At 41.0% G+C, this 56,592-nt stretch overlaps 1 protein-coding gene across 1 annotated transcript; it reads left to right on the top strand.

Moving 5' to 3' along the window:
* The first annotated feature begins 1,664 nt into the window (after nt 1-1,664).
* Nucleotides 1,665-53,948, top strand: LOC126278755 (odorant receptor coreceptor-like). Its single transcript, XM_049979032.1, has 7 exons — nt 1,665-1,985; nt 8,290-8,433; nt 18,922-19,457; nt 27,127-27,226; nt 33,827-33,940; nt 47,479-47,634; nt 53,898-53,948. Exons 1-7 carry the CDS (start codon nt 1,665-1,667, stop codon nt 53,946-53,948), a joined length of 1,422 nt encoding a protein of 473 aa, XP_049834989.1.
* The last annotated feature ends 2,644 nt before the right edge of the window (nt 53,949-56,592 follow it).

The following is a 56,592-nucleotide window of genomic DNA, read 5'->3' as shown; positions in this document are numbered from 1 at the left end:
ACAGCCTCATGAATCCATGGACCCTGCATGTCAGCAGAAGCTGTTAAAGTTTGTGAAGGGTTTGTAACGGTGTGGGGTGTGCGCAGTTGGAGTGATATGGGCCACCTGATACATCTAGATACGACCTTGACAGCTGGCACGTACTGAAGGATCCTGTCTGATCACCTGCATCCATTCATGTCCATTGTGCATTCCAACGGACTTGGGCAATTCCAGCAGGACAATGCAACACCCCAGGATTCCAGGATTGATACAGAGTGGCTCCAGCAAAACTCTTCTGAGTTTAAATTCCGCTGTCCACCAAAGCGTACAGACATGAACATTATTGGGCGTATCAGGGATGCCTTGCAACCTGCTGTTCAGAAGAGATCCCCACCCCCTCGTACTGTTATATATTTACGGACAGCTATGCATGATTCATGGTGTCAATTCCCTCCAGCACTACTTCAGACATTAGTCGAGTCCACGCCACGTCGTACTGTGGCACTTCTGCGTGCTCGCGGGGGTCCTACAGCATATTAGGCAAGTGTACCAGCTTCTTTGGCTCTTCAGTGTATATAAATATCTTCAATATTTCGCAGCCCTGTCAGCAACTGTATAAATATTAATTTTAATTTTAATAATCAATATCCTCAGTTGCACCGTTTCCCTAGAATTTACCTAGGTTTCAGTCGGGATAACCCAACCTTCTTCAGAATAACAGTAATCACCGTTTGTCCATAGTGGACATCTTCAAGCTAAAACTACAAATCCATAAATTATCGTCAGAGTGTAAAATTTATCTGGAACTGCCTCGGCACTGCTTCGCGACTGCGATGCGGCAGCCACGAGTGGTGTAGTTCCAGTGCACATATAATGCAGTAATCACATTTCTACAACGTGTGACACCTGCAGCGTATTGAGGACATTTTACAGCTACTGTTAACTGTTAAATTCAACGGCGTAGCCTGTAGTCTTGTCTATAATCAGCATTTAAATTCCAGAATGCATACCTCGCGGTGTTTCCACATTTTTATCCCACCTCTGTACGCGAACATGTTGTGCTTCGATCACTTTTTTTAAGTTGAAAAGCTTGTGCAACTCATAATTTATAACTGGTATGTTGCTAACAAGTAATAAATAAAATTTCATTTTATTGTTTATCTATGTGTTAATAATAGGACATTTGGATATCTATGGTAAGATCATTTGGGGCCACACTGTTGAGGTCATCGGACCCTAAGCTTACACACTACTTAATGCAACTTCAACTAACTTACGCTAAGGACAACACACACATCCACATCATTTCCGAGGGAATACTCGAACCTCCGACAGGACGCCTCAGACCGCGCGGCTACCCCACGCAGCCTCTTAATAATACATATTAACACTAGTCTACAGTAATAACATACATCTGATTAAACAACTAGTTTTAATGTTAAAGTATTCAAAATACGTAAAACACTACACCGGGTGTACAGAACTCCACACACCACTAGTGTAAGAATACTAGACCCACCACTGCTGGGTTAAATGTGTTATACTTCGGAAACTATTCCAAATAGGGAATATGTCCATATAAAGGTTTTTGCTTCAAATGATCATTCCTGTGTAACACCTGAATATTGACCATTCCTGCTGGGACACCCAGTAGATGCTCCTTGTACCGTAGTAGGCTAGAAATGGGATTTGCTCTTGAGTTTGCTGGCAGAATGTATCCCCAGAAGGATGACCGCGCCCGCCGACTTGTTCCGCAGATGGAGGCGGAGGCGAAGTCGCTGTTGGGCTCCAGCGGGGTGGCGCTGCAGCAGCTGGGGGTGTGGCGGCCCCCCGCCTCCGGGCCGGCCGGCCCCCGGCTGCTGAGTGCGCTCTTCATCATCGCCACCAACGCGCTGGTGTCCGCCGCCAGCGCCGTCCAGCTCGTCATCGACACCCCGACGGACCCCGAGACGCTGCGCGACGTCTTCTTCCAGACCACTTGCGGCTGCGCCTGGGCCCTCAGGGTGAGTCTCCTCGACTCGACAGCGTAAATTCACGCTTCCCAGTAACTTTATGAAATCAGCCTGTTTGTATCATCATCTTCCTAATAGTGGGTCTCACTTTTATCTACGACTGGCTTAGCACCCACTTCTCCACTCGTGTAGACTGTATGGTCTGCACCGTTTATTTTATTTTGTTAATCAATTTGTAATGTTGTTCACAGTTTGTAACATCTTCTAAGCTTCTGACGTTTAGTGAAGCCATAGAAGCATGCTCTTTTCCAAACGTATTTCTTGTAGCTGGGATTCCAAGGTTTTTGATAATCACACCTTTTTCGTTCTTGTGGAGTTATTTCCATAGAAATTTTCACCCCTAAAACATATTTCTTCATATTTAACCGAGAAGTGAAAAATCAATTTTGATATAATTAGCTTTAATTTTTAAAAATATAACCATACATTTTCACAAAAATTCTCATCTCCTGTTTCACTCTCTAAGGGGTTGAATTTCCAGAAACTCTGAAACACATATTGTTTTATTTCTAACGGAGACCCGGCCGCAGTGGCTGAGCGGTTCTAGGCGCTTCAGTCCGGAAACGCGCTGCTGCTGCGGTCACATGTTCGAATCCTGCCTCAGGCATGGATGTGTGTGACGTACTTAGGTTAGTTAGGTTTAAGTAGTTCTAAGTTCTAGGCGACTGATGACCTCAGATGTTAAATCCCATAGTGGTTAGAGCCATATGCACCATTTTTTATAACGGAGAAGCCAAATACGAATTTTCATTGATATAGCTTTAACAACAGTAGTTCATTAATAGTGAATTATTTTCGAAAAAGCTTCTCCCATTATTTCAAACCATAGGGGTTAAATTTACCAAAACGCTGAAACGCTTATATCGTTATTTCTGACCGAGTCCTAGCGTCAAAATCTCTTTAATAGCGACGTATTTTCAATAATGTCATCTTGAAACTTTTCAATTTGGTCCGTGTTTGTATAGAAAAACAAAAAATATCGGAAACTGAGTCAGTCTTTATGCGAAACACCTTGTTATTCGTTTAGTTCTTTATTTTCGCAAACTAGTTTCGGCGACAAATATCGCCATCATCAGTGGGCTTTTTAATTTTATTTGTTGTATGTTACTGTATGTTTCTGAGAATTATTGTCGCTGTTTGTGACATATTTTCTGTGAGCTTTTTTTCTGTTGCCGTTTTTACTCCGCGAACATCATGCCATCTGCAGTTTAGTTGGATGGTATGTACCTGATTCTATATACAGAGAAACAAAACTTTCGCACTTTGTTTGTGATCAAGAATATTAGTCCAACAAGATGGCGTAATGTTCTTGATCATAATCAAATTACGAATGGAATGCAGACTCGAAATCAAATTTAAATGCAATCCTCCTTCATAATGTTAATACATATCCATTGGTTCCAGTCTGATACTCAATTTACAAGAAACTAAGCGAGAGTTACTGAGTTGCTTACATTACGATATTTACGACTAGAAATTCTGTGTAGTCTGAAAGTAATGGGGCTACGCAATCAGGTTACAATTAGTATTGCTGCCTTCTGTGAGAGTGGGACAGTTACAACAAGAAAGAAACATAACGTACATACAGAGTGACCTAAGCGAGACGCCTACGTTCCAGGTGGAATGAGTGTGCCGTATGAGCCGTTAGTTAACCATAAAGATGCGTCTCTCCCACCCCAGTGTGTTAACATATGGTTAATGAATGTAACTGTAAAAGCTCTCGACGAAGGAGGGAAACTGTTTCACACCTGAAGACAAAGTTGCCCAATACCACCGGTGCAAAGATTAAAGAGACAGTACTTGTTGACTCCCAAACACTTCTGCTTATGCAAGATAGAGATTTCTCCAACTCTTTAAGAGAGACAGAAAATGATGCCTTCAATGCCTACAAGACAGTGTGTACGCACTTTCTTGGATATCACGAATCTGATGACCATAAAGAGATTGTGAATAACATGATAAGATGTTTACAACGTATGAAGTGTCGTATTTCAGCAAAGTTACATTTCCTTGATTTCCATCTTGCCTTTTTCTCTCAAATTTGGAGGATACAAGTGTACAAGTGATGAGCAGGGAAAACGTTTCCACTAGAAACCTGTAGTTGCCGAATAGCGGTTTGTGAGTCGATGCAATTGCAGCCTGTTGGCAAAACATTGTTGGTCCTGAGTTAGAGACACTGCAGATACCACAATGAAAAAGAAAAGGATAAAAAATGTCCCAAATTTATCTGGGATGAAATATTTGTCTTTCCAAGGTTTTAAAGTAATATATTTTTCATCAATACTAAAACACTGGAGAACGGTATGTGATGGGACACCTTTATTTTCAAATCCTTTTCCCCATAACCAATACAACCGCAAAACCCTGCTATTATCCACAGGGTAGACAAAAAATTAAAATGTCTTGTGCACTGTTACAAGCTCACAGTTAACTTTGAACATATGCACCATCCACTTAAGTGCGTGTCCATGCAGTCAAATTAATTGTGTTTCACCACAAGCCAAAAGAGTGGCGAATAGAGTTCATGGAATGGTTTCTACTGTTCTATATCGGAAACTATTAGCAGAGCTTCTATTGCGCAGAATAATATGTTTGTCACTTCCTTGTGTACTAATCATTCCATCTAGGACCACCTGAATGACCTTTAGAAACAAGTAGTTCGGTAAAGAAAAGAAGGAATTATTTGTCAGTATGTCCAGCCACTGAATAGGACTTGAATATACTGGGGCGTACTGCTAATTTTCTAAAAAAAGCCATCTTTAACAAGAAATATTCATTTTTGGCGAATTTCCTTTCCTCATTGCATTTTGACTATGGTGATTTCCGTTTATTTGTTCCGTGATATCGAACATTTCTTTCCAATTCTGAGTAGCGCTTGTTTTCGATAGACAAGAACTCGGCACATAACTGAATTTTATTGTTTAAAAATACAGTTTTGAGCCAATGGGCATAATATACGAAACGGGACACACGGGGAAACATTTCTAACCCAACTACTGCATTTTTTCCATAGCAGTGCCGCATGTACTAGCAGCTGCACTGTCACAGAGGACGTATTCTGTTTGAACGTTAATCTTGTTTGAGTGTTTCAGCTAACAGTGTAAAGGAATCCATAGTTTTACATACTAAGAGCCAGCATCTAATATACCCTTTCTCTGATAACCACTCTACAGGGTGTTACAAAAAGGTACGGCATAACTTTCAGGAAACATTCCTCACACACAAATAAAGAAAAGATGTTATGTGAACATGTGTCCGGAAACGCTTCATTTTCATGTTAGAGCTCATTTTAGTTTCGTCAGTATGTACTGTACTTACTCGTTTCACCGCCAGTTGGCCCAATTGAAGGAAGGTAATGATGACTTCGGTGCTTGTGTTGACATGCGACTCATTGCTCTACAGTACTAGCATCAAGCACATCAGTACGTAGCATCAAGAGGTTTGTGTTCATCACGAACGTGGTTTTGCAGTCAGTGCAATGTTTACAAATGCGGAGTTGGCAGATGCCCATTTGATGTATGGATTTACACGGGGCAATAGCCATGGCACGGTACGTTAGTATCGAGATAGATTTCCAGAACGAAGGTGTCCCGACAGCAAGATGTTCGAAGCAATTGATCGGCGTCTTAGGGAGCACGGAACATTCCAGCCTATGAGTCGCGACTGGGGAATACCTAGAACGACGAGGAAACCTGCAATGGACGAGGCAATTCTTCGTGCAGTTGACGATAACCCTAATGTCAGCGTCAGAGAAGTTGCTGCTGTACAAGGTAATGTTGACCACGTCACTGTATGGAGAGTGCTACGGGAGAACCAGTTGTTTCCGTACCATGTACACCGTGTGCAGGCACAATCAGCAGCTGATTGGCCTCGGCGGGTACACTTCAGCGAATGGTTCATCCAACAATGTAAATTGTAAATTTTCACAATCAACATGTGTGAGCTGATGAGAATCCACACGCAACTGTGCAATCACGTCATTAACACAGATTTTCTGTGAACGTTTGGAGAGGCATTGTTGGTGACGTCTTGATTGAGCCCCATGTTCTTCCACCTACGCTCTATGGAGCACGTTATCATGTTTTCATACGGGATATTCTACCTGTGCTGCTAGAACATGTGCCTTTACAAGTACGACACAACATGTAGTTCATCCACGACGGAGCTCCTGCACATTTCAGTCGAAGTACGCTTCTCAACAACAGATTCGGTGAGCGATGGATTTGTAGAGGCGGACCAATTCCTTGGCCTCTACGCTCTCCTGACCTGAACCCTCTTCACTTTCATTTATGGGGGCATTTGAAAGCTCTTGTCTACGCAACCCCGGTACCAAACGTAGAGACTCTTCGCGCTCGTATTGTGGACGGCTGTGATACAATACGCCATACTCCAGGGCTACATCAGCGCATCAGGGATTCCATGCGACGGAGGGTGGATGCATGTATCCTCGCTAACGGAGGACATTTTGAACATTTCCTGTAACAAAGTGTTTCCTGAAAGTTTGGCCGTACCTTTTTGTAACACCCTGTATATGGGATTCACTGAGCGCCAGAAAGAAAAATGCCCATCTCCCTTCTCTTGTGCCACAACGGTTTTCATTCTTTTCCGAAGCGCTTTTAGCTTACCCAACACAGCAATTTTACTGTGGTTTGGTCTTCTCTTTGAAATGAGAAAACCAGATTTTTCCGGAAGTCACACAATAACGTCTTCAGGTGATGCCTCTACTCTTCCAATCAAGGATTTTTCGAGCAGTACCAACTTGAGCTCGCTGAGACTCGGCCGAAAGGAATCTACGTTTACAATGTGGCGGATATCACATGCGGAAGACAGGACGACTGGGTTTTAACGTCCCGTCGACGATGAGGTCATTAGAGACCGTGTAGAGCACAAGGATGAAGAAAGAATTTGGCTGAACCATTTCAAAGGAAGTATCCTGGCAACTCTGTTGAGTGGTTTAGGGAAACTGAGGGAAACTGAATCCAGAAGGCCAGATAGGCATCTACTGCGTTCCCAAACACGAGTCGAGTGTAATACGAGGGTTATTCGGAAAGTAAGGAACGATCGGTCGCGAAATGGAAACCACTGAAAATCCGATGAAGTTTTGCACGGGTGTGTTGGGCAGTGTCTGCAGTATGCCGGTCGATAGCGTTACGTCGTTCTTTTGGTTCTGAGCACACAGGGAGCACATAAAAATACCTAGAACACTAGCGTCTCTCACCAAGTACGAGGGCCTGTTGAGAAATTTCTCCTGAAGCTATGCAGCCAACATTACATAACTGTCGTGCCGTTTCTTCTTCAAGACAATTTTCAGCCGCGTTCTGCAGGGGCACTGAAGATGCTCCTGCATCATTTTCATTTGGAAATGTTTGACTACCCACAATACAGCCCGTAATTGTCTCCCTCTGAGTTTCATCTCTGCTCACATGAACTGCTGGCTATGAGGAAAACATTTTGGCACAGACAACGAGCTGTAGGTCAGCTTAGAGTATTGGCGGAAAGCACAGGCGGCGGCCTTCTATAACGATGGTATTGGAAAGTTGGTACAACGTTACGATAAACGTCTAAGTCGAATCGGTGACTATGGAGAAAACTAGCTGGAAGTTGTACATAACTGTTGCAAATAAAACAGTTTTGATTTTCACTGTGGTTTCCATTTCGCGAACTATCGTACATTACTTCCCCAATAGCCCTCGTACTATTGCGATACCTCGTTAGTTGTTCTGTCTGACAAATGGGATCAATCATCTATAGACAGCTTGCAATGTCTCTGCCATTCTTGTCAGACAGAATAAATCACAAACTACAGTAAAAGTTTTTAGTTTAATCGGTTTCAGAACTTTACAACCAGTTTTAAAAACCGCAGTGCTTCAGCTTTGTCTCTAAACCATCCAACGTCCTGCTCGGGAGGTGTGTTTCAACTCTCGAATGATACAGAACTTAAGGATCTATGTGTAGATGTTCCCGAAGTCTGTTTGCTCGACTGCAACTACAGCGTTCCTGAGGATTTTCCTCGGTGAACTGCTCCCTAGCCACCCTACCGAGCCGGCCGGAGTGGCCGTGCGGTTCTAGGCGCTGCAGTCTGGAACCGCGCTGCTGCTGCGGTCGCAGGTTCGAATCCTGCCGCGGGCATGGATGTGTGTGATGTCCTTAGGTTAGTTAGGTTTAATTAGTTCTACGTTCTAGGCGACTGATGACCTCAGAAGTTAAGTCGCATAGTGCTCAGAGCCATATGAACTATTTTGAACCACCGTACCGAATAGTGTTGTGGATCCCCCTGCGCTGTTGCTGTTGGCAGATGGTGCTGTTCATGCAGCAGAGGGCTCGCCTCGGACGCCTGGTAATGACGCTGCTTCACACAAGGAAGCGATACGCGGAGCGAGTCCCAGGGATCAGGAGTAACTACGACCGATCTGCCGCAGTGGTCTTCTTGGCCTGGCAGGTCAGTTATTGACGTGTTCCATGATATTATTATTATTATTATTATTATTATGTAACATAATTCTGCCGTGGTTGTCGATCTCTATGCCAACGGCCTTGCCCAGTTCCCGTCAGATCACCAAAGTTAAGCGCTGGATGGGTGACCATCCGGTCTGCCGAGAGCTGTTGGCAAGCGGGGTGCACTCAGCTCTTGTGAGGCGAACTGAGGAGCTACTTGAATGAGAAGTAGCGGCTCCCGTCTCGGAAACTGGCATAAGGCTGCGAGAGTGGTGTGCTGACCAGATGTCCCTCCACGTCCAAATCCAGAGACGCCTGTTGGCTGAGGATGACACCACGCCCGGGCGGTACCTTTGGGCCTTCATGGCCTATTCGGGACGAGTTTAGCTTTTTAGTCGATCTCTATCCACTCTTTGTAGGTGTCCATTGTATTTATGTTTGTTTGCATCCAGCTTTTATTTCACACTACAAATTTTCAACTCCTTTCGGAAATCTGCATTTCGCATAATACACGTTTATTTTGCTCGGACAATTTCGGTTGAAATGTTATTGTGGGACAGCGTGGAATATTCCCACTTCAGCCCATGTAGAAACATGGAGTTCCGAGCGATGTCGGCAATTACGCAACCTTCGAAATGGCGCTTGTAGCAGAGGTGTGTTAGAAACAGACAATTGCTATCGTATTTCTCCTGAGGGAAAGTCACAGCATCGAACATATTCAGAGGCGCTTACGGAATGTCTACGGAGACGTGGCAATAAACAAAAGCACAGTGAGCCGTTGTGCAAGACATGCGTCATTATTGCAACAAGGTCGCGCTAATCAGTCCCATCTCCGGCGTATCGGCAGTCCACACACACACACACACACACACACACACACACACACACACACACACACACACACACACAGCTTCAATTCCTGCAAAGTTGGTACGTGCGAACACTATCATTCGAGGTGATCGGTGAATCGCAATCAAAAACCTCGCTACACAACTGTGCATCTGTGTTGGCAGTGCTGACACACTCGTCCGCCTGTTGGCGCTCTCAAAGCTGTGTGCCTGCTAGGTTCCTCCCCATCTACCAGAAGACCATAATGCGCTACGTTGGACCATCTGTGCGGCATTGCTTGCAAATTACTATGTTGATCGTGACAACTTTTTGTCGAAGATTAGTCACAGGCGATAGCTGAGTACTTCACACAACCTCTCCTGCAGGTTCGCAGGAGAGCTTCTCTAAAGTTTCGAAGGTAGGAGACGAGGTACTGGCAGAAGTAGAGCTTTGGGGACGGCGCGAGAGTCGTGCTTCGGTGGGGCAGATGGTAGAGCACTTGCCCGCGAAAGGCAAACGTCCCGAGTTCGAGTCTCTGTCCGGCACACAGTTTTAATCTTCGAGGAAGTTTCACATCAGCGCACACTCCGCTGCAGAGTGAAAATATCCCTCTGAAAGGGTTACTCTATTTGATATTCTCCCACATGGTGCAACTACCAACTCTGAAGTGTATTGTGATACCCTCAGGGAACTTAAGAAACGGTTCAACGTGTTCGTCGCCTCAAAAATGCAAACGAACTTCTTCTTCCCCATCGGGGGCCTTATACAAGTTTGCGCTCCCGAGAGGAACTCACAAAACATCTGTGGACCATTTTTCTTCATCCACCCGACAGCCTGGACCTCATACGTTTCATGCAGTGCATGGATTATGCGGAGTTCAGAGGTTGGTTCCGACGTCGATCTTCAATACAGTGGTACAACAAGGGCATATAGGCCCTCCCAGTAAGGTGACGTCAGGCCATCGCACTAAACAGAGATCATGTCGGAAAATACGATTTGGTAGCCAAAAGAGCGGGGAATAATATTGTGCATTGGAATCTCTGACAAAACCAAGCTGCTCTCAGATAAAAAAAATTGCATCGCTTATTCAACACCCTTCGTTTATTCCTTTACATCTCTTCATCATAATAATAAATCTCTTCGTATTTGTTTCTTTATCTTTTATGCAATATCTAATATTCACTTCCACTTAACAGGGTCTTCAGTGTGACTGTTTTATAACATTTGAGTCGTGTTTACTTCCCGGGTTTTACGCTTTAAAGGTCTATTAATTGTTCTACAGATACTTCCAAATGTGTTCATCTTAATCTGCACGTCTTCTACGTAATCATACGATACTTTACATATAAGAGAGTTAAAATATTTTAACTGACAGACTGTTTTTCATTTATATTACCCTTCGAACCCTTAATTTTCGAAGACTGTGTTACAGAAACTGCCTCAAAAAAACCATAGTTCCACTATTGCACATAGGTAAACATTAGGACTTTCCTCAGCTGGCGAAATGAGAATTAATATGGGTTTGTAACAGTACATAAATGATCAAATTAAACGTTTATTTTTATCCCAGGAATAAGCTTAAGGACCTTAAAATAATTACGTTACTTCATTGAAAAATTTAGTATTTAATCCTATGCTGCGCTTGTGCCCACAAAAGGAAGTGGGTACAATACACACAAGCCACTTTCTCGATATTGGAGCTAAATATAGATCTTGTGTCAAATTTATAGAAAAGTTCGATATGTTACCTACATTATGCATGCAGAAATGTATGATCTAACAACTAATATACACCAATGTAAAGTTATGGCTGTCACTATTGTTCATCGCAAACTATTCCATTTTCTTGCAATACCTTACTTACTGTCGAAATATCACAATAACTATTTCCATTAGCGATTGATAGGTAGTTCATCATGAAGTCATGAAGTTGACGAATGAGGCTATTAGGTGTCAGAATTTTTTTATTTTTTTTAACCAAATGCATTTCTAAGTAGGGGCTAAGTCGTCTTTCGTGAGACAGACGCCAGAACAGAACCACTCGTCCTGATTTACATTCCTTTGTCAAACGCCTCAGTGAACTGAAAGTCCTGTCTAGTGTGAAATTTGCGCGGTAATCTGCTTTTTGTGAGCGAAAGACGTGGAAGCAGAAAGAAATTCACTGGTAGATTATTAAAAGACGAAAGGACGATTAGGGCTCAACGCCCCGACGTCGACAGGTTCCTCGGAGAGGCAGAACAAGTTCTGATTCGGTAAGGATGGGGCAGGAAATTGGAGCTGTGCAAAAGCAAATTTATTTCACTGTCCTCAGTGTCTCATTTTCCTCGTCCTCGTGTCGTTAATTTAGACTATATTCCGTTATCCTTGTTTTACTGTCGTTGATGTTCATCTTATCACCTCTTTCCAGGATACTGTCCGTCATATCCAGCTGACATTGCAATCAGTTCTCCATCTCTGACAGAATTACAATGTGACCGGCCAAACCCGAAGATTTCATTTCCTCTCAGTGAACTTTAATTCCTTTACCAGATTTCGCCTTCGTGTCCCCTACTGACTTCTCGATGTACCGACTGAAGAACATCAGGGATAGGCACTACGACTGGTAGCAATCTGGTTTGTGTCAAGTTTAGATCCATGTCTATTAGGCCTGAAACCTTTAGAATTTCTAAGACTGTATTCTAGTAAATACCTGAAGAAAACCATAGTTTCACTATTGCACATAGATAAAGATGAGGTAATTATCGCATTCTGGACGTGACGGGCCAATCGTGCTCGACCGACCGCCATGACATCCTCTGTCAATGGGGTCGTCGGATGCAGTGTTGAGGGCATGTGTTCAGCACACCACTCTCAAGGTCATTAGCAAGTTGATGTAGAATATACACGAGTCTAACATGACATCAGTAGAGCGGCATGGAACATTGGCAGCGGAGGTAGCGCACAGTGAATGGTTTTTGTGTAATGCTCTTCCAAGATGATCAAAAAGTTCCAAAGAGACGTGTGACATAGCACTATGAGGAACAGGAGCCGAAGGATGCCCACAAGACATACTTGCACCGCAACCCTATTTCCAAAATGCACGTCCTTATTGGGTATACTCAGTATACGATACAGTAGTATCGCAAATTACTGCGACCAAGGAAGATTTGAAGGTAGAAAGCTGTCTGAGACGCCTGGCAACAGAATATTAATAAATGTTGGGACACATTTCAGGCTTTCATCAACTATAACAAGGGCTACAGTTCTGCACCTAAAATGTCCGCTACTGTGTTTGACTAAATACCTTTGGGAATAGTACCAGCTAGCAACATGAACTTCCTGAACTTCCACCTTAATCCTCTGGACGAGCTCAAAGCAGTACAGAAGGGGCACATTAGAGCGGATCACATGTCTGAGTTCATCCAACAGTATAGCAGCACATACCACCACAAAATAATGGTAATGGGAATCTGACCAACAGGCACTGTCTCTGCTTCTCAGTTGTGCATACTATGGGTGTCTTGAATTCGCCGTCTACTATATACCGATCAAGTGGTGACTAGGCCTAGAACATAAGCAGCCATTAGTATACCATCCATGACCATCCATGAAATGCGTGAGCTGCACTAGACTAGCAGAAGGGCAGTTAGAGTGGAAAGTATAAACAGGTGTACGAAGGAAGCATGTAAAATGCAGTGTGTGATGTTTAAGTGATCCACAGACATAGCAACAGCCTGAGATTCAGCGCTCCCGATACTCTAAAGGAGGCAGCAGTGTTGCGCCAACAAATTCACAACTTGTGGCCAGGTGAAGTAATTTCCTGCCTGCGAAATTCTGCTGCCAAGTTTGGAATTCTGCTGATGCGCCTTAGTGCAAGACGTCCACCAGAAGCAATAGAACCCAGTACGTTATCCACGATGGTGAGTGTTCATCGGAGGTGAGGGTATCATCTGGAGTGCCCCAGGGAAGTGTGGTAGGTACGTTGTTGTTTTCTATCTACATAAATGATCTTTTGGATAGGGTGGATAGCAATGTGCGGCTGTTTGCTGATGATGCTGTGGTGTACGGGAAAGTACCGTCGTTGATTGACTGTAGGAGGATACAAGATGACTTGGACAGGGTTTGTGACTGGTGTAAGTAATGACAGCTAACTCTAAATATAGATAAATGTAAATTAATGCAGGTGAATAGGAAAAAGAATCCCGTGTTGTTTGAATACTCCATTAGTAGTGTAGCTCTTGACACAGTCACGTCGATTAAATGTTTGGGTGTAACATTTCAGAGTGATACGAAGTGGGACAAGCATGTAATGGGAATTGTGGGGAAGGCGGATAGTCGTCTTCGGTTCATCAGTAGAATTTTGGAAAGATGTGGTTCATCTGTATAGGAGGCCGCTTATGAAACACTAATACGACCTATTCTTGAGTGCTGCTCGAGCGTTTGGGATCCCTATCAGGTCGGATTGAGGGAGGACATAGAAGCAATTCATAGGCGGGCTGCTAGATTTGTTACTGGTACGTTTGATCATCACGCGAGTGTTACGGAAATGTTTCAGGAACTCGCGTGGGAGTCTCTGGAGGAAGGGAGGCGTTCTTTTCGTGAATCACTACTAAGGAAATTTAGAGAACCAGTATTAGAGGCTGACTGCAGTACAATTTTACTGCCGCCAACTTATATTTCGCGGAAAGACCACAAATATAAGATAAGAGAGATTAGGGCTCGAACAGAGGCATATAGGCAGTCATTTTTCTCTCGTTCTGTTTAGAAGTGTAACAGGGAGAGAAGATGCTAGTTGTGGTACGAGGTACCCTCCGCCACGCACCGTATGGTGGATTGCGGAGTATGTACGTAGATGTAGATGTAGGGTATACTTACCTTATGTTGCTTTCTCTCGGCACCGCTACATGCCCCGAAGTCTCGCTTTGTCACAATAAAACTATAGCAAGCAAGTATAAATACTGTCCACTCCAAGCTAGCAGTATCTCTCATCGACGTATGCCTAACTGTTGCTGTGGTCTGCTGTTGTAGATTGCTGCCAGTTGTGTATGACTTCGTACACACGGTAAGGAGAGGTGGGCTAAAGAGCGGTGTAGCAAGTGTCGTCGTTGGAAAGCTGGACAGGAGCAGATATGATTAGCAAACAAGTTAATGTCAGTGAACGGAAGATCTACTTAACTTTTATTTCTCCAAGTGTACAGAGACTCATTAAAAACAATGCGACAAGAAATAAAGTCCAGCTGTCAGTGTCAACATTGATGAGGCTCCCTGAACAAAAGTAGGAAGTACGGTGTCAGAGACTTGGCTGGGTGGCGTCTACGTAGCATCACGTAGGGAACAGGCTCCAAGTGAGGGTGGGCGAGCTGGCTGCCGCCGTCCGGTATTGCGGTAGCAGAGCGTGCTCATAGTCCAGAGGTGTGGCTCAGCGGGCATGCACCACTAGGTCTGCCAATCCCGCATGACAGTTTCGGCGTCTGATGGAAAATTGATGTTTTGTTGCCAACTTAAAGACGCCGGTAAGATGGTATCGTTATATAATACCACATTGCCTACACCAAGAAAGCCAGTTTTCGATTCGTTGTGGGTCCCCTGGCCTTGTCTACAACTAACAGCCACCTCCGCCATCTGTTGATCTATTGTCATTATGCTGATGATGCTTAAACAGGCACTATCGAGCTGGGATTTCTCCCAGATTTCGTCAGCCGACTCCTGAATATCTCCGAGAGATTCCAGGATTGTAGCCAGGAGGAAGGTGTATTTTGCACCTAATGGAAGTGCTGGAGGCTACTGCCACTTTGGCACTTCTTCGCCTTACTATTGGTAGAGCACCTGAATCAGTGACGAGCTCTCAAGACCACTGATGCAGCAACTCCACTATAGCTGCCTTCCTCCCTGCTGGTGACTGTGTACTGCCAAAAGTATAGTTGTATGGCATGAATGGCAGGGAGACGGCAAAGGTCAGGTTCAGCCATTTCCCTATTTTTCACGCCCGTACGGACATTTCCTTTGTGAACTATGAAACCTGTGCACGTAAGGGTATCTGTTAAGTGTAGGTGACTGTACGGATGTGATATTATAGTGTCATGTTCGTGTACGACAGAATGAGAGAGGGGATTAACCCGGTACTGGCACTTAGCTCCGCCGAGTTTAGCGTCCCTAGCCGACGAATGAATCATCATCAGAAGTGACACATGCGCTCACTTCATGGAGCACTCTGAAGAGGTTTGGAATTGAACGCAGGACATTTGGCGCAAAGACATGTGATCAGTCACCACCCCTACGGACCCCTCTACTGTAAATGCAAATAGGGAAATCTAAACAGTGTACCGTCTACCTGTTTGATCATCCATCCAAGTACTGGCAACGCTTGACAGTACTTAACTTATATTATCTGATGGGAACTTGTGTATCCATCTTGACACGGCCGCTGACGTGTGCTGTGCCAACGCACCATCTTGTGTTACAGTTAAACAGGCTCTGCTAATCGCCAAGTTGCCTCACTCTGCAGTATTAAGTTCTTGTAAAAAAGGGTGCGATGTTTGTAGTGCTGAATTTTTGGTTTTGCAGCTGCTGCAGAATTGGTGCTTGGGAATCATGGCCCTGGTCGCCATCGTAGGTCTCTTTCTCACATTTTATAGTGTGAATGACCGTAAAATCATCTTGACTCTTACGGAGCTGCTTACCTATAACAACTGGCACCAGAAGGGTGCTACCTGTAACAATTGCTGGTGGAAGTGACCTGACAGTTTCACGCTGTATCAGATTTTCAAGAACAGTCAATACGTGTTCCCAATGAAAGCAGGTTTACAATAGATAAGGCTCTTACGATTATTTCTCATGTCTCCAGTGTCATTTGATTTTTATTCTTCTTTAAAGTTATAGAATTATCACTTTCACACTGTATTTTTGTAGCCCTAATGTGTCGTAGGAGACATTCGCAGTGGCAAACTACTAAAAATGTCACACACTGGTATTAAATATGCAGGTTTATCCCTACGTACCTCTTGGTTGTCAGACGATTACTGCATGAAAATCAGAAAAGCACAGAAAGTAGATACACCAGTGTAAAGGGTATCTATCCCTCCAAATATTTTAAGTCACATTATAGGTGCTCATTATGGGCACCATTTCTGATGTGGTAAATAAGAGTCTAGGACGTGTGCACGCAGAACACCAGTCCATCTCGGAAATCGATTCATTGCGTTGACTAGCTGCGGGCGTGAACTGCTTTGACCTAACAACAGGGAGCGCAAGACTCGTTACATGTTATGACAGACATGACGGCTCAATACAAAAGTTTCATCTCAAGTACAGATAGTGTTGAGTATCAGTGGACAAAGTTCAAAACCGTCGTACAATATGCATTAGATGAGTATGTGCCAAGCAAGATCGTAAGAGAAAAAAAGAGCCACCATAGTACAACAACCGTATTAGAAAACTGCTGCGGAACCAAAGGGAACTTCACAGCAAACATAAAGATAGCAAAAGCCTTTCAGACAAACAAAAATTACACGAAGCGAAATGTAGTGTGACGAGGGCTATGCGAGACGCGTTCAACGAATGTGAAAGTAAAGTTATATGTGCTGACTAGGCAGAAAATCGTAAGAAATTTTGATCTTATGTCAAAGCGGTAGGTGGGGCAAAACAAAATGACCAGACACTCTTTGACCAAAATGGTACTGAAACAGAGGATGACAGACCAAAGGCAGAAATACTAAATGTGTTTTTCCAAAGCTGTTTCACAGAAGAAGACTGCACTGTAGTTCCTTCTCTAGATTCTCGTACAGATAACACAATGGTAGGTATCGAAATAGATGACAGAGGGATAAAAAAAACAATTAAATACGCTAAAAAGTGGAAAGGCCCCTGGACCTGATGGGATACCAATTCGATTTTACACAGAGAACGTGAAGGAACTTTTCCCCCTTCTTGCAGCGGTGTACCGTAGGTCTCTAGAAGAGCGTAGCGTTCCAAACGATTGCAAAAGTCCACAGGTCATCCCTGTTTTCAAGAAGGGACGTCCAACAGATGTGCAGAACTATAGACCTATATCTCTAACGTCGATCAGTTGTATAATTTTGGAACACATATTATGTTCGAGTATAATGACTTTTCTGGAGACTAGAAATCTAGTCTGTAGGAATCAGCATGGGTTTCGATAAAGACGATCGTTTTAAACCCAGCTAGCGCTATTCGTCCATGAGACTCAGAGGGCCATAGACACAGGTTCCCAAGTAGATGCCGTGTTTCTTGACTTCCGCAAGGCGTTTGATAAAGTTCCCACATTCGTTTAGTGAACAAAGTAAGCGCTTATGGACTATCAGAGCAATGTATGATTGGATTGAAGAGTTCCTAGATAATAGAACGCAGCATGTCACTCTCAACGGAGAGAAGACTTCGGAAGTAAAAGTGATTTCAGGTGTGCCGCAGGGGAGTGTCATAGGCCCGTTGCTATTCACAATATACATCAATGACCGTGTGGATAACATTGGAAGTTCACTGAGGCGTTTTGCGGATGATGCTGTAGTATATCGAGAGGTTGTAACAATGGAAAATTGTACTGAAATGCAGGAGGATCTGCGGCGCATTGACGCATGGTGTAGGGAATGGCAATGTAGACAAGTGTAATACTCTGCGAATACATAGAAAGAAAGATCCTTTATCATTTAGGTACAATATAGCTGGTCAACAACTGGAAGCAGTTAATTCCATAAATTACCTGGGAGTAGGCATTAGGAGTGATTTAAAATGGAATGACCGTATAATATAGAGATGCCAGACTGAGATTCATTGAAAGAATCCTAAGGAAATGCAGTCCGAAAAGTAGGTTACAGTACACTTGTTCGCCCACTGCTTGAATACTGCTTACCGGTGTGGGATCCGTACCAGATATGGTTGATAGAATAAATAGAGAAGATCCAACGGAGAGCAGCACGCTTCGTTACAGGACCATTTAATAATCGCGAAAGCGTTACGGAGATGATAGATAAACTCCCGTGAAATACTCTGCAAGAGAGACGATCGGTACAGGCTTTTGTTGAAGTTTCTAGAACATACCTTTACCGAGGAGTCAAGCAGTATATTGCTCCCTCCTACGTATATGTCGCGAAGAGATCATGAGGATAAAATCAGAGGGGTTAGAGCCCACACAGAGGCATACCGACAATCATTCTTTCTACGAACAATACGAGACTGGGATAGAAGGGAGAACCGATAAAGGTACTCAAGGTACCCTCCGCCACACACCGTCAGATGGCTTGCGGAGTATGGATGTAGATGTAGATGCCTCCTAGTGGTGCGATTTACAACTACGCGACGTTTTGTATCACGAAGCAAAACTCGGAGAGATGGCCTACGCACTAATACGTCACTTTTCTGTGTATCTTGTAGCCTGCATGCAGGTGTTTTCTGGAACACCACTGGTACTTACGAATATCCCTGCGTAAATAAGTGCTGTTATTTATAAGAAATGTATCAGCTTCTTCGGTTCCAAAGTTTTCTGAGAGGTTTCCTTTGGTTATGACACAAATATAAGAACTGTAAATTGGCTCCAAAATGATATCTCTGCTTTGCCCAGCGTGCTAGTGTACGGGTCAGGTGAAGAGAGCCAAGCGTTCAAAATTATCATAGGCTAGAAAGACCTGACACCACACCGGCTCACTGTCGCCTTTGTTAACGTACGCTGCAGGTGTTGCCGCTGACGTCCGTGTCGCTGTGGGCGCTGGGTCCGGTGACGGGCGCTCCGGAGACGGGGACGGTGGGAAACTCCAGCGTGGTGGTGCGCCGTGAACCCCTGGTCCTCTGGCTGCCGCTCGACACCCAGCAGTCGCCCACATACGAGGTCGTCTTCGCGCTGCAGGTCGTCGGCGTCGTCGCCGTATCCGAGATAAGCATCCTGCTTGACATTTTCTTCGTCTGCCTCATGATTCACGTCATGGCCGAGATTGCCGTTCTCAATAAGAACGTCACCAGTATGCGCTTGTCCGGGCAGAGCGGAAACCGCAGTCAGCTGTATGAACCGAGAGATGTGACAGCCGTTGATCGACAGACATATAATGATGGAGAGCAGCACGCAGACGGCGATGAGTCTGTCGAACGGTCAACTGAAGTAACTGGACCACTTCCGAGCAGCACATTTGTCTCCTCGCAGGACGTGGATGACGCAAAGAGACGACTATACGCCATTTTAAAGATGAACATTCAACACCATCAGGCTATTATGTTGTAAGTCGCCATTTTATTTCCAGTCAACCACATATTTTCTCTTAGTATTTTGGAAACCTTTTACTTAATGTATTTAGCAGTCTCACACAATGTTTGACCAAAATCATGATACAGCATGGATGCAATAGCGACGGCCGTCTGTTGAAACCTACACGGTGCATTTTCCTCTAATACGTGTCGGTAGAAACGTGTTCTAGGCGCACCACACTCAAAATGGGAGCGATTTTACTCTCAATGCACCGTCTCACTCCGTATGTCTGCAAAAGCGACATGACGTTCAGTCTCTTGCGGTACTCCTTGTAATTTTACTTGAATTACGTAATCATTACAGCACCTCACCTCAACCTCTCGATAACAGCAAAATTTTACTGTGTTTCTGCAAAATAGTTAACATGTTTCTGTGACAACATTCAGATTTGATTTCATTAATGTAGAGGTACTTTGATACATCGATATGTTTATATTGCAATGATATTATTCTTATGTGTATTCTTCCTTTTCTCACTATGATCTTTGACGTACTTGTAACTCTGACTTTTGGGCGCGTAAGCGGTTGTTAGAGAGCCAAGTCTTGGTCGTCATGTTGAAAAGACGCAAACTGTAGTCAGTTTATGAAGTGTGAAGTTTAACAGTGAGGAAGATATTTTCAAGTATGTTAGATATTGTTAAGTGATAGTGCAACCAAAGTAATAAATAAGAAGTGTAGCTTAAATTCGGAGTGCTGATTAATTTTTTAAATCACCATTGTGATAACTTGAAAAAGTTTAATCTTCAAGAATGGTTTATAAAACACATCTATAAAACTTTTGAATATCGCAGATTAGCTCCTAGGCGTTTTTGCATCCGAGCTTGGAATCATCACCACCTAGATTTTCAACGATTGAGCCATGAGTTCACAACGAGACTAGCGTGGGAAACACGAAAAGATGTGTGCCTAGTTTATCCATTATTTCATGAAACGACTTTATTAACTGTGCTCTAATGACACGTGCCACATAATATAGCTTTCTTGTTGCCTGACAATGCAATATTTAGCAACGTGAGCAACACTACAATCATAATTGATTTTTGACCTTTGTTGTGGTAGGGTTGTTAGATCCTGTGTCGTGTTGAAACATTGTCTCGGGTACACCACTGAGTGAGAGGGAGCAGCGGTTAGCACACTGGACTCCCATTCGGGAGAACCACCGTTCAAACTAGCGTCTGACCATCCTCATTCAGATTTTCCGTGATTTCCCTGAATCGCTTCAGGCAAATGCCGGGATGTTTCCATTAAAAGGGCGCGGCTGGCTTCCTTGCCCATACTTCCCTAAACCGACAGGACCGGTGACTTCGCTGTTTGGTCCCCTCCCTCAAATCAACCAACCAACCAATCGGTACAGCGTTACCGGTAGTTCCAATATGGGCCAAATATGACATATATATATGGTCGGATATACTGAAAGATATAAGACGAACATCAACAAAAATAAAACGAGGATAATGGAATGTAGTCGAATTAAATCGGGTGATGCTGAGGGTATTAGATCAGAAAATGAGACGCTTAAAGTATTAAATGAGTTTTACTATTTGGGGAGCAAAGTAACTGATGATTGTCGAAGTAGAGAGGATATAAAATGTAGACTGGCAATTGCAAGAAAAGCGTTTCTGAAGAAGAGAAATTTGTTAACATTGAGTATGGATTTAAGTGGCAGGAAGTCGTTCTGAAAGTGATTGTATGGAGTGTGGCCATGTACGGAAGTCAAACGTGGACGATAAACAGTTTAGACAAAAAGAGAATAGAAGTTTTCGAAATGTGGTGCTAGAGAATAATGGTGAAGATTAGATGGGTAGATCACATAACTAATGACGAGGCATTGAACAGAATTAGTGAGAAGAGAAATTTGTCGCAGACCTTGACTACAAGAAGGGATCGGTTGGTAGGACATGTTTTGAGGCATCAAGGGATCACCAATTTAGTATTGGAGGGCAGCGTGGAGGGTAAAAATCGTAGAGGGAGACAAAGAGATGAAGTAGATTCAGAGCGATGTAGGTTTCAGTAGGTACTGGGAGATGAAGAAGCTTGCAGAGGATAGAGTAGCATGGAGAGCTGCATCAAACCAGTCGCACATAATTTAGGGACCTCCTGTAAATGCGACAATCCCTCGTATTACTCCGGGCAATGAATTTATTAGCTAATGTAGCCTAAACTTCTTAACTTCACTTATTCTTTACCCTTTCTAATGAATATCCTAATAAACTAAGAGACTGAAGTGCGTCGGTGTCGTGCCGCAGGTTCGAGCCTTGAGTCTAAAATTTGCCAATCCAGTGTGAGTGAGCGTGTGCGCCGGTCGATGTGGCCGAGCGGTTCTAGGCGCTTCATTCTGGAACCGCGCTGCTGCTACGGTCGCTGGTTCGAATCCTGCCTCGGGCCTGGATGTGAGTGTTGTCCTTAAATTTAAGTAGTTCTAAGTCTAGGGGACTGATGACCTCATATGTTAAGCCCCATAATGCTTAGAGCCATTTGAACCATTTGAGTGTGAGTGTGTGTGTATGTGTATGTGTGTGTGTGTGTGTGTGTGTGTGTGTGTGTGTGTGTGTGTGAGAGAGAGAGAGAGAGAGAGAGGGAGAGAGAGAGAGAGGGAGAGGGAGAGGGAGAGTGAGTGTGAGTGAGAATCTATATATTATCTATCGTCTCAGGTCCTATAATTGCTTTACTTATGGGATAGGAGATGCGATGACTGAACAAACGCACATAGGGAGAGACGTTGCACAAGTCCCTTGTCTTTCACCTACTCCGTTGAATATTTAAATGATTTGGCTAAAATTACTTACAATAAAAGAGTGAGGTGGCAATACTAGATTAACTGATGACACGCCATTATAAAATGAAAATGGAAGAGAAATTAACAACATGTTAAAGAAATGAACTCCCAGCAGTAAGGATTGTGGAACGAAGATAAATGGAATTTGAAAATTTGTGGTAAGGTCTTATCGGACCAAACTGCTGAGGTCATCGGTCCCTAAGCTTACACACTATTTAATCTAACTTAAATTAACTTACGCTAAGGGTGACACACACATCCATGCACGACGAAGGAGTCGAACTTCCAACGGGGGGAGCAGCGCGGACCGTGACAAGATGCATAAGACCGCACGGCAAAGATAAGTGTGAAGAAGAGTAGGGCAATAGCTTTTTGAAGGCAAGCAAGGAAGATAAAGTTGTAATTTGTTCCTAGTTAGTGTTACAAGTTAATAACTACAATTACTTTGATTCAAAATGAACAGTGACAAGAAATGTAACCAAAAAATAAAAGCGAAGGTAGTTAATGGAAAAGAAATGTTTTACCGTAGGAGAAATATTTTCTGTGGTTCATTAAGTAAATGATTAAGGAAAATATTAGTGAACTGGTTTGTGTGGCTAGGGAGTCTTGCCACATGTGGAACCAGTAGTGCACAATGCGACACAGCCACCAGAAACGCTTTGTGGCTTTTGAGATGTGGATCTGGGGAAGAGTACGAGGCGCATAACGGACAGATAAAATATGGAGTGAAAATGTGTTACGTAGCTTAAATAAAGGAAATAATCAAGAGGAACTGTATAGACACTGGATGATAAGATTCTGCATCATAAAAGATCCACTACAGGTAATGGCGAGTGGGAAGAGGACCGTATGAAGAAGACACCAGGTAACTGACATCGAGTTTAATGCATTATGGCAGAAAACCAGTCGGACTGGAGAAGGCCGAACCTCCGATATTGACCTGCCTTATGGAGAAAACATATCACCATTATTTACTAGACTTGCATTTCACCAATGAACTGGAGCTGAACTATCAGTCTGTCCATCTGAGTTTAGGTTTTATGTGATTACAGATAATCACTAAAGGTGAATGCACGGCCAACTCTTGTCTCATCCTTGTCTATCTAAGGTACTATTTTCTCTCTCTCTCTCTCTCTCTCTCTCTCTCTCTCTCTCTCTCTCTCTCTCTCTCTGTAATGCCCCTGTCGTCATAGGTACATGAAACCCTTTTCTTCTTGCTTGCTACGTGACAAAATATCCAAAAGCCTATTGTTCAAAAGTACCTAATTTATTGCTGTTCTTCCCAGCTGTTGCTTCAGATCCTGGTTTGTACAAAGTGCGTTAAATTGACAGGTACGTCAGGAAACGAGAAAAAAGATGAATATACTGTTACAAAACTGCATTAGGCACCTGAGAAGGTTTGCGAAGGGTTGGACAGTTAGCGGGGAAACTACGTTTCCACTGGCAGCCTACCACCCTATGGCTGTCCATGGAGTGTGTTACTCGCCGTCCGAAGAAAATGTTGCGTTACTAGCAAACTTCACAGACAAACATGTTGTGTCAGGTTTCGTTGTCCACCTTTTATAATCATGTGTATTCATCAATTTTTTTATTTAAAGTACTACTGCCAAAAGTGAAGTTCTAGTGATCCATACATGCGAACATCACAGTCTCATAGTAAGCAAGCAACGGGTGAAAAACTATCACTGACGACGTTTAAACTGAATGGAATTACACGTGTGTCGCGACGAATTAACACATTTCAGTAGTAGGACATGTAGCAGAAGTATAAATAAGCTACATACGCAATGGCTACTATTATCATGGCCGCACAAAGAATTTGGCCGACATAATTCAGAAAGGATCTGTACGTTGAAATGGTGAGATAACATATTTACGTCACTCGAACCTCGTCAGGTCGGTCAGATGATTTGATGGCATTAGTGAAAAAAAAATTTGAAGTGATTAGAGCCATCCCGCTCATGAGGACGACACAAAATGCAGCCGAGATACTGCCAGATTCCCGACGCATGTATCTTTCTCACCGTTGGCCAATAATTTGTGAATCAGCGTCACTGATACTAAAACGCGAGACCTTGTTGAGTTAGCTAAAACCTCTGAAATAATACTCCGTGGAATTTTTGAGCAGTGACGAATTATTTCAAGAAAAGGACAGCAACAACAGACTTACAGTGTTTAAGTACAGAAACTTTCAGTGGGCTGTTGTTGAAGGTTGAGAATTCTGACAATGTCATGCCATTACACATAACCGCTCAGAAGATCACAGCTACTAACATGGGTTTGCGTAAAAGGAAATGCAGTGAATTCTTAACAGAAAAAGTGATCTGTATTTGCATAATACCACTTTAATCGCTATAAAGGAAGGTATCTACTTTTCTTCAAGTTCAATTTCCAAAGAACTTAACAAAACCAAAACCGTGAAGGACTGAAACTATGTACCAGACTTTAACTCGAAAGCTTTTGTGTGAACTGAGCTCTTACAAGATGAACTATCTAGGAACTACTCATTATCCATTCTCACAGCTTCTCTTCTGCCAGTATCTTTATGGTAAATGTACGTCTGATTTTCGAAACGAATTGTAAGCTGAAGTCTTACCTTAGTGCACACATATCACTTCGTATAGGTTCCCTGGCAGATAATTAGAGCGTTTTACAATAATCTGATGGCAAAATAATTTTTGTCGAATTTCCTTCTCATTTTAACCATAATGATGTGTATTATTAAATGAATTCAGTATGTGGCTCTAGTGGTTACTTTGGTTCAATAATTTTTCATTAAAAGTCAGAATTCAAACCGATGATAAAATTATTTGCGAACGTCAAAAACCGTCAGTATGAGGACAGCTATAGTTTAATACAAGTCGAATATTAGCTACATGTAAGAAAACTGTGGACAAACTCTACTATCCTGTATTCGCATTTCGCTCATTGGCAAAAAATACTGAGTAATGTTCGAAATTCAAATGGCTTACTATTTCCACAATGAATGATAGTTTCGATTACTAATAAGCCCATTAAAGACAAAGGTCATCGGAATATTCCACAGTTGTGGCGGTAGTCACGGGAAGTTTGGGGAAAAGATTTTATTATTAGTGTAGCGCATTACAAAGTTAATAATAACTTTTTTTTGTTTCCTCACTATGGCTACAAAGTGTTAAATTAGGAGGAATTTAACCTTCTGGAGAGACAAAAGCATAAGATAAAAAATTTAAATATGAGTACAGTACATCGTTTTCTATTCTTCAATTTGTCGTTGAGACCCAAATCGGCATTAAAAATAAGAGATTGAAGTACGGTCATGTAGATTCAATTTATCGTATATACCTAGAAAATTAGCACCGTTTCATAATATTTTACGTATGGAACCTTCTGCTCATTCCCACAATACAAAAATAAACGTATTTACGTTTATTTTCAGTTCTTCCGCCCGCATCTCGTGGTCGTGCGGTAGCGTTCTCGCTTCCCACGCCCGGGTTCCCGGGTTCGATTCCCGGCGGGGTCAGGGACTTTCTCTACCTCGTGATGGCTGGGTGTTGTGTCATGTCCTTAGGTTAGTTAGGTTTAAGTAGTTCTAAGTTCTAGGGGACTGACGACCATAGATGTTAAGTCCCATAGTGCTCAGAGCCATTTGAACCATGTTTTTTTCACTCCTTCCTTTCTTACAATGCGCATTTTTTGTGTTGTTTCACGATGCATTGTTTGCTACTGTGTTACGTGCATTTGATGGTCGTTAACATTTCGAATGTCGATGGATTTTAAATAGTTCTTTCAGAGAGATAATTCAGTAATTGACATTGTCCGAAAAATGTAATTAGAAACAGTAAAGATGTTGTCATTGTTACAAAAAGTATTAACTATCCCATATTTTTCTGCATAAACTTCTCGTTGGTTCAGAAACGTATTGTTGCGTTAGACCTCTTTTATAAATCCTTAATGTTTCCCCAAGGAGTGTTAGTTCTGGAGGTTCGCAGAAGAGCTTCTGTGAGATTTGGAAGGTAGGAGAAGAGGTACTGGCAGAATTGAAGCTGTGCGGCTGGGTCGTCAGTCGTGCTTGGGGAGCAAAGTTGATAGAGCACTTGCCCGCGAAATGCAAAGGTACCAAGTTCGAGTCACGGTCCAGCACACATTTTTAAACTGCCAGGAATTTTTAATGTTGCTACCTGCAATAGGGACCAGGTGAAATACATTATTGATGTTTTTAGCAATCACAACGCTGAAGTTTCCAGTAATGATTCATCCACTTACAGTAGCCGCTCGCAAGGGGAGTCGTACTATTAAAAATTCTTGGACACACTGTGTCATCAAACACGGACAGACTGACACAAACTGGAAGTCACGGTAATATTATGTGCCACAATTAAGTTGGGCTTGTAAATAACACTGTCTCACTGTCAACTTCCATAGATAAGTATTGTATTGTGTGGTATTTATTGTTAATACTGAAAAACGTTATACACATTCATGAGGAATTGGATTAGAGGCAGCTACCAATTACTGTGTGTGTTTATTCCTTGGGACGACAGGTCGTAGTGTGGATTGAAACAAGACGCTGATAGGACTGCGACGCTGCCCCGATTGATAAACTCAATTAAGGAACTGTCCCACGCACTCACGACCTGTGCGCGTTCGTGTTTTAATATTTAGTGTATTGTCTACCCTGCACTCGAAAAGCGCGGGTAGAGAAAAGTCTAAATATCTCCTCACGTAAAACTACTGCATCCATTGTGGTGACACAATATTTCCTACTCCAACAAAGCAGCTATCACTATTGCATTGTGATTCCGTCCCACATGTTAAACATTACTGTATCTCTCAGAAATGAGACACAATGGAGTTAAGTTTGTGTGTTATTTCTGCCTTGACAGGTGCGTCAACGAGCTGGAGGAAGGGATGAGTAAGTCCACGTACATCATTCTGCTAGTGAACGCCCTTACCATTTGTTTACATGCCTTCGGATTTGTTGAGGTAGGTACTCAGTGACAAGTGCCTCTGGAACTATTTACGAGAAAAATTATTCTGTGTACAGTGTATCCAGTCTTCGGAGAATAAAAGGAGACTGACAAGTGATGGTCACATTCTAAAACTTTATGTGTAGGAATGTCGTCATATTGCACTTTAAGACAAGAAACATAATTGATATATACAGGCAGTACCATACTAATGCTGTTTAACAAGAATACGAATCTTTTAATAGGAACCATCTTAGCATTTACCTGAAGTAATTTAAGGTAGACATGGCGAACGTGTTATCTACTGCAGAGCATTTGTGCAAGGTTTTCTAGAACATAAAATATGCGTTCAAAGCTCGATGTAGATTCCGTTTGTGTTTTACTATTATTTAGTTGATTTACATTTTTCTACTAAACCCCTGGAAGTGTTATCTAATCAGTCATTTATCCTTCACTAGATAAAGTAAATTGTTCTTCAGAGATCTTTCAACTGACGTTTCAGGTAAGTTTGTTTTAGTAAATGAATTTAATATCGATAGGCAACTGATAGTAACACTCCATTCGTCGGCGCAAAGCGCTGTTTTGAATTTTACATTTATTACTTCATGGTAAATGTACATAGATATCAGGATAATTGATATGCTGATCTGGTTGTTAAATATAATCATATACTATAGTTAAAATCCCTAATTTTTGAACAGATCTTTATAATAAGTCCAACTACCAATATGTTTTGTGTATTTATTTCTCAGAAAATACTTTCATAATAAACGATAGAAGGTACATACGAACGGCGCGTAACTAAAAGCAACTGGCTGTTACTGTTGATGAAATTTTGTTCTCATATATCTTTGTGTGACACCACTTCAACTGATGATTAACATCCGTTAGCAGAAACTTTGCGTCCTTTATGCAGTATATATACCGATACAACCTACATTTCATTTAAGAGTGACATTTTTCCTTTTCAAACTGAAATTTATGGCATTTCCTTTCTTTATGTTCAATGAAGCGTTCTTCATGTTGACCAATTTTAAACTTCCTTAAGAGTTTCAGTTACTTTTTGCAAAGAGTTTGCTCTTTTTTCAGTGACTATAACGTTTCAGTCGACAGTAAAGAGATTTTTTCCCCATGAGTAAAACTACTGAGAAATTTGCGGATGTATGTTGGTAGCACTAATGCTAGTGACAACCACACAAGGTGTTTTAAACCCTTTCGCGGACGAAATGTTGTTGTTTCTCCTTGAAATTGTTGGTCTGTTATCTGCCAAGAAAAAAAGTCATGCACTTCGTTTCATTATTTTACTTGTGTCACAGAAACTCACAGTAAAGTGACATTTTACAGGAAACTATATTAGGGGCGTTCATCCAGTGACCCACTCCACGATTTTTTTTTAAATTGTGAGTAACACAGCACCAGGACAACCAGATATTTCATTTTCAGACGGCAAAAGAAGCCACAAATTCGGGGGAAAGACCTCAACTACAAAGTATCCTTTGCTAATGTGCATCTAACAGACTGACTCTCAGTCACAGTAAAACGCAGTACATATTATGTGACCGGGGTAAGAAATTGATGTAGCGTGTCTGGTTATTAAGCTTTGTTCTTAAACAGGAAAAAGGACGCTCTGATTTTCTGTTAAACACAGAAGACAAGAATCGCTTTTGTATAATTTTACACTCCTGGAAATGGAAAAAAGAACACATTGACACCGGTGTGTCAGACCCACCATACTTGCTCCGGACACTGTGAGAGGGCTGTACAAGCAATGATCACACGCACGGCAGAGCGGACACACCAGAAAACGCGGTGTTGGCCGTCGAATGGCGCTAGCTGCGCAGCATTTGTGCACCGCCGCCGTCAGTGTCAGCCAGTTTGCCGTGGCGTACGGAGCTCCATCGCAGTCTTTAACACTGTTAGCATGCCGCGACAGCGTGGACGTGAAACGTATGTGCAGTTGACGGAGTTTGAGCGAGGGCGTATAGTGGGCATGCGGGAGGCCGGGTGGACGTACCGCCGAATTGCTCAACACGTGGGGCGTGAGGTCTCCATAGTACATCGATGTTGTCGCCAGTGGTCGGCGGAAGGTGCACGTGCCCGTCGACCTGGGACCGGACCGCAGCGACGCACGGATGCACGTCAAGAGCGTAGGATCCTACGCAGTGCCGTAGGGGACCGCACCGCCACTTCCCAGCAAATTAGGGACACTGTTGCTCCTGGGGAATCGGCGAGGACCATTCGCAACCGTCTCCATGAAGCTGGGCTACGGTCCCGCACACCGTTAGGCCGTCTTCCGCTCACGCCCCAACATCGTGCAGCCCGCCTCCAGTGGTGTCGCGACAGGCGTGAATGGAGGGACGAATGGAGACGTGTCGTCTTCAGCGATGAGAGTCGCTTCTGCCTTGGTGCCAATGATGGTCGTATGCGTGTTTGGCGCCGTGCAGGTGAGCGCCACAATCAGGACTGCATACGACCGAGGCACACAGGGCCAACACCCGGCATCATGGTGTGGGGAGCGATCTCCTACACTGGCCGTACACCTCTGGTGATCGTCGAGGGGACACTGAATAGTGCACGGCACATCCAAACCGTCATCGAACCCATCGTTCTACCATTCCTAGACCGGCAAGGGAACTTGCTGTTCCAACAGGACAATGCACGTCCGCATGTATCCCGTGCCACCCAACGTGCTCTAGAAGGTGTAAGTCAACTACCCTGGCCAGCAAGATCTCCGGATCTGTCCCCCATTGAGCATGTTTGGGACTGGATGAAGCGTCGTCTCACGCGGTCTGCACATCCAGCACGAACGCTGGTCCAACTGAGGCGCCAGGTGGAAATGGCATGGCAAGCCGTTCCACAGGACTACATCCAGCATCTCTACGATCGTCTCCATGGGAGAATAGCAGCCTGCATTGAAGCGAAAGGTGGATATACACTGTACTAGTGCCGACATTGTGCATGCTCTGTTGCCTGTGTCTATGTGCCTGTGGTTCTGTCAGTGTGATCATGTGATGTATCTGACCCCAGGAATGTGTCAATAAAGTTTCCCCTTCCTGGGACAATGAATTCACGGTGTTCTTATTTCAATTTCCAGGAGTGTATTTTGTGTATCAGAAAAGATTTGATACGATGTATAACGTTTCGTACTAATCTGTGTATCACCTAAAATGTAGAACCATACTCATCAACTGAATTCAACTGGTGATCGTAATACAGTGTTAAAGTTATTTTGAGCAATTTTAATGCTGTTTTAAAGGAATGCTTCTACATTAAAATTTTTCCCTGCTGATACATCAATAAGGAACGAGCAGAAACGAAATACAAAATACCTTAGTGCTTCAAATCCATTTCTGTACATAATAAACATTTGCGTCCTTAATGTCTTGGATGATGTCCTAAGGGGCGTCTGGTAGGTATTCGCAAATATTTTTAACTTAGTTTCCCAGTGTGTAAATGAAGCGAGTCAACATAAATGCATCTAATCATATGTGACATGAAACGCTAAAGTAAAGCGTCAGATTGTTTCTCTTTGCAGACAAATGTATTGCTTAAACTGGAATTTAATTTGTTCATTTGATAGAATGGTGCCATATTAGTCTACTGCAATATTCGTTTCAACGATGTGTGCTAAGAGGGACTGCGTATCAAAAAGAATAACCAGGAATAAAGCTGTGTCTTTCACCTGTGATTAAGGAAACGAATGACACATGCTGCCCGACAAGAAAAGCGAAGCACCCGAAAGACATGGTCGGAAGGCAATGTAACTTCGTACAATTATACAATATGGCGGATATGTAAATGATTAGAAATGCAAGTGTCTGTGAACACATTCCAGAATGCATAGATGTTGTTCATGCATATTGTTGTTTACAATCCTGGTAGGATATATAAGGGTTGTTAACAGTCAGACGTTGAGGCATCTGTGTGAAAGACACGCAGATGCCGCGTACTCGTATGAGATAGCATCATCAGCGCCGGTGAGAGTTTGAAAGAGCCATCATTGTGAGTCTCCATTTGGCTGACTGGTCGCATCTTGCTATATCCAGATTTGCTGGGTACGCGAAAGTGACAGAGGCGTGATGTCGAACTGCATCAATATGTAAGCACAAGCATACTCCTCGTAAAAGTTTCGGTAGACCACATCTGACTATCACAAGGGAATATCGGCATTTTATGCACCAAGCACATTGTAACTCTTTCACGTCTGTGACTGACATCCTACAACAAATAATGGGCTACCTCCAAAATTCTGTGTCAGCACCGTTAACCGGAGAATAGTAGCAGCCATACTAGGCAATTACCACCCCTCGTGTAGGCTCCCATTAACATCTTAATACAAACCGCTGCGCTTGGAGTGGTGCCTTAACTGGTGATAAATGGTGCCACTTTGCTTTCAGCGATGAATTACGGTTCTGCACCAATCCGGGCTACTATCGTCGGTGTGTATGGAGATACTTTGAGAGAGGTCAATTTACAAAGTGTTACTCGTGACGTACTAGTGATTAATGGAACTCTGATGGCAGAACGATACGCTTCAGACATCCTACGCCCTCATGTGTTACCTTTCATGTTACTGTACCTTGGAGCCGGTTTTCAAAATGACAATGCTTCTCCACACATGACTCTACGACCTGTTGACGCGATGGTGAGGTACTTTCGTGGACAGTAACATCCCCAGATGTGTCCCCGACAGGACATGTATGCTAATAGCTCAATCGCCAACTCTGTCCCACTGGCAGTATCCAGGATATAAAGGACCACATTTGTGGACAATTCGCCTCAGGTCAGGAGCCATTGGACTTTATGACATTCTTCCTAACAGACTCAGTGCATGCATGGAGTCCGATGCAACGTCTGCCTAAATTTGAGTCGATTTTGTAATCACTGAAATAATATCAAGTGCTCTCTCCATGCAAGTAGTTTCATTTCGTTTCCCACTTCTCATACGCATGCTTAACATTGTTTGTCAGACAGAGCAACTTATTTTCTGGGAAAAATTGGTTTCCAAAAATTATGGTGCAAATGAAGCAGAATTCGAGATTAATCATGTATATACACTAGCCTTGTAGTGCCCAATCTTCCATGACACTTAAGGTCTATGTTACACCAAAAACAGGTATAATAAATTCCTGACAAACTAAATGGAAGCGCGAAAGAAAATATCAGGCCACTAAGTCTAGATGCAATTGGGTGCAATATCAGAATATGAATGAATTGGAAAGGTGAAGAATGATCGGTCTCCAGGACATGGATCTGTCACACCATCTCAATTCGACTTGCAATGGTCATGCTGCCACAACAGAGATGCAAGTGCCAAAAGAGTTAATAAGGGTGAGTTACAGCAACAAGTGGGTTCGCAATCAAAGAATGGACTACTTTTCCTCGCATCAAGAACGCACAGTACAGCTTCATCCACAGCGGTGGCCAGATGATGCAACAAACAATTACGCTCAGGTTCATTCAGTGAAATGGCTTGCGAAATTTATCGATAGCTGCAGCCGAATTCCGTAAGTGGCTCGGTCCTTTCGGCAGGTTCATAGCGCTCAAAATGTCTTCAAATGGCTCTGAGCACTATGGGACTCAACATCTCAGGTCATCAGTTCCCTAGACTTAGAACTACTTAAACCTAAGCACATCACACACATCCATGCCCGAGGCAGGATTCGAACCTGCGACCGTAGCAGCAGCGCGGTTCCGGACTGGAGCGCCTAGAACCGCACGGTCACCGCGGCCGGCAAAATGTCTTCCACTGGTAGACGAAGGTCCTTACCAGATATGATGCTTGTGCGAGTAATGAGTAACGACACAGACGGCAGCGAGGCAGTATCCGGGCGACAGCGGCAGTCACACAATGGCCAACTTGACAATGGCCGACGAGCGCTCGGCCGAAAGCTAGTTGGTATCCAACGAGCAAACGTAGTTGGAAGCTCGATGAAATATTATCGGTATACAGGGTGTTGCAAAATTATTATTAAGGGCTTATAGGATTTGTTGGGACAACTTAGTAAATAAGGAACTCCGTTCCACAAATGTACCATTTGGATGTAAAATAAATTTAAAAATCGGTCCACTTTCAAATCTCTCGATACACAATACGCAAAGAATTGAGAAGATGGTGCCGTCATCAGTTCCTGTTGTAATTGTGATGTCACATACCATTTTCGCCCGATTACAATTACGGCTGCGGGGAAATGAAACGTTCGCAACTAGGAGTGTTGACTGTGGTGCTCTACGGATGCGCCGTACACCCGACTTTGAAGCTGGCGGCCTTCGGTACGTATAAAAGAACGCGAGACGAATATTCGTAACTTTGCCCTGCCATGGGCTTATGTAGAGCATTGGGCTAGAGTTCATTATCCTCGTTGTATCCGTACCATGAATAGGGAGATTTGAAAGTGATCTGTTCTTCGATCTTAGTTTACACTCAGACGGCACATTTTCTCACATGGGTTCCTTACTGAAAATTTGTCTATTAAATCCCCACTACAATCCATAAAAAGCATGTTACAGGAATTGTGAAACACCCTGTAAAGAGCTGTAAAACTGTGTATTTGTTCATACAGATGTTTACTATAGTGAGGCATTTCTGCTGTTGATTCAGATTGTGTTGTTCCAGCTGTTCCAAGGAGGCTGGAAAGGACCAGCCGTGGTGAAAAGGTTGCTCGCTTGCCCCATCTATATGGCGCAGACTGCACTCTTCTGCCTCTTCGGACAATCACTAACTGACCATGTAAGTTTCTATTCGTCACGACGAGGCAGTAATGAATAGTGAATAAGAATCTGCAAATCTGACATAATTCTATTGGTATTCCAAGATTCTTCTGCTGTAAAGACATCGCCGGCCGCGGTGGTCTCGCGGTTCTAGGCGCGCAGTCCGGAACCGTGCGACAGCTACGGTCGCAGGTTCGAATCCTGCCTCGGGCATGGATGTGTGTGATGTCCTTAGGTTAGTTAGGTTTAAGTAGTTCTAAGTTCTAGGGGACTAATGACCACATCAGTTGAGTCCCATAGTGCTCAGAGCCATTTGAACCATTTTGTAAAGACATCCAGTATTTTAAATAACACCCAAAATTACTGACTTAATAGCACCAAAATAACGTGCGCTTCTAATTAAGAAATAAAATCTAATGCTTGAGTACCACAAAAGATTGGAGAACGCCATCCCACAGTTGACTTGTTCAGTGTACTGCATCTGTGTGGAAACAAGTTTCCGGACGTATTTGACGGTACTGTCGTTTTGTCGTTTTTGTTGTTGTTACTGCTGCGGTTTTCAGTCTGAAAACTGGTCTGAAGCATCTCTCCATGCTGTTCTATCCTGTGCTTTCCTTGTTATCGCCAAATACCTATTGCAACCTACTCATGCACACTTTTGAACATGCTCGCTGTATTCTTCCCTTTTATCCCTCTACAATTCTTACTCCCCGCTTCCAACTATTACCAATTTGACACTTTCTTGTTGCTTTAAAAAATGTTCCCCCAACTGAAACCTTATTTTAATTAAGTTGCATTATAAAGTAATTTTTTCCCCAATTGGATTCAGTGCCTCTTCATTAGTAATCTTCAGTATTCTTTCTGTGTCTCATATGTCCCATCTCATCTTCACCCAATTCCACTTCCTTTTCCGTAATATTCCCTTCAGTTTAATTTTTCTTATCTAGTCCTTTTATATATTTATTCCAACTTTCAGCTTACCCTTCTTTTCTTAACCCTGGCTTGCCTTGAGAGTTACTGACATACACAGAGCTGCTTCACTTTCATCCAAACGTCTCTTTAATTTCTCTAAATGTAGTTGCTATCTTTCCCTGACCTATTCGTGCTTCTATCGCCTTACATTTACCTCTAGCCATTCGTGCTTAGCCATACTGAACTTACTGTAAATCTTATTTTTGAACTCTGTATTCCCTTTAACCTGCTTAGCCATACTGCACTTACTGTAAATCTTATTTTTGAACTCTGTATTCCCTTTAACCTGCTTCATTTACTGAATTTTTGTATTTTCTCCTACACGTCATTATGACTGCCAAAACTGTTGTACTCACGATGAGTTGATAAGGTTATGTAACTCAAATCTGAATTTTTTAAATTACTTTTTTGGGTAGTAAGTACCATACACTTTCCGCTTCTGTGACGATTATAAAGATTTCGTCTACAGACCTTTTACAAGCAGCAGACGTTATCGATTGCAGATCGGAGGCATTGTAACTAGCCTCAGTAAGGTCCCTATCAGTGGCGCACTCTGTAGGTCACATAGGCTAGGCCAATAGCAGCTCCGTGCTAGGCGAGTGGCTGCGGGCCCATCTCAAAGTGCATTCACTTTCCGTGCCCGCTAGGTGTGTGTGGCAGTTTCACATAAGGACAAGGGAGTACATGCGCTGGAGCCAAGTAACGCATGCCACTGGTTTGCACGCGGACGACCATATGCATGTGCTCGTATCTAGTCATTACTTGTATGAAAAATGCATGTGTTGTTTCTAGGTACATATTGTACGGAAAATTCCATTGATCTTTGAAAAGACAGCTTCGAAATTGTCGATATTTTATAAAAGATTGCTAATAAATTTGTGATGTTTTTAATTCAAAAGATATTGTTATTAACAATTTTTAAGTAATATCGATAATTAAAAACAGATATGCACAATTGAAACTGCAATTTTGCATTTGATGTGTAGTTACAAACACTAAGAAGTGCATTTTTCAAACAGATGACAGTTTATTATGTTAATTAATATATATTTGATGAATTTTATATAAAAATGTAGGTATTTGTATGGCTGGAAAAAATTCTGTAGTTAGTTGTGTTGCGATATGTATGAAAATTTCATACATTAACTACATTAGGAAATATTTTCTTCCCTGCTTCCATTGGCTAAAATCACATTTCGATATTCGGAACCATTTATAAAATATGCTGAATGATATAAATAATTCATCATTGTCACATCGTTGTGTGCACAGATGGAAATGAGTGTGATACATAAAAACCATTTTCTGAAGACTGGGGACAGATATGGACTTCCTCCCGAATTGAAAGAAAAATACAGTACACTGGAAGTACGAATTAAAAACGCCTTCAGTCACACATTTTCGAGTTTTATTAAGTACACGGTGCATTTCGGCCCTGTGGGTCCAACCTCAGATGTAAGTTACCTTAATACAACATTTATTTTTGCTCTTGAATGAGGTGATAACGCGTGTTCCCCTCATGAAAAGGTTTCATGTTATGAATTTCGTAAGTCAAGTGCGGAAAATATTTACGAAACTATGGGAAAAATGAAATAGTGTCAACTTACCACAACAAGAAATGCGTTTTTAAGCTTTTGACACCATCATGCAATGGTTTCTCCGTCCTGTCCACGCATACCACTTCCCTCAAGAGGCACATCTTCATACACATTTTTGTAACCACTTCACAGATGATGTACATGGTGTGATCAAAGATGAATTTATTTTTAGTGCCACTGATCTAACTGTTAAACAATTTACATGTGCAAGGAATCACTTTGGAATACGTCTTGAAAATAGTGACTGTGGCTTCCAAATCTGAGTGTTCATTTAACACAGATTCTGGTTTCTCTGATTTTGTGGTGGTTTATCTCCAGTTGTTCTAAAAGATTTAGGAACTTACATTTGGCTTCATTATGCAGTACTAACAAACGGTTTTCTAGTCTATTGAGATGTGTCTCGTTTCCAACATGCGTTGTGCAATAACTGATTTTCCGAAGGGGGTGAGCCTGAAAGCAATAAAGTGTTCTCGAAAATGCGTATAGTAGGTGGGACAACTGTGGCCTGATACTTTGTACACTCCACTGTTGTTGAATTTTTGTGTATTTGATTTCATGGTATGCGCGAGTAAGTTTGCTAACTTATTATTAGTTGAGAATGAAACTGTTACTTTTTTTCTTTTTTTTTTTTTTTTGAAAGGTTAGCGATTTTTGTGATACGGGGCCCTGGTATGGAACACTGGCAAATATTATATCTTCTTTCACAGTGTGGCCGTTTCTTATCTTACTTTTGTGTATTTGTTTATTTAATTTATCAGCTCTTTTGTCTGTGTAGCCATTCATTATTTATGGGACAGACTTTTATTGTATGTAGCTCACTCCTGAGGCTGGTTCCCCCTAAATCAAGAGAGTGTAGCATGGACCTACATGCAGCATGCTTCTATGTGATGAGGTGGCGTGATGAGTTGTGCGGTGCTATGTCTATGTATATGTGCTTTCTGTGCATGCTCAGCTGGTGTTTTTGATGGTGGCTGATGATTTTAAGAACCAGGAATTTGACACTTTTGTTGTACTTATGTTCTGTTGTGAATTTTATGTTTTTGTTGAAAGAACTAAATAATGCTAGTAGCTCTTCTGCTTCCTCTTTTGTTCCATTAAAGAGTAGCAACGTATCGTCAACAGGTCTCCAGTAATACATTATTTTACTTTTCAGTTTATTGTTATTCTATGAAGAACTTATTTCCAGATGATTGAGAAAATATGTGCCAGGATACTTGATATGCTGCTGCCCATGGCAAGACCCTCCTTCTATTGGTAAACTTTCCCATAAAATGTAAAATAACTGCGTGAGAATATTAGCTGCAACATGTCCTTGACTTCTGATATTTCTGGAATTCACAATTTTTTATGTTCTGCTAAGTTTTCAAAGATTATGTCTATTGTTGCATCAGTTGGTACATTTGTAAATGGGTTAGTTACATCCAAAGAGGCAAATCTGGTACCTGTAGGAATTTCTAGTTATTAATTTTAGTTACTAATTCATTTATGTTCTTCACTAAGTACAACCTATCAAAAGTGTAGTACTGCTTCAGAATCTTATGTAAGCCTCAAAGGAACGTGAGGTTTATGGGTCTGAGGTCGAGCTCTCAGTTTTGGGGCAATGGGATTCTTTAAAACGTATATTTTTGCTTTTTTTCTGTGAAAAGGGAATTGCATTTGTTAACCATTTTTCTGATTTTGTTTTGGCATATTCAGTTGGATCTTGTTTAAGCTGTGTTATGTTGTTTTGAGGAAAGAAAGTCAGTGTTTTAATGATGTATTCATCTTTGTTCATAATTATTACAGAAGTGCTATTGTCAACTTTCAGAATCATGGCATTGTTATTATTGAGTTTCATGTTTATGCTGTTTAGTAGCTTTCTCTCTTGATAAACTGCTTTCAGGGTTTCTTTATGGTTACTTCTGGTTTCCTGAATAATTTTTTTATGTTGTGTGCTAGGTCAGCTAAATCATTGCTTTTTTAGAGTGTGATGAGGTTGCTCCAGCGTGAAGTAATTTCACAAAGGAATGTACTCATTTGGTTCAGAGATGTACTAACTAAACAGTAAAAAATAAGATTCAATTTCTCGTAAGGTGGGTACAACTTAAGTCAACATGTTTGACATAGACTCAGATGAATATTCTGAAACACACTATTCATAAATTATTTAAAATGTTTTATTTTTTTATTTTTTGAGAAGTTTTTAGTGGGAAACATATATAGGGAAAACTTCTGAGAAAATCGTTTCAACCCGACACAAAGGTTCATAGCAACGAACATAATACTATGTTATGAAGATGTCACACCAGAAATCTGATACAGCGTTTATACTGAGAGAAATTAATGGGTGTTAGTGCAGCCGCGCTTAGTCAACACGATATAGTCTGGATAGGCCTAAAACTTGATGGAAGCTGGAAAAGGAAGTATGCAATAAACGTTTTGCTACATTAAACGGCGAATGAAGGGACCAAAGTTTCTCCGATTGCTCAGTACCTTTTGGTCATTTGAGGTACTTGTTGAATGATCCGCTTCTATTTCTTTTAGAGTCTTCGAATTTTATTCTAGTGAAATACTTACAACTAAACTATTTTCCTTTCACATGGGCAGTACTGTAGTTACACGACTTGCATCAGCAATTCATTTGGGTTTTTTGGTTGTGAGGCTACCATACCTACACTATAAACCGTAGGTTTTGCACTTCTCCATCATACGTCCACAAATCGTCTCTGCTTTAGGAAGGTCTACCGCTTCAAGCAGTATTATTTGAAGTGGCTTCACAGATAATACACTTAAGTAGGTGTGACACTGAAAGTACTCATTTTTGCATGATCCCACTCATAGCCATAGTATCCAGCGAACTGGTTTTAGGGCATTTAAAAACGTTTCGCGCCATGATTTTGTGTATCATCTTATACTTAACTTATTTATTCATGACTTGTTGGGTCATTCACACCTTGATACTGGATTATTAAAAAATGTTGCTTTTGTTTATGGTGATGCAAGGCGTCGATTACAATATACATTAGAGTATAGCTTGAATACCTATTTGGCACTCCTACCACATTGAATACAAAATGCGAAGTATTGCGTTTTTCTTCTTTACTGAATCTCAATATTCGTGCATTCTCCGAGACGCAACGATCCTACAATGCATACACAATGCTAATGTTGGTGAGCACTGTTTCCAGCATCGAGCATGGTCCTGTTCAGCCACTTTGACTACATTAACGGATGATGGGCATCGTCTTGACTCCTCCCTTCCCATTTGAATTTAGAAAATTATTATATAACTGTTTTTAAGACAGATTTCGCAGCACACTTATAAAACGTTATATCTTGCATATATCCCAGTACACGTCTTCCCCTATCGCTTTTAATCTCTGTAAACCAACTCTAGTAGTATGGAAATTATTCTCTGGTGCCTCAACACATGTTCTACCATCCCGTACCTAGTCATTGTTTTCCTTAAGTTCCTTTCTTCGTCGGTTCTGCAGACAATTCCCGCCCCCCCCCCCCTCCTCCGTCTATAACAGAAATGTCAAACGCTTCGATTCTCTTCTTTTCCAATTTTTCCACAGTCCTTACAACGCTGTGCTCCAAACGTACATTCTCAGAAATGTCTTCCTCTGATTGGGGCCGATGTGTGGTACAATTAGATTTCTCTTGGCCACGAATGTCCTCTTCTCAAGTACGAATTATTTTTTGTGTCCTGCTTACGGCGTCCGTCATGTGCTAGTTTACTCCCAAGCTAGCAGAATTACTTAACTTCGTCTTCTTCGTTGTCCCCAACAGTGATCTTAAGTTTATCGCTAATCTCATTCCTGGTGCTCTTCATGGTTTGCGTCTTTCTTCAATTTATTTATACTGTCCTCATCAGATTGTTCACATCACTCAACACGTCCTGTAATTCTTCTTCTCTTTCGCTAAGGGGAAGATCGTCGCCGACGACCGTTATTGTTTATATCCTTTTATCCTGCATTTTAATTTGTTTCTTGAATCTTTCTTTTATTTGCATCATTGTTTCTCGCTGTTCAAATTGAGCAGTAGGTGCGAAAGACCGTTTTCATGTTTTCCAACTTTTTATTCTGTCGCAGAATTTTTGACCTTCCAGTCTCGCTGAGCCTTTCAGTTTCTCGTACATGTTGTACATTATCTGCCTTTCCCTACAGCTTACCCGTATACTGTTCAGAATTCATAATACTTTGCATCATTTTAAACCATCGAACGGTTTTTTCATGTCAACAACTACTACTAAAGTTGCTTGATTTTTAAGTCTTGCTTCCATTATCACGACATCAGATATGAAAACTTGTTTTCATTATCACTACATCAGAACTGCGTCTCTGTTGTCCTTCCCTTTCTGAATGCAAAACTAATCGTCATCTAACAGATTCCCAGTTTTCTTTTCCATTCTTTTGTATATGATTCTTGTCAGCAATTCGGGTGTAAGACACGTAAACTCATTCTTCGATAGTTTTCACACTTACCTGCTACTGCTAACTTCGGCGTTGTGTGGATGACATTTCTCCGAAACGGTGATGGTATGCCTCCAGACGCATAGATTCTACGCACTAACATGAATAGTAGTTTCCAGAATGAGATTTCCACTCTGCAGCGGAGTGTGCGCTGATATGAAACTTCCTGGCAGATTAAAACTGTGTGCCCGACCGAGACTCGAACTCGGGACCTTTGCCTTTCGCAGGCAAGTGCTCTGCCATCTGAGCTACCGAAGCACAACTCACGCCCGGTACTCACAGCTTTACTTCTGCCAGTATCTCGTCTCCTACCTTCCAAACTTTACAGAAGCTCTCCTGCGAATCTTGCAGAACTAGCATTCCTGAAAGAAAGGATATACCGGAGACATGGCTTAGCCGTGAGTCGTGTCCCGAGTTCGAGCCTCGGTCGGGCACACAGTTCTAATCTGCCAGGAAGTTTCATGAATAGTAGTTTGTTTGCCATTCATCCCAACTATTTTAGAAATATCGATAGAATGTTGTCTATCCGTCCTGCTGTTTTCATCGCAAGACTTCCAAAGCGCTGTTAAGCTCTGGCGCTAACACTGTATATTCTCCATATCGCTCCCAATTTCTTCCTCAATAACGCCACCAGACCAACGCTCCACCTCATAAAGGACGTCAGTGTAGTCTTTCCATTTGTCCGCTCTCTCATCTGCGCTGAACAGACGAGCTCCCAGTGCTCTCTCTCTCTCTCTCTCTCTCTCTCTCTCTCTCTCTCTGTCTCTGCCTCTCTCTCTCTCTCTCTCTCTCTCTCTCTTTCCTCTCTCCCTCGGATGTATATAGTTCCACTTTTAAATCACTGCTGTTTCACTATCCATGAAAATAAAGAACATATTATCAATATTTTTCCGTCTCTATGAAATACAGTTTTCCTGTAACTTCATTTCGATATCTAGATCTGTTAACAAAATAGTCAGAGTGCTTACAAACCTTATTACAGAACTATAAACCTCAAGGGATAGTAGAGTATATCTGAACTAGCTAAATAAGGATAAGAATCCATTTCCAGGAACATATAACGACGCTACAAAGCTTGTTACATGGGTTAATGCCTGCCGCTAAGGCAGTCGGTACACTGACACATTGCAAGAGAAACTTCTCGCATTGGGTCTGACAGTACTGACGGAGTCAGATGACGTCACAGCAGTTACAACAACTCCGTGGAACGTAAAATACAATGTTCACTCGTGATGCTCTGAAGTAGGGACACCTTCTCTCATATTCCACTCTTCAACATACCGATTTTTTTCTTTGTCAGTGTCAACACTAGCTTTCTCTGTCACAGCATCTATCTTTCAGTAAACTGACTGTAGATATACACTCACTTCGGAAAACCATGAACAGTAAGAAACGAAATCTATTGCAGCAAATAGTTTTCCTCGTTTACCGTCTTTAGTGACTATCAATAACAGCAGAAAACAATTAAAAGTTGTAAATAATATTTAGTTCCAATCATGAATATACCACCTGCTTAAAAGCAGCAGCACGAAGTGTGATATGCCGACTCTCGACCAGAAACGCACACTATGTTCAGTGTACTGCCCTTCTTTCTATATGACGTCACAATCCCGGATGGCGGTAGCATCATCCCTCCCCACCCGCTCATCTATCACGTGACACACTGAAACCCATGCCACCGTCCCCATACCCTCCCCTCTCCATCCAATCACAACCCAGTATTTTACAAGCCATTAAAATGAAACAGCCAACTAACCTAGTAGTGCTTTTCTCCAGCCAGTCACAGACTAGTGTTTTAGGGACCACTGAAACGAAACAGCGAATCAAAATCCTAGATGGCAGAACTAGTCCAATTGTGATTGTGACCTCTAACCTTTCCAACAGTCAGAGCCTAGTATTTAAGCTAACATTAAAATGAAAAAGCCAAATACAGTGTAGTTTGTAGCATCTGTTAATGTGACATCACAATGTGGCCACAGCTCACTTGGCTGTGTTCAAAAATATCCTAACGACCTGAATTATTTATAAAAAAATTACGTTTGCAGTATTTCCACATATAAAATACGTCATCAGAGTACACAAACACACACACACACACACACACACACACACACACACACACACACACACACACACAATTTAAAAATATGTGAGATCCTTTGGAGTTACAGAAATATCATCGACTGTATTTTCTGTCCTGACTATAATTTTTTTTAACGTCTGGTCAGTCACATCTATAAATTTCATTTAAAACTATATAGTATTTTCTACGAAAAATGCAAATTAGTATAAAATACACTGTCCATAAATTATTACAAACCAAAGTTTCCTTATGAACTTTAATTTACTAATTAATAATAAGTAGTTGTTGAAGATGAGTTTTACAGTAAATACTAGCCCTCAGAACTTCAAAAACGCGCAGTAAAGCCACTGATGAATTATCTTCCAGCTCTGTCTCTTCAACAACAGCTGGGTGCTTTTGTAAACGTTCAAAGTGTGATTATTGTCTCAAACTGGAAGGTACAAAAAATTGTTTTCTACATCTGAGATGCTTGCCAAATGTCACAGTGTTAATTCAGTGTATCAAATGCATTCAAAAATTAGTAACTGACACAAAAACTGCAATATTTATATCAAGTACCACACAGTTATTTTCCATATACACCTATATTTTCGTCCTATTGGTACATAAAACATTAGTGTGGACTCTCAAATTAACTGAATCACTGCAGCATTGTTGCCTATATACAGGTGGCTAAAAAAAAAAAGACACGGTTGCGGACAGTTGACTTTTCAGGCAATGCTTAATACAGCCATACTAGCATCACTATCCAGAAAACGCTTGTCAAACACACAATCAAGTAGGCAGTCTGAATTACTGCCAGATACTTGAAGAATGTATTTATTTACATTATTTAGTCACACTATTGGCGTCAGTCACAATACATTCGCAACTAAACTCTAAATTGCATTGTAGTACTTGTACAGTGCTACAGTGGTATCTCTAAAACTGAAACATATACGTGTTTTCATTTCAGTGTGAGGAACAAATAACATTAGAAACACATAGTTGATTTTCCAAGTTTGCCCTAACAGATTGATGTACTAAAGCTCACTTGATCAGAAAGAAAATCATATGGGGTAAACTAATAGGTAAAACATAGGTAAGCAGGCATTTAGTATATAACTATTTAGGCCTGCTCTTGGTGTAAATCACACTACGCCCTCAAATTCAATTTCGCCATATCATGAAGTGTTACAACAGTACCTAAATACGTGAAGGCTGTTTCCATTTCTATATTATACTGTTTAGGGCCACCATGTAACGAATTTCGGTAAAGTTTCAGCACCAGGTGAGAGGATTTCGCTGAAACAGGGCGTAAAATGCAAGTATAATTGCGGATATCGAAAATCCAGACACTGAACAGAAAGAAAATTGCAAGTTTCCCCACAGAAAACTCACTTCGCGAGCATAATGAGCCAAGAAACTAAATACATCCCTATCTAAATTGCTCATCACGATTTTAGATAGGAAGGAGGAACGTGTTTTAATGATTTTACTGTGTTTTATCAATTAAATTGAAGAACATCAAGATTGTTTTGATACACCACACGACGAAAGGTAGTTGCACAGATGAAACACCTCCAAAGAAGATGAGAGGTCGATGTCCCGAGAGTAAAATCTTAGAAAAATGTATTTATTATTTACAGTGAGCAAAAAACACTCGTAGGTTGTTTTTTGTGATAATTAGAAATTCAGATCTGGAAAACACAGATTTTGCACCAAAATAAAATTAAGTACAACAGACCTTCAAATGAAATGCTTCACCATCTAAATGGTCTGTATCATTTATTAGAATACATTCAGATCGCTTATTGTCACTGCTGAAACAAATTACGTCAGCAGATGACCAGAGATCGACCTTTTTGCCATGCATTAAATTCATCTGTATACATAAAAATTGGTTGCAAACACACAGATGGACAATCCTCAGATCCAACCTACAGGCCGAAGCGAACTTACCAGTGACAATTACCAAAGTTAACAATATCATTGCTCGCATCTCGTGGTCGTGCAGTAGCGTTCCCGCTTCCTACGGCCGGGTTCCCGGGTTCGACTCCCGGCGGGGTCAGGGATTTTCTCTGCCTCGTGATGGATGGGTGTTGTGTGATGTCCTTAGGTTAGGTAGGTTTAAGTAGTTCTAAGTTCTAGGGGACTGATGACCATAGATGTTAAGTCCCATAGTGCTCAGAGCCATTTGAACCATTTGAACAATATCATTGTCTAACATTGAAATTTCGCATCCCAAAGACACTTTTCATGTACAACAGAACTTTAAATTACATATTTTCGCATCTAAGTAGACAATGTAAGCACATGAAATACAAGACCGTCATTTATTGAGGGTGCTGAATGCAGGTATGGGTTAGTAGATGACTGTAGTTAAAGCTTTGAACCACATATTATGTACACAAAAATGGTTGCAAAACAAGCACATGAAAACCACTGGTTATCTATCGTACAGCTTCAAATGCACTGACAATTAGCGAATTAACCACTATCAATATCTTATGATCACCAGCGTCATATACGGGGTGAGCCACGTACGACATAACACCCATTTCATTTCGTGAACGGTTGCACATATTCAAACGCTGTTTTCGGCCAATCCTAGAGCGTCGAGGTTCACTTTTTTTGTTTGGTTAATGTTTTTAGCGGTGTGCCAACGCAAATTGTGAAGCAAGTACTATTTTTAATTTAATGGAACTGTATACTTTTTATAACTATTGTGATAGCTCTTTTGATGCCAGTTACAGTGATATGACGTCTGTTAATGTTGATGCTGAAAACTGTCATAAAACGATTTTAGGAAGGTGAGAGCACTGTAGCCGGAAACGGCACTTGTGTACAAAAACCGCCAAGCAGGCATGTCTGACCTGGCTGCGCAGTTGTATACTGTAAAGGTAAGCTTGCGTTACGAGAATAAAGGTTTATTTCCATTTGAACCAACTTACGACCTAGATGTAGGTTCTCCTACGAATATTTAATATGTAAATGTGACACAGGCTAGAATCTAGCGTACCACATAGTCCTTAGGAAAACTATTCCCCATTTGTGTCCTCCCAGATTTACGTGAGCAGAAATCAACTGCTCATTCTTCAGAAATGAAGAGGTCTTATACGCTGCAAGAAGCAATTACTGTACTAAATTTACAAATGTTAGAATGAATATTTGACCCTTCTTTGGCTATACGTGGCTATGTGCTTCTTAGAAGTAAACTACGTGCTGTCGGACAACTGTCTCCACCTACGGTTATCTGAGTTATATTGGATACATTCGTTGAAAATAATATGCTGAAGACCTGTAAAGCGCAAAATACGTCTTCTTCTTAACGGAACGTCCTTTAACGCTGAACATACATTTAATTTAAGGCTCTGTTGTACCTTTCGCAATGGTGCAATAATCGATCTGTAGCTATATATCGGTGACGACAAGAAAGAATTCTTAAAGCTGCAGTTGATATTATTTCCCCTCTCTGAAATTTTTTGAGATTAGTCTTTAAAGTAAACTTATCTTCCACAACTATTATAAATAATTCGTTAATTATACTGCATAAGCAAATGTTAATTTAATTCTTTATCTAGATCATGTTTTATAGTCGTTCACATTCTCTGTAAGAAATGATGTGTAGTTTCCAATGAAGTTTAGTCGCGGCATGTAATTAATATTTTTATAAACATTCCCCATTTCGCCCTCTGTCTCCCTCAGTTTCTATAGAATGACGATGGCCACCAATAGTTGCCGGAAGAATTTTAGGCAATAACTGCACTTCATCAGTATGGGAAACTATATTTCACAAGTGAATGTGACAAAGCTGCTTACAGTGTTCAGATAACTGTGAACACCAACAGATCCTCTAGAAAATCCCAGCTGAGCGCTCGACGCTCTTTAATGCCTTAGAAAGGAGATATTTAGCTGACTGCATGAACGGACGAAAATTTTCAACACAACGTGAAAAAGACATACAGCTACAGATCCTGTACAAGAGGGATAGTCGATCAGTTTTCATAAAATGTAAACATAGGATGTCACATCAGGTACTTTAAGTCTAATCACTGTTGAGAAGAAGGAGAAATGCTAGACAACACAAGCATAGTAACCAGAACAATCAAATGGGATTCCACTCCCACGATATTAACAAACTACATTTACTTCCAATAAATATAGGCCTACTTTCATATTTTACACCAGAACTAAAAGGCATCAAAAGTAAAAAATAAAAATCTCGCGGAGCCACTGCATCTACCAAAGAATTGGCTTCCCCAATACGCGCAAAATTTTAAATCTTATTATTCTGCGTACCTGCCAGTCCTGTCATCACTGACAATCTGTAATGAAATGAACCTAGACTGATTATTCGTATTTATGTTCATTTTTATTACAGACAACTATTTCCTGCAGATTATCTGGTGGTGTAAATTTGACAGTAAAGTGTACGCCACTGCTGTGTGTCGTGTGTGTCTGTTACCAGAGCGAGCGCCTGCTGGACTCTGCCTTCAGCTGCGGCTGGCCAGGCGCTGATGGTCGTTTCTGCAGTGCGCTGCTCATCTTCATGCAACAGGCGTCGCAGCCTCTCAAGATCAGAGTGGGCAAGATCTTCACACTCTCCAGAAACTCTTTCTTACAGGTTTGTAAAATATTATCAGAATTAACATGATTCCAGTTGAGTAAAACCGATTTCATGATTAACTGAAAATCTAAACAAATATAAACGGTCCTTTAGCTGATGTTTTAATTAATCGACTTTGATAATGATGCAGATACTTTACAGTCTGTTGGTTAGTTAGTTACATGTTTCGTGCATCATTCCGCACGATAGATTAAGATGATGTTTTGTTTGTGGGGCGCTCAATTGCCTGTACAAAGTCCCTATTTTTACACAGTTCAATATTATTTTACACAGTCCAGTCTAGCCACTGTCGTGAATGATGGTGTTGGAATGACAGGGACAACACAAACATACAGTCTCCAAACAGAGAAAATCCCCAACTCCGCCGGGAATCGAACCTGGGACCCCATGATCCAGAGGCAGTAACGCTAGGCACAAGACCACGAGTTGCGGACCCGCACGATAGATCGTACTGATCTGGTGTGAGTCACTGTACATTCACATCACAAATTAATTTATACATATGGCTGCATTCTGAACATTTCTGAGCTTTTTATATTAGAAAAAGAAGAAAAAGATACATAGATGTGAGTTAGTAATTCCTGCCCATGACCTCTGACATGTTACAGTAATAGAAGTTCTTTTACAGTATATAAGGAGTTGTTACGGAGAAACTTTCTCAGTTACTTTGAAATTTTACTTTGTTAAGTGTTAGATAAGAGTCGAGAGGCATGAAAGGGAAGCAGTGGTTGGGAAGGGAGTAGACAGGGTTGTAGCCTCTCCCCGATGTTATTCAATCTGTATATTGAGCAAGCAGTAAAGGAAACAAAAGAAAAATTCGTAGTAGGTATTAAAATTCATGGAGAAGAAATAAAAACTTTGAGGTTCGCCGATGACATTGTAGTTCTGTTAGAGACAGCAAAGGACTTGGAAGCGCTGTTGAACGGAATGGACAGTGTCTTGAAAGGAGGATATAAGATGAACATCAACCAAAGCAAAACGAGGATAATGGAATGTAGTCGAATTAAATCGGGTGATGCTGAGGGTATTAGATTAGGAAATGAGACACTTAAAGTAGTAATGGAGCTTTGCTATTTAGGGAGTAAAATAACTGATGCTGGTCGAAGTAGAGAGGATATAAAATGTAGACTGGCAATAGCAAGGAAATCGTTTCTGAAGAAGAGAAATTTGTCAACATCGAGTATAGATTTAAGTGTCAGGAAGTCGTTTCTGAAAGTATTTGTATGGATTGTAGCCATGTATGGAAGTGAAACATGGAAGATAAATAGTTTGGACAAGAAGAGAATTGAAGCTTTCGAAATGTGGTGCTACAGAAGAATGCTGAAGATTTGATGGGTACATCACATAACTAATGAGGAGGTATTGAATAGAATTGGGGAGAAGAGAAGTTTGCGGCACAACTTGACAAAAAGAAGGGACCGGTTGGTAGGACATGTTTTGAGGCCTCAAGGAATCACAAATTTAGCATTGGAGGGCAGCGTGGAGGGTAAAAATCGTAGAGGGAGACCAAGAGATGAATACACTAAGCAGATGCGGAAGGATGTAGGTTCCAGTAAATACTAGGAGATGAAGAAGCTTGCACAGGATAGAGTAGCATGGAGAGCTGCATTAAACCAGTCTCAGGACTGAAGACCACAACAACAACAACAACACGAGTGTTAGATATTTTATATATCTGGGTAAGTGATCAAAACATTGTGCACCCATTTTTGTACCAAAGATAATCTCAATGTGGATTAGTGAATACCATTTGTCCTTTTAGTATTGTAATATGTACATTATTGTTCTTTTGAACTGCAGTGGATTATTTAAACAAACGTCATAAGGAAATAAACATACTGTGAACCACAGACATAATACCCAACTCGTTAAACAGATGTGTGCATGACGATCGTTGGCGAACACCACATATTATTCTTAACAGCACGTTTTTATGCAATGAGGAATCTCTTTGTGATAAATGACCCCAGAACGTTATTCCACATGACAATATTGAACGAAAATATGGAAAATATGTCAGCTTTGTGATTTCTCTCTTCCCATGTGTAAAAATAATTCAAAGTGCAAATGTGGCTGAACTAAGCTGTTTTAGGCATTCCAAAATGCGCTCTTTCCGATTTAAATTATAGTCATTATAGACACCTAAGAATTTTGAAGTTCTGACACTAGTTATTATTTGTTTACCATGTGTTACACATAGCAGAACTGATTAAATTTTGTCTAAAAACTGAAGGTGAGGCCGTTCACATAAACCAGCTAATGGTACTTTTAAGAATTTTTTTATCATTTTTTCTGTTTCTCTGTGTATGCTTTGACTGATTACAATCTTAGTGTCATATACACGAAGAACTAATTCTGCTTGTTATATAGTAGACCGAATATCGTTTCCATATATCAGGAACAATACAGGACCCAAGATTGAGCCTTAAGGAACCCTATATGTAATTACTCTCCAGTCAGATACATGTGTCCAGACTATATTGGTTGAATTACTATGTACAGCATCCTGCATTATTTTACGGATGATCAAGTATTGTACATGAGAAAACTTATGGAAGACAAGGTCACTCTTGTTCACAGAAAGTTTAAAACAAATGGACACACAGATTGGCAGACCAAAGTCGCTGATATCTGTCTGTTGCAGTATCATGGAGCTTACTGTAAGCTCAAACATTCCTGAAGGAAATAAAGTTTATCTTAAAGAAGCAGTTGAACTCAAAAACATGTCTTCCTCTATTCATACCCGATATCTTGTGAACAATTCATGCAGATGAACAGGTACATTGGCTCTTTGCAGATAAGATTGGCTCAGAGCAAAATAAAATAAAAGGGGAGAAAAAAAATCGACTCCATTTAAGCTCATACATGCAAAAACTAATGTCATTTTTCTTGTTACAAACAATAGGTAGCAACACTACCTATACTATTTATGCACTGCTTCTGTAGTTAACAAATCTACCACTATATGAGCGCTTGTTATATGACTGATTTTCTTTTTGAGGTAGAGCATTTGTGTTTCAACTTTCATCTGTTTGATATGAAAGTCATTTTTATGTTAGACAGTTTATGCTTATATTGGGATGTTAAACAAAAAGACTTTATTGTTCATTCTAGTATGACGTTAACACTCTATTTCACAATAAGATAGAATTGTCAAATGTTTCTGGGTAACATTCAACTGAACAGTTTTAGGCTCAAGTTAAATATCTTATTCTTTTCTTTCTTTCTTCTCATTCTTTCTTTCTTCTCATTAGGCTGATCAAGGGCCTAACAGTGACCAAAGCCAAAACCTTATCCCCAGGTTGAAAATGTAATGTAATTGTCCCACTAATCAGACTTCTTGATTGCTAGCCAACGAACAGAAATAGAGTTTAAATCCTTGATGAAACCTTCATCGAGAAGACAGAGAAATGAAGTATCTGCTCAAAATTATCAACTGATAATAAGGAGATCTCTTACAGGGAAGATGGTGTGCACAATAAACCAAACCAAAAAAGTCTCTAAAATAAACAAATTTTCTGTTCCTAAAAAAGACAACTTTGTTTCATCACTTTTGTTGATATTTACATTGTGTTGTCTTTTTGAAATGATCGCCTAAAAAATAAGGTAATTAGTATCTGTGTTGTTCATTTTCTCTTTATGGGTTTTTTAGTTATTTAGCTCCAATTTTGGGAGTAAACAATTACTTCATGTATGGTAACAATCTGTTTAATGTATGATCATTTGAAATTTTACAGTATGGTCTCCATGTTTTTTTTTGTGTAATGTGGGCAGTTTTGTACATATGGGACGAAGTAACCCCATATAAAGCTAACATTTCCCTTATATTTTTTATATTGGAAACATAAATAGTGCCTAAAATATCATAATGGCACAACGACTCATCCACATTCAAGATACAGATAGGACAGTAACTCGTACACTGCAGTTTTAACAGTCCCCTGTATACTAATCAGAGCTTAACATGTCAAAGAAAATGGAAAAGTGGGCCAATGCTATTCCAGCTAACAATACTACATCATTAGCTGCCAGCCAACATAGGATCATGCTGGGTATCTTTGCAAATATATAATTGTTCACATGAATATTTAACTAATTAAACCCAGTACGTTATAGTCGCCAAATGTACCAAGAAAAGGAACATAATATTGGATGTGCCCCAAGAAAGCATAACGAGGACATCAAACGTTCTTATAATATGCAAACGATTTATGAGATAGAATCAGCAGTACCATGAGTTTCTTTGCTGCACACGTTGTCATCTACAGGGAAGTATCGTCCTCGAGCGGCAACAAGGCAATGACCTCTCGTTAAATGTGGATGAATTCAAGATAATGCTTATAACAAAGAAAAAGAAACCGGTAGTATCACGTTGTAATCTTAGTGGCGAACAACGTGAACATGTCAGATCATGTATGTACTTAGGTGAAATGCTAAGAGGCGTCACGTAAAATCAGTGTTAGGGGAGAAGGTTTGATTTGATGGAAATCCTTCCGTGAAAATGCAATGTATCTGGAAAAGAGATCGTAAACAAGACACAAGCACGACCTGTTCTGGAGTATTCTTCCATTGATGAAGGCGACGAAAATATCTACAATAAAATACCTTCTGAAAGAAATTGCGTAAATATTCACTCCTCGCAGATAGTGCAGATTACCATAACTGAATACTGTCTGTTCTTAATAGAAGCCTACATTATCAAATTTGAAATGGACACACACACACACACACACACACACACACACACACACACACACACACACGCATGGAGCCTCCATCCTCCCCTTCGCATTTACTGTAAATAATTATTTGCGTTTCCATGGTATTTCACAAATGAACAATTGTATGGCCTTACACTCAAATAAACCAACACACTAACATTGTGTACCTCATATCTGCTTCAGAGAGTATACGTCTATAAGCTTGTTAGTAATATGTCTATCTGCATATTATTTTAATACACCTATCAGCACATTATTTTAATTTAATGTTTATTTTACTTCAAACTTTACTCAATTGTAACAAGAACAGATGTAATAGTAAGAATTCAGAGTTCGGCATAACCAAAATTTACAAACACACACACAACTGAGCAAGAGCTAGTGTGTGTGCATTTGTGCACACACATTTTAGGTATTTTCATCTTTCTTTGTTCTTTTTAAATGAGCACTTGACTTGACTAACTCACAAAACTCAATAGAAAAACACAGAAACCACCCATTTGCACCACTTGTCCGCCTTATTTTATCTACACCTGTTTATATTTTTAAGACTATATACATCTGCATGTGTCCAGGAAACACATAGCTTTGGCATAACCAAGACTTTGCTCTCTTCTGTCATTCCTTTCATCCTATCTCTGAACCCCAGCCTAAATTTTTATTCATGTATAATTTTGCCACTGTTGGCAACATGCTTATTGCATTGAATGTTTTCCAAATGTCACCAGATATGTAAACTGGTACAACGTTTAAGCTACATAAACTTGATAGAAAAGGATAGTACTACTCGAAATATTTACTCTGATACATCTGTTCATCTACTCAACCAAACAGTTCAACAATGATTTAAGACTTCCTGCAAAATAATGGTCTTGTCTTGTTGTATATACTTTGCACTTCTAAATAGTGTTTCTGGTTTTGATGCAGTTCGTTTCAATAAGAAACACGGTCTGGTATTAAACTAAATGACGGTTTATCCAATTCGATAAGCTAGTATACCGACTATGTTGAGATTCCTTCTAGATAGTAGACTGTACATGTGTTTTGTATGCATCTCATCGGTTATTTAATGTTGTTGTTAGCTCTGTGTCCATAGTCTGTATTTCCTCTTTAATTTTGATCTTGTAATAATTTATTTCCCTCTTCAGTTGTTGAATAAAAGTTGTATTGCTTTTAGAGACACCACTTACAGTAGTTTACAAATTTAATTCTACAAAAATTAAAAAAAAGAAAATACCAGGATTATTGATTGTACAGGGAACACGCTAAGTCGATCCCAGAATCTGAAATTCAATTTCTATAGGACAACATTTAAAAATTGAAATACAGTTCTACCTTTTACAATATAACGTACCTATTTCCACATATACATTGAATGTGAAAGCCGCTAAAGAATGCTGTACTCCCTTTCCGATAGCTGGATAAGAAGGTAGCAGCTAAGTTTCAAATTACTTTCAACAGCGAATTATGAACCCTACGATATATTAAGATACTCAATATAATTATTACTCTGGCTAATTTCGATTTATCTTCTTACAGATCATGAACGTTTCGTACACAATATTCAACATGCTGTTAAATACACAATGAAGATGTAAATGTAAGAAGGACGCAGCGTCGCTGAAATTTCAAAATGCTCTCTGCCGTTCTCGCAACATTCTACTACATTAATTGGTATAGAAAGTATGTTGATGACGCAAACGTAATCTGAGCAAGTGACGTTCGAATGGGTGCTCAGGTGACCTAACATGTAGACGTCGAAAATGCTTGCTGAAACACTGCATGCCAAATTCGAATGCATCCTCTGTTGAATGCACTACTTCACTGCAAAATAGATACGGAATGTGCAAGCCGTCACGTGAGACAATTGTTCTGTTTATTTTCATGGTGTTTGGTTCCCTATTTACACCTATATCAGAAAGATAAGTCTTGTCTTTCAGCAGCAATCGACAGCTGGTTTCTAACGAGATAAAGAAAGGTTTGTAAGATTCAGTGACAGTCATTTTGATAATTACAGGTATGTAGTAATGATGATGATGTACACAATTACAATAAGAATATAATTAAATTCACTACACATTGTTGTAAACATATGTATTTACAAAATAAACAAATCCAATGTATCAGTGGTGGTTTGAGAAACACAGAATGTAACAACAATGGAACGATTATGACTGGTAGTAAAAATGAATAACTAACACGACTTGAAATGCCTGTGGTACTGCAGTAAAGGAAAGCGGCGCTTTGAATATGAGTAATGCACCGTATGTACAGAATTATTGAAGAATAGACGAATTTACGGGTAGAATTTATAGTAATCTTAATTTTCAGAGGTGTGGAAACAGCTATTTAAGGGACCTGCTTCCTTCTGACGGATGCCACAGTGAAAATGAAATTATACATTAATCGAGTAAATGAGGCTTATCGCCCAATGTTCATATTAGCTACAGTTACATATACAGGGTGACAATTATTGATCTATACGAGATAAAATCGTCATAACTTCTGAACTGTTTGTGTTATGAAGTTCAAACTGCATGGTTGGGTGCGGGGCACGATGGGAATTAGTATTCTCTATGTGGTTTGCCTTAGCGACGAAGCCCACTTTCATTTGGACGGATTTATAAATAAGCAAAGCTGCTGCATTTGGGGGATTGAAAACCCGCATTCAGCGATCGAGAAGTCTCTTCACCCTGAACAGGTGAACGGGTTTGCAATTTCCAGTCACAGAATAATCTGCGCGATATTCTTTAATGGCACGGTGACTACCGAACAGTACCCGCGAAGGGTCTGGAAAATGATTTCATCCCCATTATCCAAAGTGACCCTCATATCGACAAAATGTGGTTCATGCAAGACGGGGCTCGACCCCTTGCAAGAATGGGGGTGTTTGATGTTGAGGAGGAGCACTTCGGGGACCACATTCTGCCTTTGGGGTACCCAGAGGCCACTGGCATGGTCCTTGACATATTCTCCTGATCTGTACACATGCAAATCCTTCTTGTGGGGCTGTAGTAAAGACAGCAATAACCCCAAAACCATTGATGAGCTGGAAACAGGTCATTGGCAGCATCGACGTTCCGGCACTTCAGTGGGCCATGCAGAATTTAGCTATTCGTCTGCACCACAACATCGCCATGGATGGCAGGCATATCGAACCTGTCATAACCTAAATCCGAATATGTGTAGTGACGTTTAAATGTAGAAAAATTCTGTGCACGCCTTAGTTTGTGACTGATTTACGTTGTTTTTTTTCATATAGTTCAATAACTGTTTCGCTGTACGTCAGCAGACACTGAGAGAAAGCAAGAATAAACGCACATTACATGAGAACACATTGTTAGCAGTTCACTCTTTCTGAAGTTTGGTTTACTAGTGTAAGTAAAAACCAACATTTCCTGACTTGAAGAAGATATGTCCTACCGTAGATAAAATTATAATCCAAGAATGAACTGACGAACGCAGTCTAACTGTACCATTAGCATTGAAATTTAATTGAGCAGAACAGTCTGTCGTTAAACAGCGGAAAGATAAAAGGGTGGGTTCAGCATCAATAAATTGAATACAAGTGACCATAATGTACCAATTATAAGACTACAGCAACAATGATAATTTTTCAGCAATGCAGTTGGGGTCTGAATCCTGTTTTGTGATTATAATAGTCAAACATGAAACACTGAACATCTAACCTTCTGCAGAATCACTTACAGCTTCTCTCCAAGTTGCAACTTTATTAGGATCCACCTTACTTTCTGTTAAATTATACAATAGCACTGGAATAAATGTGTGTGAACTCCTAAGGAACCAAATTTCTGACGTCTTCGGTCCCTAGACTTACACGCTACTTAAACTATGTTCCACTAACTTATGCTAAGAACAACACACACACCCAAGCCCGTGGGAAGACTCGAACCTCCGGCGGGAGTGGCCACGCAGTCCGTGACATGGCGCCTTAAACCACGCTGCCACTCCGTTTGGAACAGAGGATGCAATCAGTGATGCGTAATATTATTCGAGACATATCAAATGTATCTGTTGTCAGGGACAACGGTTGCGTTCGTAACACGGTTATCAAGTAATGTATGTAGAGTAACTGTTAGTTCTTAAATACCAAGACAACGAGTAGGTAAATTCAAATGATGGGGAATACCTAAATTCTACGTCATACAGTTAATTCAGCAGTCAAATGAATGGAATAATACATGAGCTCTTAGTAGGATAAAGACATATGACA

The sequence above is a fragment of the Schistocerca gregaria genome, chromosome 6 (genome assembly GCF_023897955.1).
Source record: "Schistocerca gregaria isolate iqSchGreg1 chromosome 6, iqSchGreg1.2, whole genome shotgun sequence".
In the NCBI taxonomy this organism is placed as follows: Eukaryota; Metazoa; Arthropoda; class Insecta; order Orthoptera; family Acrididae; genus Schistocerca; species Schistocerca gregaria.
The sequence above is the reverse complement of the archived record's forward strand: the minus strand, read 5'-3'. Positions and strand labels throughout refer to the sequence as shown.

Bases quoted from the DNA above. Each gene is read 5' to 3' on its own strand.
- LOC126278755 (XM_049979032.1), top strand. From the start codon at position 1,665: ATGGGATTTGCTCTTGAGTTTGCTGGCAGAATGTATCCCCAGAAGGAT. The intron at 1,986-8,289 runs GTGAGTCTCCTC...TGCTGTTGGCAG, and splicing joins GCTGCGCCTGGGCCCTCAGG to ATGGTGCTGTTCATGCAGCA. The intron at 47,635-53,897 runs GTTTGTAAAATA...ATCTTCTTACAG, and splicing joins CCAGAAACTCTTTCTTACAG to ATCATGAACGTTTCGTACAC.